The sequence below is a fragment of the Tenrec ecaudatus genome, chromosome 3 (assembly GCF_050624435.1).
Source record: "Tenrec ecaudatus isolate mTenEca1 chromosome 3, mTenEca1.hap1, whole genome shotgun sequence".
Lineage (NCBI taxonomy): Eukaryota > Metazoa > Chordata > Mammalia > Afrosoricida > Tenrecidae > Tenrec > Tenrec ecaudatus.
Genome location: NC_134532.1, coordinates 219,940,955 through 220,001,902, shown reverse-complemented (window position 1 = coordinate 220,001,902; position 60,948 = coordinate 219,940,955). Strand labels below are relative to the sequence as shown.

Genomic DNA, 60,948 nt, shown 5'->3' with positions numbered 1-60,948 from the left:
TTCCTCACCAGGACCCTCCCAGATTCCATGTGTCCACCAGGCAGGTTTCTCACATGCAGCGCGAAGCTCTGTGACTGCAGACCACCTCCAGGCGGACCTCCACCCAGCCCCAGACCCCTCCTCTTTCCCACCATCCCCAAACCCTTAGCCTGGATGAGCAGGTGATCCCGGAGACCAAGCAGCCAGCACCCCTCCCGATACCTCATCCAGATGACCAGGTCCTCAATTATAGCCACTGGAAACATGTAATTACACTGGCGGAGGTTCTGCCAGCCTGGTTGGAGATGGCAAGGGGTGGGGGAGTTGGGGGCGGACCCAGCCTCCAGCCACTCCCAATAACAAATCGGGGACCAACTCCTAGGCAGCCACCCCCATAGCAGGTGGGACAGCCCAGCTGCCAGCCAACCCCAAACAGCAGTTCAAGGGGCCAACCTTGCCCCTTCCCCCAGAGCAGGTCTCCCGCCAGACGCCAGCCCCCACCTCCTAGCATCCGCCTTTCTGGAGGGAGTCCGCTTCCAACCGCCTGTTACTGACTTCCAGAGCTGTCTCTCCCTCCCAGGTCCGGGAGGGGGAGGGCACTGTCCCCAAGGGAGGAGGCCCAGAACGTGCGCCCCCGTCCCTCCCCACCCCCGTAGGCCTAAAGCACCCAGCTAGCTTGTCTAAGCTCACACGTCCTCCTAGCGCTCCACCCCCACCCCCACCCCCCGCAGCTGTCCCTGATCCCTTTCTGCTCCATGGCCCAGGGCCACACTGCAGTCGGTAGCGGGTGGACTGGTAGCCCAGCGGACTGGAGTCTACTGGCTGGAGAGGATTCAAGTCCCCAGTCTGCTGCTGCGCCCAGGCCCAGCGGGCTCCAGCCTCCAGAGAACAGGTTGCGTCCTGGAAAACCAGGTGGCAGTTTCCGCCACCCCCCCACCCCCTGCCAGGGGACAAACAGGCAAGCTCTCAGCCCAGGGCGGCTCCATACTCAGTTTCCCCATGGAAGCAGGCGGCTATTTGGGTGGTGGCGACGTGGGATCCGCCAGCGCCACAGTGGGCTGGGGCGCGGCGGGTGGGAACGCGCACGGGGGTGGCGGCGAATGGCACGCAGCCGGTCTTCGTACCCCCAACCTGCGAGGCCCGAGCCACCGCGTCCAGGGCGGCCTGCCCCCCCACGCCCCGCATCGCGGGAGCCACCTAGGGCGCCCCCAGCTCCAGGCCCCGTGATTGGGGCGCCAGGGTCCGGCGAAACTGCGGCTAAGCCCACCGCCAGCGCTCTCTGTGGGGGTTGTCCCAGCCCCCAGCGCCCCTGGCACCGCAGGCGAGGTGCGGGGTGCGGCGCAGGCCGGGAGTGGAGATCGGCGGGAATGCGGGAGCAGGTCTCCGGGGACGCGCGCAGGTGTGCCCCACGCCCCCCACACACACCCCACTCACCTGCACTCATCGCGCTGGCCTCTGGGTAGCGGCCGTCCCGGCGCCCCCCGCCCCGGCCCGCAGACGCCGAGCCCGCGCTTCCGCTGTCAGTCGGTCCGCGGGTCCGTGCGCCCGCCGCCGGGCTCCGCACAGCGTGCGAGCGTCCTGCATCCTGCCGCAGCCCGGGCACAGGCCCCGCCCCGTCCCGCCCCAGGCCCTGCCCCTCCAGCAGCGGTTACGCCCCTGACAGCCTTCGCAGGGCATCCTGGGAAGTGTAGGCACCACGCCAATGGCGCTCCGCCTGGACGGCCCGCCCGTGGGGCCGCTGGACTACAAATCCCAGCAGGCGCCGCATCCGGCGCATGCGCAGCAGGCCTGTGCTCGCACCCATCGCTCTGTATCTCTGCAGAGCTGTCACTGCTGCTGGGTGGCGGCCGCTCCCGGGTCCAGGGCGCCTCCAGCGGGCGGCAGAGTGAGAAGCGGGCTCTTGCAACTGGCGGGAGGTGCAGGAGCCCTTGAGACCTTTTGTATCACCTCCTTCACTCTGCATTTACGGAAAGAGAGACTGAGGCCCGGCAGGTTTTGCGACCGCACACACCTGCTGGGGCTCCCTTTGGAGCTGCGGCCTAACCTGGGCAAAGGGCCGGGTGGGGATTGGCGGGCGGGGGGGGGGGGAGCAACTCACCCTACCGACTAGTTCCTGAGTGACGTCTGACGTCAGGCGCCCAGCGGTTCAGAGAGCATGCCCCGACTGTGGGTGGCCGTCAGGGTGCAGGCCCCCAGTATTTGCCTGGTGCTCGGGTTGGGTCCGGGAGGGTCAGAATCGGATCCTGGCACAGCTGTGTTGCTCCCTGACTTAGGGCATCCTCTGTCGAAGGATGGGGGGCAGTGAGGAGCTGCCCTTCCCACCTGCGGTGCCCCATGCCTGCTCTCAGGGGCCCTCCGGGGCCCTCTGCTTCAAGACATAAGGCACCCCTACTAGAGGGACTCCTGCCATGCCCAGCAGGGTGACAAGCCCCCACCCTCTGAAGGAGCCACACTGTGTGCCCGCAGACATAGGGTTTCTCTGGTTCATAGGCACTGTGAGGGGTTCCCCTGCTGTCCATCTCCACTGGGACAAACAGCCTTCCCTTTCTTCCCTGGAACGGTGGGTGGATTTGATCTCATGGCCAATGATTAACCTCCCGGGCCTAACCAGCTGCAGCTCACAAGTTCCTGAGCTGTGAAGGAACTCACTCCTGATCTGCAAAGCCCCACCTTACAGCAGTTTCCAGTGTCCTCATGACTGGGTGCCCAGGGCAGGAAGGTGCCAGTGGCCATCTGTGAGTGGTGACTGCTAGGTCTCCCTGAACACAGACTTCTCAGCTGACATCTCTGAGCCAGTGATACCCCAACATGGGAGCTGGGAAGTCAAGGTGGCCACCCCCACTACAGCCTGATTCCTCCTGGGCCCCGAAAGGCTCCTGACTCACCACCCTCATAGCCTCACTCTTGATCAAGCAGGGACTGAGTGCAGGTCCACTCTGGCTGTACTTCCAAGGCAGGTCTGTTTGTCCTTCTGACAGCCGTGGCACTTTCAGTAGTCGTCACCCGCACACAGTTCACAAGTGTCTGTGCTTGGTGGGCCAGCTGTCCCTGCATCTGGGAGGGTTGGAAGTGCCTTGGCCTGGTCAGGGCCCCTTGGGTCTCAGAGTTTCAGCCTGGCTTTCCCACTCAGCTGACCTTCCCAAGCAGTCTGGGTCTCATCCTTGGCTCCGAGCAGACTCAAATCCCTGGAGATCTTTTCTCTGTTGATCCTGATGTGACCTGTCAGCCCAGTGTGAGGATTGGGGTCTTCCTGGCCCTGTGCTGTCATCCATACAGAAAGCTGTCATCCTGATGTTGATTACCAAGGACTTCCAGTCCTCCCCACTGTCAGCAGGCAAGGTGTGTCATCTGCGTACCACAGCAAGCCTTCCTCCCATCCTGATGCCGCACTCATCGAGTCTGGCTCCTCCTCCTTCCAGCTTGCTCCGCATTCAGACTGGCCCAGTATGCTGAGAGTGAGTACACAGCCCAACCGCCTACCTCTCCTGCTCTTAAACCCTGCAGCGTGCTCTTGTTCTGCTCCCACGGCTGCCTCTTGATCCGTGGACACGTTCCACATGAGCACAAGGAGGTGTTCCAGGATCCCCACTTGTCTCCATGGCGCCCCTGTTTGCTGTGGTCCACAGTTGGATGGCTCTGCCAAGTGCGTGAACCACAAGCTTCTTTCTGGTACTCTGCTGGCAGGCCTGCACCGTCGACATCAGTGCCCGCGTGAGTGTCACTGGTTTAGGTCCACATGGTGGCTGGTGGGCCAGTGCAGCTCCCCGAAGGCCTCCCTCCCCCTCATGCACCTTCCATTTTGTCCAGTGGGATGTTCTCCTCCGGCGGTGAATCCCGCCTAATGGTGTGTCTTGCAGCACTTGGAGACTTAAAATCCTCACCACTGGACCCCTCGGGTCACATCATGATCAATGTGGACAAGATTAACAATGGCAGGGATTTCATCTCGCTTGGGTCCACAATCAATGCTCAGGGAAGCCACAGTCAAGGGTTCAAGGACAGATGCATGTGGAGAATTCTCTGCACAGACCTCTCTAAGTGCTGTGAGGTCAGACTGCTCTTCTGAGGACTTGGGGGTGCCTGAGCCGTGGTGTCGTCAGTCACCTCCTCTGTGGCGTCTGAACGTTGCCTGTGGACTCAGGAAGACCGAAGAATCGATGAGTGTTTGAATGGCATTGCTCGTGAAGAATATTGGAAATGCCAAGGGCTACCAGAAGGACAGACAGATCTGTGTTGGAGAAGCACAACCAGAGAGCTCCTTAGAAGAGAGGATGGGGAGACTGTACCTCAGGTCCTTTGGACGTGTCATCAGGAGAGACCAGTCCCTGGAGAAGGACGTCACGCTTGGTGAAGTGGAGGGCAGTGCAGGAGAGGACGGGCCTTGATGAGCTGGATGGACCCTGGACGTGACAGTGACTGTGATTGGGGCCGGCGGGGCGGGATTCCGCCCCATATAAAGCAGGATTTCTTAAAAAGAAAAAAAGGAGAATTGCTGTGAGTTCAAACCGGCTTGACAGCATCTGCCACTTGTGACAGAAGGGCCCTGGTGGCTCTCTGTGTCAGGCACTTGGCAGCTCACCAAGAGGCCAAGTGGTGGCTCAAGGGAGAACCGTGTGGCAGTCTGCGCCAAGGGGGATGGCCAGGTCTCCAGGCTCTGCAGGGCAGTAGGTCTGGTCTGAGTGTATGTGGCTGGACCCCTGGATGGAGTGGATCACGCGGCTTTCCTGCTTCCCTTTCCCGTGGATGAATGAGGGAGGGGCCCCGGGAGCCCAGGCCCTGGGCTGGGTGCGCAGACTAGGACTGCAGTCTCCTGGATGTCCGCCAGAGGGCAGTAGCGGGACAGGACTCCCTTGACTCTCAGGACACAGCCTTGGGAGGACAGGGAGCAATCTGAGGTCCTGTAGAGGTGGGGAAACTGAGTCCCAGGGAGAGGCCTGCTTGTTGGGCAGTCATCCATGCCCCAGCACTCTGCCGGAGGGCAGAGCTTTTTATCCGGCCCTCAATGGGCAGGTCTCCAGGAGGCATAGCTCGGGCCGCTGCCCAGCATGGACGGGGCTCCCAGTGCCAGCCTCAGCCTTCCCCTGCAGGTCCCTGTGCTGCGGTGCAGAAGGCCAGCACTCACGTGGTCCCCCAAGGGTAACCCACTGGGCCTCCAGGGCTTCGTGGGTTCCCCCCACACACACACACACACTGACTGTGCTCCCTCTCCTCCACCTATCAATGTGCCACTGTGGGGCTGGATGTGGCATCACTGGCAGTTCATGTGCCAGCGAGGTCGCCCGCCAAGGCACACTTGTTTCAGCGGAGCTTCCCGACTCAGAACCAACTACTGAGCAGGACTGAGGATTCCCTGTGTCTGACACTGCGCCAGGAGGTGACCCCCTCGGGCAGGGCAGGGGGCCTCCAGAACAGCTGAGAGGTGCCTGCTCCCTGAACCCACCATGGTGACCCATGGGTGGGTTGGGGGAAGCTCCCCAGATCTTGATTTGCCAACGGAGCAGGACTCCGCGTAAGAAGAAACCAGCTGCAAACACCCAGGAGTGATGGGCATGGAGTGAGCCAAGTGAGAGTCGTGGGCGGTCTGGTACCGTCAACATTTCAACGCAACCCACCGAACTGGCTCTCATGGGCATTAGGGAGCTGAGATGGCCCCATGGGGGCATTTTCTTTTCTCTTCTTTTTGAAACCATTTTAGCGGGGGCTCATAGAGCTCTTATCACATGCATCCATCCATCCATTGTGTCAAGTGCATTTGTATTCGTTGCCATCATCATTTTCTTTTTAAAAAAATACTTTTATTGGGGCTCTCACATCTCTCATCACAATCCATACATTCCTCCAGTGTGTCGAGCACATTTGCACATGTGCCGCCATCATCATTTTCAAAGCATTTTATTTTCCACTTGAGCCCCTGATATCAGCTCCCCATTTCTTCCCCCTCCCTCCCCTGCCCGCCCTCCCTCATGAGCCCTTGATAAGTTAAAAATTATTATTTTCATATCTTACATCATCCTTTGTCACCCCTCACCCACTTTCTCGTTCTTCATCCCCTGGGAGGGGGTTCTAGGTTGATCCTTGTGATTGAATCCTCCTTTCTCCCCCCAGCCTCCCCTAATCCTCCTGGTATCTCTACTCTCTTTGTTGGCCCTGAGGGGTTAATCTATCCTGGATTCCCTGTGTTTCGAGCTCTTATCTGTAGCAGTGTGCATTCTCTGGTCTAATCCGATTTGTAAGGTAGAATTGAGGTCATGATAGTGGGGTGAAGGATACACAAAAGAGCTAGAGGAAAGTTGTGTTTCATCGGTGCTATACTGCACCCTGACTAGTTCATGTCTTCCCTGTGACCCCTCTATGAGGGGACATTCAGTTGTCTACAGATGGGCATTGGGTCTCCCCACTCCATGCACTCCCCTTCATTCACATTGGGTATGATTTTATTCTGGGTCTTAGATGCCTGATACCTGATCCCATTGCCACCTCATGATCACACAGGCTGCTGTGCTTCTTCCATGTGGGTTTTGTTGCTTCTGAGCTAGATGGCTACTTGTTTATCTTCAAGGCTTTAAGACCCCAGACTCCATATCTTTTGATAGCTGGGCACTATCAGCTTTCGTCACCACATTTGCTTATGCACCCACTTTGTCTTCAGCAATCATGTCAGGAAGGTGAGCATCACAGAATGCCAGGCTATTAGAACAGTGTTCTTGCATTGAAGGAGCACTTGAGTAGAGACCCAATGTCCATCTGCTACCTTGAGACTTATCATACATGTGGGTAGATCTATTTCCCCATTGTCATATAAATATGTCCAAATATGCACATGCCTGTATTTAAACCTCTGTAAATGCCTGGTGTGGGCATTTTTAAGCAGATAGTCCAAGAGCTGACCATGCCCAGGGGTGACAAACCTGAGAGGAATGTGTGGCACTCACTCTCCAGGAAGGTCATCTCAGGCACATCTCGGGGTCGACACTGTGTGTGACGGGCTAGTATCTTACTGCTTCCAGGGAAGTCCAGTGCATGCAACTCTTTGTGCTCCAAGTGCCGGAGCAGGTTGATGTACGAGCTGAAGAATTCCATCAATTTTCTCCGTCTGAAATGGACCAGCCATGCAGGTAGGGTGCCTTGACCCTCACAGCAATTGGAAGGTGGAAGCTGGACTCAAAGAGGAAGGACCGGTCAATGGAAAAAAAGCGAAGCCGGAGGCTGCCTGATGGAATTTGGCAAGATGTCTTCGTGGCACATGCCCCCTTTCAAGGTTAAAAATGGTGACCACATTGGTAGACATTGTCGGGTGGAACACCGAGGAGCCACGTTGCCTGTGTCCATGGGAGAGAGGCTGGAGAATCTGCATCCACAGCCCACACAGAACCAGCAGCCGACTGGGGACGGACATCTGTCACTGCTCAGATGTCAAGTTCAGGCTGAAGTTGAAGAAAATGGAAACAAGTCTCGAAGAGCCCTGTGGGGTTAATAAGGTTGTGGTTAATTGAAGGGCAAAGAGATAAATGGCTCAGCAAACCTTGCCTTTCTGTCTCTTGCTCTCTGATGATCGGACCAGTATGTGGCTACCTTAGCTACCCTGTTTCCCCTAAAGTAAGACAGTGTCTTATATTAATTTTTGCTCCCAAAGATGCGCTAGGTCTTATTTTCAGAGGATATCTTATTTTTACATGAAGAAGAATATGGTATTGTTTTATTAAAAGAGACCTCGCACTTCCTGTCTGCTCCGGCTGCGCTGCAGCCAACAGTGAGCTGTGTGTCAGCGCCTGCTGCTACGGTCCAGAGTCCAGAGTTACAGTAGCTTTGGGGGGCCTTATTTGGGTGGATGTCTTATTTTGGGGAGTGCCTTATATTTCAGCAAGAGGCAAAACTGTAAGTAGGTTTTATTTGGGGGGGATGTCTTACTTTTGGGGAAACATGGTAGTTCTCTGGCTCAACTTGTGAGCTACACTACCTGTGGGACAGCCAACTCATAGACTGTGTCACTGTAGTTTGAGGTTCCTTCAAGACCTGCTTCACCACACTGCTGGTGTGTGCATTGCTTGAGCTGGGGACTGTTGGACCCTGTCATCTGGCTGACTGTTGGTGACTTGCCCTGCTGTTTCCTGCTTGTGGCCGGAATGCCTGCATTGCTTACAGAAGACTCAGCTGTCTGCTTCCTTGACTTGCACCCAGCAGCCCTCGTGAGTTGAAGAACTGCCAGTATATTAACTGTCTTGTGGAAGTGAGTTGAACTGAGCTCCCTGTACTGCTGTGTGGACTAATTAGCTGTTTATTTCCTTATATATATATGTGTGTGTATATATATATATTCATAAATTTCCTGGTTTTGTTTCTCTAGAGAACCCTGTCTGACACAGTCAAGTACAACATGAATCCATCGCACCTGGATCTCGAGAACTTCTCAGGAACGGACTTGACGCATTGAACGCCTGTGACAGGAGACCTGGTGAGCTGTGGGAGGACATCAAGGCCCTCATTTGAGGTGAAAGCCAAAGGTCATCAAAAAAGGAGGAAAAAGAGAAGAGATCACGGTGATGTCAGAAGAGACTCCAAAGCTGCTCATAATCGTAGTCAATAACACAAAATGGAAGAAAGGATGGAGACAAGGAGCCAAACAGAAAACTTCAGCTTAAGAGGACAAAGTCAAGTATTGCAATGAAATGTGCTAAAAGCTGGGACTAAACCGAAAAGGGAAGGACACACTCAGCATATCCCAAGCTTAAAGAACTGCGCGGGGGGGGGGGGGGGGGGGAAATTTCAAATCTTGCATCACGATGTTGAAAGAGTCTACGGGCACAATATTGAACGATGCAGGAAGCATTGAACGAAGATGGAAAGAGTACCCAGAGTCACCGAACCAGAAAGAACTAGTTGACATCCGTCTCAGGAGGGAGCCTGTGAGCAGGAACCAAGGGGGCTGAAGGAAGACATTCAAGCTGCACTGAGACTAGGACATCGGACGGAGACCAGCTGAAGTGTTTCAGCAGCTGAAAAGCACTGGGAGCACCCACTCGCCGTCTGTCAGGGAATTTGAAAGACGCCTGGCCAACTGACTGGAGGAGATCCATACTTGTACCCTGTGCCAGTCCAGATAGACTAGAGAAACAAATCCATGGACACTCATATGGGTATAAGGAAGAGCTTTCTATACAAGAGCAGTTGGATATTAAGAAAACATCTCAGCCCAATATGTCTGATACCAGTCTATAAAGTCCTCTTCAGACTCATGAAACACATGCAGTGATGCCGAATACAGGATGCTCTCAGGCAAGTGGGTGGTAAGTCTTGTGGATCCAGTGGTGGTGTAAGCATCTCAGCGCTGGCAGGGGTCTCCATGTGGCTTTTCCAGCTCCCAGGGCTCTGATTGCATCAGGGCAGGTCCATGTGGCTTCTCCTCAGGGATGTCTCACAGGAAGTGAGTTGAGAGAGTGTCTCCAACCTCCCAGAAGGAATATCAGAGTTCCCAGAATCCTCAGGAGATCATGCTCACACAGAGGCCTCATTGGCTAGGACCGGATTGACAGGCTAGACTCCCTTTTACACTCTTAATCCTTAAATTGATGCCAGATTATGTAACTACCACACACACACACACACCCAGAGGGAGGGGGGAAATAAAAAGAAAGGGAGCCCCATGAAATGGGGAAATGGTAGACCAATAAAATTGATGTCACATGCAGGTGACATTTTGCTGAAGATCATCCAACAGTGGGGATACAGAAACCTAATGGAAACACAAGCGAGACTCAGAAAAGGACATGGAATGAGGGATTCATTGCCCATGCCTGATGGATCCTGGCTGAAAGCGAAGAATCTTGGAAGACATGTGCTTGTGTTCTATTGTGAGATCACTACGTGGGTCATAACAAACCAAGGACAGCCTTGCAAAGAATGACAATCCCCAGATCACCTCACTGTGCTCATGCAGAGACGGGCGTTCACGTAGTTTCAAAGGTGTGTGTCAGGTTGGTGTCCCTTCCCCATATTCATGTAATCTGCATGCCAAGCAAATCGTCAGAGATTCTGGCTTCTACGAAGAAGAGTGTGGTATCAGGATGGGAGGAAGGCTTATTCACAAGCTGCGGTGTGCAGATGATACAACCTTGCCTGCTGAAGGAGAGGAGGCCTTGAAGCTTGTGCTGATGATCAAGGATCGCAGCACCGTCAAGAGGACCCCGATCCTCCCCACTGCACCCACAGGTCACGTTGCGGTAGATGGAAAGCAGGTTGACGTGGCCGAGGATGTTGCCTTGCTTGGCTCCACAGTCAGTGCTCCTGGGAGCAGCCGTCAGGAGACCCACAGTGCCCTGCACTGGGAAAACCTGTGGCACGAAGTCTCTTTCAAGAGTTGCAAAGCAAGGATGTGGCTTTGAGCACTGAGGTGCCCCTGACCCCAGCCTTGGTGGTTTCCGTTGGAAAGTTGGGACGTTGACTAAGGAAGACCAAAGGAGCATGGATGCGCTGGAACCATGGTGCCGAGGAGAATGCGGAAAGCGCCACGCACTGACAGGAGAACAAACCGCCCTGATCTGGAAGGAGTACAGCCAGGGTGTTTCTTGAAGGGAAGGACAGCGAGGCTCCATCTCACGGTGTCATCAATGTTGTCAGGAGAGAGCAGTCCCCTGGAGAAGGACACCATGCTGGGTAAAGTGGAGGGCAGGGAAAGAGAAAGGCCCTCGGTGAGGTGGACAGACACGGTGTCTGCAAGACTGGGCTCAGGCACGGGAACTGGGCATCGGGTTGCTCGGAGTTGACCCTGCAGGGCAGGCCGCTAACACGACAAGTTCATTCTGCTGCTTTATCGTGATCACTGTGTCAGATTTGTGGTCCACACAGACGTCTGGTGATGAGCTGCCACTTTAATGATGGTGGAGAGCCCCGGGGAACATTTGTGGCTCCCCAAAGTGACGGGTGTGAACACCGCACTCTCCCATTGCACATGGGCTGGGCTGGGGGATGGGGAGCCCTGATGGGCCCTGTGAGTCAGCCGTTTGAAACCACAAGCTGCTCTGCTCCCGGGAAGAGTGGCCGGCTCAGGACCCCACCGGGCAGTCCAGCCTCTCCAATGGGGTCACCCTGTCCGGACTGACTCAGCAGCTGTGGGTTTGGTTTGGGTTTTGTGTCACCTTCTAAAAAAACTTGTTTGTCTAATTCTCTCACGCCACTGCTCCACACACAGGTCCTTCTCAAGAGGGACTGATTCTGCAGCAGATACAAATCCTGCCACTCAGGGATATGCAAAGCTCCCCCAAAGGGGAGCCCCCTCCATGCTTTTCAGGACGAGGGCAAATGGAAGGAAGAGGACCCCAACTTCTCAATTTTCAGCAAGCGTCCTGCAAAGTCTGAACAAGATGGGGCCACACTTAGACAGTGGGCTCCCTTCTTAAGTGATCCTTGGGTCCCGAGCTGCAGGAAAGCCTGCGGAGAGAGGAGAGGACCCCCAGGCCAGGGAGGTTCACACCCAAGGGGATTGGGTCCCAGGAGCTTTGAGCCTCAACTGTCTCTGAGCCTGCAAAGAATTCCCCTTGACCCCCTGCACCCCAACCTCAGAGTCCAGGGACCCCATCAGTGACCTCACCTGGGTGCACCTTTGTGAGGTCACCTCTGGTGGCTGATCCCCTCAGTCTGCAAGGAACATGGCTCCCTCTGTCCACACAAGTGTGCACGCATGTCTCTGTGAGCCCACAAGTGTGGGTACTTGTGTGTGTGTTTTAGGGTACAAATGAGACCTTCCAAACCCCAAATGTAATGTAAGGGGAACATTTATGAACATAGACAGAGACACAGTGAGGAAGGCCACTAGTGGGAGGCAGTGGCACCCCAGGTTTGCAAAGGGCACAAGAAGGTCAAGGGCACCATCACCAGGTGTGGCTGACAGGCCGCAGCAGATCTCCACACAGTTGTCAGAGGTGGGGCCTCAGAGCCAGGAGGGGGGCCGGGACACGCAGGCTGAGGTACACAGGAGAGCTTCCAAGATTGGCTCAGAGCCTGCTGACCAAGATGGCCCTGACCATGGATCCCCAGGATGGTGACCTCCACCAAGGACACCCCCAGGAAAGCCCCCAAGGGAGACAGACCTCTCCTCCCTGGGCTGGTCAGTGGGTGGGGGGCTGCACTCTGCCGAGGACAGGACCCCGCTCACGCTTGACCCGTGGTCAGACGGAGTTCAGGGGAGGCTTAATCCCCATGAGGACCCTGCAGACGGGTGTGGGGCTCGCACTGTCGGCTGTCCGTAGCCTTCTGCAACCCCAGGTGCCTAGAATTCAAACTCTGGTCCACAGTGAGTATGTGTGGGGGTCCCATGTGTGCACATGCCAGGACACACAACTCAGGCCCTCCACACTGATTCACCTGTCTGCTCCCTGATGCCCAGAGGTTGGCCCAACACCTGTGATCCATTTCACAGGTAAGGACAGTGAGGCTCAGAGAGGCTGGGAATCTTGCCCTGAGGCACTCAGCTAGCCTCTCCCAGAGGATGGGGGAGGCATGTGTGTGTGCCTGTGTGTTTGGGTAGGCAGGCCCCAGCAATAGGTGCCCACCTGTCTGTGAGCAGGTATGTACAGGTGCTCAGTACAAGGAGCCTGGATGTCCAGCAGGGCCAGAGCCAGATCAGCCGGTCTGGCCGGGGGCTCTGTGCTCTGAGGACCCTGCATGGCTGCCTTGTTCCTGCGGGTGAGGGGGGGAAGAGTGGGCAAGAGTAGCAGAGGCTGCATGGACATCAGTTGGACTCCCAGGAGAGCCTGGTCTCAGGAAAACCACCTTCACCCCCACCCCTCACCCCACCCCTACTGCCACCTCACCTGCAGGGGTCAATGTCCCCCAGGCCCTCTCCACCAGTGCCCTGTGGGGGCTGGGCTATGGCTCACCTGTACCCTGGGGCCCCCAAGCCCCTGCAGGCCCAGGAGCCAATTGTCCCCACCCTGCCCGGGAATGGAGCTGCTGCTGATGGCTGATAAGGAGCAGGAAGGTCAGAGGAGACTCAGCCCCTTCCCGAGGGCGGGCCACTCACACAGCCAATAACAGGCACAGGCACAGAAGGCAGCTGGGAGGGCTGGGCGTCCAAGAACGCAGGAGCCTTTCTGCCCTGGCGGCTGCCCCAGGAGACCACCAGGACTGCGTTGGCTGTGCAGGTGAGGCCCACGAGATGGCCCCCTCCTGCCCTCCGACCCCAGCAGGGCCGTGTCCATTGATCCCCCACCCCGGCCCTGGTAAACGCTAACCTAGGCAGAGCTGGGTAAGCCAGGTGGGAGCCATTTCCAGTGGGACAGGTGGGTTGGCCCTGACACCCACCCATTGGAAGGCAGAGGGCATCATGGGTGGGAAGCAGGGAGGCCTGGCCCCTGCGACTGAGAAATGAATGGGGGGAGGGGCTTCGAGTGGGTGGGGCAGGGCAGCTGAGGCTGATGTTGGGGCACCATGGGGGGCGCAGGGTTCAGGAGGTAGCCTGTGGGTAAGTGCCCACTGCCTCCTCCATGCCCAGTGAGTCCACTTCTCTGGGCCTCAGTTTCCCCAGCTATAAGATGAAGCACTCAGAACTGTGTCCACACTTGGGTGGTCAGTGGCCAGATTTCATGGGGATGTTCCCAGGTGGAGGGCTCTATCCCACTATCCCTCCGAACCTGGACATCTGCAGAGGGCCCCCAGGGCGTGGGCGTCCAGCTGCCCAGGGGCACCCTCTCCTTCCCTCTGGGTCTTGTCAGGGAGGGGCGGTGGGAGGATTCAACCAGAGGTGGGGCTGGGGCCCTGGCCTTCAGGTGTCTGTCTCAGTTTCCTCACCGGGACCTGGCCCCAAGCAGCTGGGAGAGTGGAGCCTGTGGGCCCTGTCCCTTCCCCACACTGAGCCCCAGGCTCCCCTCCTCATTTTCAGGGACACAGCCTTACCATCAGGCAAAGGGGAGGCCCCTGGCCAAGCCACATCGGAAGTAGACCCAGGAGGTGGATGGGAGAGGGGGAGACTGGGTTGGCACCGGGCACGACCCTGCTGGCCACTTCCCATCCGTGGGCCTGGAGCGTCCTCTTACATCAGAAGCAGCCCTGTGCGTAAAGCACAGCATGGCTGCTCCCAGGTCAGCGGTTCAAACCCACTGCCAGCCGCCCCTCGGGAGAGAAGAGCCCGTCTGTGTCTGTGAAGACGCCCTGGCCACCCCGTGTCTTGCAGGGCCGCTGTGAGGGATGGGCCCCATGGCAGAGTCAGGGGATCTTTTCCTAACTGGCTTCATTGGTCAGGCCCATGGCAGAGCCACAGAGCCCGGGGAAGGCAACCCGGATGGAGCGCCCTCTGCCCTGCCTGGCTGCCCACCCCCCCAGATGTGCCTCCCACCCTCCAATTCCGAGTCGACTGTCCCCAGGCTTTGTGGGGCTGAGCCTTGTTTCCACGTGGTGGCAGGTGGCTGAGGGCGTCACGTTGGGCCCTGTAGAAAGAGCACATGGTGACCAGAGGCAGGACGTGTGGTGGCCCTGAAGCCACTCAAGACTCAGGGTCTCCAGCAAGTGCCAGAATGGGCCCACCCCCAGGGCCTTGGGGATGGCCCCGCAGAAGTAGACTGTCAGTCTTCCTTGTGACCTAGACCCCACCTTCCCCCCTGCACTCTCTCCTCCCTTCATGCTCACTTCCCCACGGCCGCTGAGTCCTGACTGACTGACGGTGACCTCACAGGACAGGGCAGCACTGCCCCTGGGTCACTCTTCATGGGAGCAGAAAGCCCGTCTTTCTCCCAAGGAGAGGCAGTGGGTGACTTGGCACGACTGAGCTTGCAATCCCAGCCTAGTGTGACCACTGCTCCGCTGGGCACCTTGGGGTTCCCTGTCATACTCAGATGGCTCATCACACCCTGACATAAGGCCTGGCTGGCTGTCCTTGTGGGCACAGACTGCCCCATCTCTCCCACGGGTGGCGGGGTTCAGACACCCTGCCTGAGGGCTGTAAGGAAGGAACCAGCACATCGTTCATGATTAGCTGAGCCTGCTTGTCCTCAGTCCACTTCCTGCCCCCCCGGCCCTCCCCAGACCTCAGGCCACACTGGTGGTCCTGCCAGGCCGGTAGCTGCTTGGAGGGCGCTGTGCTGGGTGGCCTGAGGGGCAGCTACTTGTGCTGCCCTGTGGCTTTCCCAGGCAATGTCCCCACTGTTTGCAGGGTCTGACCACACAGAGATGTGACTGGAGACTCGTGCTGGGGCCGACGGGGGTGGGCAAGGCTGTGTCCATGGTAAGGGACTTACCCGAGGGTCCTTCCTTGGCACCGAGACTGCCTGGAGGTGTTGCTTGTTCTGTGCTGGGTGTCACACTTCATTTGGATGTCCTTCAGTTTTTTAAAATCATTTTATCCGTGGCTCTTACAGCTCTATGTCAAGCACATTTGTAGAAAGGCTGCCGTCATCTGTTCCAAAACATTTTCTTTCTACTTGAACCCTTGCTATCAGCTCCTTATATTTTCCCTCCCACCCTTGTGAACCCTTGATAAATGATTACTATTTTCGGATCCCACACCGTCAGCTGTCTCCCTGCACCCATGTCCCTGTTGTTGGTCACCTTGGGTGGGTGGGTGCGATACGTCGATTGCTGCGATGAGTTCCCCCTTCTCCTCCCACCTATCCCCCTGATGGCATTGCTACTCCCATTACTGTTCCTGAGGGGTTCATCGGTCCTGGATTCCATGTGTGCAGGGCTCTTCATGGTGTGGCTGGTTGAGAGCCTTCTGCTTTTGCGCTGCCCCTTGGGCCGTAGGACACACACGGCGTCCTTCCCAGGGACCTGTCTCTCCTGGTGACACGCCCAAAGTACGTGAGACGCGGCCTCTTCACCCTCGCTTCTGGTCGTACTTCCTGCAAGAGGTGTTTCTTCCGAGTTCTGTGCCGGCTCCGTCCTCCAGATGGGTCCATTTCTCTCAGTCCTCCTGAGCCTCTACCCAGCACCCCCGGGCCTCTGAGGGACAGAACCCCACAGCTGGGTCAGCAATGGAACCCTTCACGTGGCCTCTCTGCACGTCAACGCCTCAGAGAGCTCTACGGCACAGCTTTAAGGAGCCCCGTGGTGGTGTACCGGTTAGGCCCAGGGCTGCTCCTCCAGAGGTCAGCAGTTCTGAACCACCGGCCACGGCGCCAGAGGAGGACGAGGGTTTCCGCTTCTGTAAGAAGTTACAGTCGTGGAACCCACGGGGCGGTTCCACCCTGTCCTCCGAGGGGGCTGGGCACTGGCATCGACTCGACGGCCGGGAGTTTGGAGGTGTTTAAAATGCGCTGTTGAGTGAGGCTTGACTGGGGGGCTCCAGGAAGTAAAGTCCTAGACGGCCGGTCTCCTCTCCGTTCATCTCGATGCTGCCCTGGGTGCCGTGGTAAGGATACCTGTGTCCAAGAAGCTGATGGGGAAAGGCCATGACCACCCACCCCTACTTTTCTATGAACTTGAAAAATCTCTCTGTGTGTATGTTTGTGTCTGCCGCACCTTTTGGAACAGTGATTCTCGACCTTCCTGACGCCGAAGTTCCTCATGGTGTGGTGACCCCCTAACTATAAAATTATTTTCATTGCTACTTCATCACTGTCATTTTGCAGCTGTTATGAATCAGGTGACCCCTGTGAAAGGGGCTGTTCTCGGGAAGGTGACAGCCTTGGGAGGGAAGGGATGGGACATGGGTGCCCCTCCGTACTGCAAGGTGGCCATGAGTTGGAATGGACCCCATGGTGGTGGGTTTTGGTTTTTCTCATGTACTTTGGACACAATGTCAGGGGCAACCAGCTCCTCCTTGGGGAAAGGCGTGATGCTTGGTGAAGTGGGGGGAGGGGCGGTGAAGGCCAGGAAGGCCCAGGAGATGGACTGACACCCCGGGGCTGCAACAGTGAGCCCAAGAGTGGGCACCGTCATGAGGGAGCCCAGATCTGTTGTCCATCTGGTCATTGGGGTGAAAGGGCTCGACGGCACCTAGCCATAGCAGGACACCCTCCGTGCCCGTGACAAGGGTACATGTGTGCCTCTACACTGGGTCTCTGTGTCCCTGTGCCCCTCACCAGGGATCCCTCCCACCCTCCACAGGCTGCCACTGAGTGGTGGCTCCAGTCCGGTGTGCATCTGGGAACGCTGGTTTCAGCATTTCTCACCTGCCACCCCACGGGCTGCACTCGATCAGCGGGGCCCAGAGCTCAGCTGCCTGGTTCTGCCATAACAAATACCATGTGTGGGTGCCCGCAGGTCTGAGCGCAGCTGACCTTGCGGTTAATAGCCTAACATGTGGCCTGGAGAAAGATGGCAGCCCGGTGTTGCGTCTGGTACAGGGCTCCCCGTCGCACATGGGGACCCAGGATGCAGAATGGACCGAGGGTCAGGAGGACAGAGGACAGTAGCAGCCATTCTCTGTGCCGCTCTGTGCCCGCCCGGTAGCGCAGTCCTCACCCCACATGCCGGGCACGCCCCAGGCAGTTCTCACCAAGCCCTCTGCCCCTGTCTCACCAAGGTCCCCAGCAGGCCTTATCGCTGTGGATATTGATCTTTGTCGCCCAGCAGGGTGTGGAGCTGGGTGAATTCTTTGACACCTGGGTGCTGGCGGAGGTGCTGCTGTCATCTACAGCTGCCCAGGTCAGCTGCTTGTACACCTGCCAGCCCTGAGGTCCCAGGGAGCCCCAGGAACCAGCAGCCAAAGGGTACAGGTGCTGAAAATCACCTCAGTTAGATGCAGGGGGCCGGGCCCTCAGCATCCCTGGCTTTAAATGTGGCTGGGTTATCTGTCTGGGAGCCTGAGGGTCCCACTCGGCCTAGGCCAAGTTCAGGGGCGAGGGGCCGAGTCTGATCTTGCACGGCCCTTCCTCTTTGGAGTTGCCAGTCTCTTTGAAGGGGGTTGCGTTAGTCTGGGTGGACCAGAGAAACAAATCCAGGGAGACTCATCTGTGTATAAGAAAGAGCTTTATAGACAAGTGCAACTGAATTTTGACAAAACATTCCAACCCAGTCCAGATCATTAGCCCCTATGTCCAATACAAATCTATAAATTCCTCATCAGACTCACACAGCACATGCAATGACACCGAATACTGGAAGCTCACAGGTCAGTGGGTGGGAAGTCTTGTGGATCCAGTGGCAGTGGAAGCATCTCAGTGTTGGCAGGGGTCTCCACGTGGCTCCTCCAGCTCCAGGGCTCTAGCGTAGCTCCATGAATATTGACAGCAGGAAGAGGAAGCAGAGAGTCTGTGTGTCCCTGGTCTCCAGCGAGCTATTTATCTCCATGGCACCTCCACATGAGGTGGTACCCCATCAAGCTGTGACCTGATTGGCAGCCTAGACTCCACTCCTTCACAAGTTGACGGGAGATTATGTCACTGGCTGCTAACTGAGAGGAGGAGCCTGATGCAGGGTTCAGAGGTGGCCATCTGCTTCTGTAAGGACAGCCTCAGGCACCCAGCCAAAGTCCACAGTGCTGGGCAGGAGTACAGCGGGGCTTAGAAGGGACACAGCTGGACAACACCAGCCTGCAGGCACCTATGTGGTCGTGGCGGTCAGCACCCTGGCACTGGCTCGGCCCCTGCCTGCTCTGCATTCACAGACCTGGGGCCTGCAGTCTCCTGTTCCAGGTGCCAGGACAGGAGACTAGGGCTCAGAGGCCAGTGGGGCCTCAGGAGAGGGCCCAGAGAGCCATGGGTGCCGGGTGGCAGTGTTAGGGGAGGACTGGGGGAGTGTGGACAGAGCGTGTGGTTGATGTGTCTCTCGTTGCTGCCCCTCCCTTGGGGTTTTCCGGGCTGTCACCTTTCGGAAGCAGGCAGGCAGGCCTTTCTTCTGAGCTACCCATGACTGGGTTTGAACTGCCAGCCTCTGTGTCAATAGCCACAACCTTGACCGTCCCCACCTCCAAACGAATCCTGGCTAGAATACAGGCATCAGTTAATAATTATGGATTGACGTGGGGTCACGGATCGGGACAAACAGGGGTCGCAGTAGTTACCATGCTTGCTTGGCCACTGGCCATGAGGGTAATGGTTCAAACCAACTGGCACTCTGAGGGAGGGGGAGGCCGTCTGCTTCTGTGAAGATTTCCAGCCCAGGACACCTTGTGGGCACTTCTAGTCCACCCTGCAGGGTCTCTCAGAGTCGGGGGATGCCCGGCAGTGGCTTGGCTGTGGACCACTGGAGTAAAGCAGGCATGTACATGTCAGATGCTGGCGACGGGGGCTGGGGTCAGAAGTGGGGTGGACAGGAACCCAACAAAAAGGAAGACCCTCACTGAGACGGGTGGAATGTAACAGGGTCTGTGAGGCTGGCGCAGGGCCGGGGCTGGTTCCTCTGTGGTACAGGGGTGGGCGGGGGGGTGTCGCTGTGAGTTAAAGCCCACTCGATAGCACCTGAGGGGAACAGTAGGCTAGGGGGTGGGCTGGGGTGACTCCCATGGTGGAACATCCTTCCAGTACAGGGAGGTTGGGGTGGTGGGCGTGACTTGTCCCCTGTGATGCCGCTCTGCTGCTCCGTGTCTGTGTAGAAGGACAGGCTTATTGGGTCCCCATGCATGGAAGCGAGCCACCCTCCCTCCTCCAGGGCCTGGGGTCTCTCTTGGCTTGTGTCCTGTCCCTAGGATGGGTTCAGTTAGGTCTTCTTAGCGGCATAGCCGCCATCCAGGTGACACTGAACACAGTAGGCTGCCGCCGTCGTCCCCCCGCCCCCCGGCACCCACTGCCTCCCCTTCATGGCATCTCCGGGCCCACCTGCAGCCTCGTGCCTGTCCATCCTGTGAGGCCTGCCTTGTGTCTCCATAAAGAGGATGTCCCTCTCCAACCACCATGCTCTCCTGAGGACAGGGAAGCCCTGCCACCTGCTCCGGTTGTGCTTCTCCAGACACAGGGTGGTCTATGGCGTCGTCATCACTGCCAGTGCCACGTGCCCATTCTCTGCTCCTCTTTTCTCCTCCTCACAGACCAGCAGGGGCAGCAGGTGTTGGGTTACACATCAATACTGGTTGGTTTGTTGTGTTGCTGTAATTGTTGATTGACTATGTTTTAGTTTTGATATGATCCTGTCATTGTGGGAATTGATGGTCTCTTTATCTATATCCCTTCATCCACCCACTCACTTTTCTGTTATCTATCCATCTATCATCCATCTATCTATGGTCTATCACCCATCTATCCATTCATCCTTCTTTCATCCATCCATCCATCTATCCTTCTATCATCCATGTATCATCCATCCATCCTTCTATCATCCATCCATCCTTCTATCATCCATCCATCCTTCTATCATCCATCCATATATTCATCTTTCTATCATCCACCCACTCACTTTTCTGTCATCTATCCATCTACCATCCATCTATCTTTCTATGATCTACCATCCATCTTTTTATTCTCCATCCATCCTTCTATCATCCATCCCTCCATCTTTCTATCATCTACCACCCATTAAACTACCTGCCTTCTTACTGAACGCCTGTCTGGAGCACGTCTTCACTTTCCAGATCTCCTAGAAGCACCCGGCTCACCTGTTTCCTGCCTGCGAATCTGTGCTGCATCCCTATCATGTGTGAGGATGGCTCATATGCCCCCTTCTTCAGGGCCTCTCCTTGGTCATATCAGGCAGGGTCTGGGCTGTGGGCACCCTGCCTTCTGCCTCTGGCTGTCTCATCTTCATCCCAGTGCAGTGGGCAGAGGGCAAGATGGAGGCTGGGCATGCCACCTCTTCCTATCGTCGCCCTCCCTGCGAGGGCACCCTGGCATCCCCTGGACCAAGTCCAGAAGCCCTCCGGAGCCCATATCCTTTATGGTGGCCAGTCAGTGGTTCCGGCAGCTGGACTCTGCCCAAAGCCAGGTTCCGTGGGAAATGTGGCCCCTGATCTGCTGGAACCCAGCTGCCCTTCTCTTGCCATCCTCTAATCCACTCTGAGAGGTGACTGCTGGGAGGAGGGCAGCTCAGGGGAACATGAGCATGACCTCACAGGGGCTCAGGAATGCTGGCTCTGTGTGTCCCTCTAGGAAAGGCAAGGGCATGGCCACTAGGGTGACCCCGCCCCCACCCCACGGCCCGTCGCCCCTGGCCACCCTCTGAAGGAAGGAGCTCTCTCACCAAGGCTGAGCTCTGCCAGCCACTGTCACAGCTATGAGCCCACCTGCAAGGTGGGGAAACAGAGACAGGGTGGCAGAGTCCCAGGCTCTGTGGCAGCTGAGCCAGGTCCCTGTCACCCAGGACTGGCCCACATGATGTGCAGCTGCCCAGAGAGGCTCCACCAGAGGGAGGGTGTTTGTCCTCGGCCGTGTGCCTGCGAACCCTCCTGCTGGCACTGGGCGTGGGAGCAGTGCAGGTGGGGGCACGGCAGCTGGGATGGTTGAGGGGGACCCCAGGCCTCCTCTTGGGAGGCTGTTTTATGTAGCCCAATGCTCCTGGTCCCGGGGTCCAGTCCAGCACCCAGTCTGAGGAGTTGGGAAGGAGTGTGTGCTGGCTCCAGGCTGGGCTGCTGGCCACCTGCTCAGCACCCAGAGCTCCCACCTGGCGAGATGCCAGGCAGCGGCCAGGGTGTGGGGAGGAGAGGGCCCTGGAGCAGTCAGGCAAGACAGAGCTGACCCAGTGGAGGGTGAGGAGAGACCTGGACTCGGAGGGGGTTGTGAGCCCAACCCAAGGCAAAGTAGGGACCTTGGGGTCCGCACAGGGGTGGTGGCTGGAGGTGGAACTTGGGGCACTGGGCAGAGAAGCATCTAGAGGGTGGAGCAGGTGCCAGGAGAGGCTGAGGACAAGGCTGAAAACCAGGGCTGCCTAGGCAGGGCTCTCAGGCAGGGGGGTGGGGGGAAAGGAAGTGCTAGGGACTAGCTGGCAGGACAGCAGTCCTGGAAGGAGGTCTCAGAGATGGGGAGGTGGGACCCATGACCTGATTGAGGGGAGGGGTGGCTGAAGCTCAGAGCAGTCAGGGCAGATGGATGGGATCCCTGGGGATCTCCTTGAATCCAGTCTGCCTCTCACCAGGTCTTAGGGAAAGGCCACCACAGGGAACTTGCCCCTCAGCCTGAGACACTGCACAGGCCCCTTGGTGTGCCGCACCCCACCCCTCGGCACCGAACATCCTCAGTGCACCCCATCTGTGCCCACCCTGTATCCAGATCCTTCAGTGCTCTAGTCTAGACCCTCAATGCTCCCCAACTCCCTGTCAGTGCCCCGCCCCCTCCGTGCCCCCCTGGGCCCCCCATATGCCTGCTCCTTTTGTGCACCCACTCCCCCTCATCACAGTACCCCTCCTGTGATCCAGGAAGTGGCCTTGGCCAGTGACAAGTGAGTGGTCGTATCCTCCTAAACCCCTGGGTGAGCACGTGACTGGGACCTGGGAATCCCTCGCCTGCCCCCCCACTCCCAGCACGTGGATGGCATGGGATGAGGAGGGGGGTTGTCAGTGAGTCCCCAGCTCCAGGGTGATGGCCATGCAGCCCGGCGGCTGGCGTCCCTGTGTAGGCCAGCCTTTCCGACACCTAGGGAAACTGCTGACCACTTCCTGCCTTCTTGCCCCGGACGCCCATCCGGCCGCCTGGAGCCTGCTCAGCCCTTGTCCTTGTTTTGCACTGAGCAGTTCCTGCACCCCTAAGGGGAGGGGGGACTCTGCCCCCAGCTGACGGGCCTGGGTCAGAGCTGTAGCGGCCAAGGACAGAGGCACCAGGCCACAGTGTCCACACAGGCACTGCCCTCCCAGCCCCACTGGGCTTCTGCAGGCCCCCAGGTCCTGCCTGGCTGGGCTGGGCCTTCCCTGGTCTGCTGGAGGCTCTGGGGGCGCTGTGCTGTGAGCTCTCCTCTGCACTTCACAGAGGCTTTGTTGGAGGTCAGGGCTCAGAGTGGACACCACGGAGGTCAGGCAGGCAGAGGCAGGGGGACTGGCTGAGTCTGGGCTCTGAAAATGACCACAATGCCTTGGGGCTTCACTCTCTGGCCACGGCCTGAAGAGCAGAGCAGAACTGGGTCCCCTCAGGCAGGCTCTTGGAGGCTGGTTTTTCTGACGCTGTGCACCGGACCTTTCCTCTGACGTGCTTCCAGGTGACGGGACCCTCCTGCCGCCGCCAGCACTACCCAGGGACCGTCTCACAGCAAGAGGGTCATGTGGGAGGCCTGCCTGTGGCCTTGGGTGGCGGCTTTGTCCCCAGCCTAGGTAGGCCTGGGGGGCTTTCTATGAGTCTTGCTCTCACATGACCGGCTATATCGGAGCTAGTCCTTAGTGCCCGTCATGGCGGGCAGGCATTCCTCTGGTGACAGCGTGGTATTCAGAGATGGGGGGTCTGCGGCATGCGGCCTCTGTCTGCGCGGTTTCCCCAACAGTGTGGGCTCGGTTGGTGTCTGGGTGGCCTCATGTCAGTCACTGTCCAGGTGCAGCATTTTCAGCATGCTCTTAATTGCGTTATGGTCTGGTGGCATCACCCCCGTCAGCCGGAGGGGCAGTGGGAACGAGGAAGACCCCCCAGCTGGATTGGCACGGTGGCTGCAGCCAAGGGCTGGGACACAGGAGAGTGTCAGGATGGGGCGGGGCTCCCTTCTGCTGCATGAACCATCACTGTGAGTCAGAACAGACCAGACGTCACTTCACAACAGCCTGGCATCGCCGGAGCCCGGCTCCCGCGGTGACTGTGCATCCGGCTGCTCACAGCCGTTCAAAGCCACCTGCTGCTTCGAGGGCTGGAGCTCTCCAGTTCCGTTGTGCACGGGGCCGCTATGCTTTGGAACTGGCTCGTGACACCTAATAACCACAGCTACTGCCTCAGAATCCCACAGAGACGTTCTCCTCTGCCCCGCGGGGTCACTCTGAGTCGGCGTTGGCTGAGGGCAAGGAGTTGTTCTTTATTAATGTCAGCAGCACAGTTGAGGGGACATCCGGCTGGAGGCCCTGTGGTGTTGGAAGGATGCACAGCCGCAGGGTTGTGGATGTCAAGGGCAGAAAGCAAAGGCATTGTCTGGAAATCAGGGTAGGGGACATATCCGTTCACCACGGTCCCAGGCAGGTGGGCCACAGACTGAAGAAGGGGCCACAGTGGGCATGTGGACAGGATTGCTTCCGGGGCTCCTGAGCGCCCTGGTTGGGGTAAGACTCATGGCCAGGTGGCCCTGGTACCCCAGTTTCTAAGTAGGACATCCCTGGCATATCCCTGAGGGCGAGGCTGCCCCGCCAGGGCTTGGTAACCCACTTCCAGACTTACTCTGCCTGAGGCAACACTGCTGACCTCACGGTGCCAGGATTCCAAAGGACAACATGGAGACCAGTTCACGTCGGGGCTCACGCGGAGTTAGAGACCCCATACGCTACAGACCCGAGCATCCCCACAGCAGTGTGACATTGGCACCCACTGTGACGCTCCCTCTTGTCCAGGGTCTGCCCGGTGTTGTTTGGGGCTGTTTTTGCTGAGCAAGCATGGAGACCTTCTCCGGGACCTGATCTCTGTTGTTGGGTGAGCATTGGACCGTGAAGCCCGAGGCCTGCGGTTCAAGCCCATCACCTGTCCCACAGAGAAGAAAGGAGACTTTCTGCTCCCATGAACACGCCCCACCTTGGAAACATTCTCTCGAGCCCCTGTGGTCAGGACTGGCTCGGTGGCACTGGGTTTGGTTCTGGCTTGGGTCTCTGCTGGTCCCGGGTGCAGCACACAGCATTCTGGCTGCATTGCTCTGAGACGGATCTCTGTTGTTCTTAGTCTGGGTGTGGGACTGTCAATATTCTTGGCCAGTGCCATTCCTCAAAGGCGCCCTTCTCTTCAGTCTGCCTTCCTCATGTCCATGCCCCGCCCCCATTGACTGAGGCCACCCAAAATACCACGACTGAGGGCAGGTCCGTCGTGGTCCTCAAAGTGACACCCTAACTTCTCAACGCTTGAAAGAGAGCTTGCATGGTAGGCTTGCCCAACGCAGAGCGTCATTTAATCTCTGGGCTGCTGTTTCCACGAGCATTGATTGACCGTGGATCCCAAGACATCAGCCCTGTCTCCCTTGATCATGATGTGACCCGTTGATTGGGTGGTGAAGATGGGGGCCTTCCTGACGTTGTGTTGTCATCCACACTGAAGGCTGCAGCCCTTGATCTCCATCAGCAAGTGCTTCAAGGCCTCCCCCTTCGGGCCACGACCCTGACACTGCACACACCATGCCCAGAGGGTCCCCTCTAATACATCTGGACCCACCTGCTCTGATCTCGGGGCTCTGCCACTCACATCACAGTGGGGCTCGACGGGAGGGCTCACGATGGGCCTCTCGGCTCTCTAGGATGCTTGCTGCCCCCCACAGTGTCCCCCACCCAACATTAGGGTGACCTGGTGGCACAAGTTGGGAGGGTCAAGATACAGCCACTGCTGCTGGGTGGAGTCCCTCTCACTAGGGCCTTGTAGGAGCCCTGGCACCACAATGGCTGCTCATTGGGCTGTGATCTGCAAGATCAGCAGTTCAAAACCACCCACTGCCCCTCAGGAGAAAGAGAAGGCTGCCAACCTCCTAAAGAGTTACAGCCTCGGAAGCTCCCAGGGGCAGTTCATGAGTCAGCATGGTCTCTATGGCATGGAGTTCAATTTTTGAGAGAGCAGAGTAGAAGCTGCCCTGTTCACCCCACAGCGACCCAATGGGGCAGAGTGGAGCCGCCCCAGGGGAAGTTGCCCAGGCTGGGGTATTGACGGAAGGGGACAGCTCATCGCTCTCCTCTGCTGTTCACAAGGGTTTCGGGAGAATCCCACAGACACCTGTTTCCTTCTTCTTAGTCTGCCCTGGTTTGGAAGCTGTGCTGAAACCTGCCCACCTGGCTGGCCCTGCTGGTGCCTGAAACCCCGGACACAGCTTCCAGCTTCACAGCCACATGCAGGCCACCTCGGGGTGACAGGCAATAGGTGGGTGCTGGTCAGTAATTTGACCGGGAGGAGAAGTTCAGACGTCTGTGGGGAATGCCATGGTCTCTCCCATCAAGTATCTACAAGCTTAGCAGCCCCTCCCAGCCCACCTGCTGTTTCTCCACTCCACTGAGACTAGAAAATCTCTCACTGCACCCCCTGGGCCCCAGGGGCAGAGACATGGCTGCTGCCCATTCCAGAGTCCAAGGGGGCGGGACGGGGCAGTGTCTAGTCCCCCAGGGCCTCGCATGCATTCCTGAGTGCAGACCTGTTGGGGATTAACCCTACAGGGTGTGGGGGCTGTGTCCCAGCCTTGGCTCTCTTGTTTTCAGTCTGGGGATGGTTGTCTTAGGTTGCAGGTGGAGTTTTCTGGGGAGTAGGTTCAATGTCCCCACCCCTGTGAGCTCATTACCCCATCACTACCCCAGAGACACCCCAAGGTGGCCTGGCACCCTGACAGCTGATCTTTTCTCCTTCCCCAAGTCACTCATTGCCCCAATTCCCCACGTGCTTCTGAGGTCAAGGATGCCTGCCTGAGGTCAAGGGCTGCGGCAGGGAATGGTCTGGGGCCAGGAGTCTGCAGAAAACTGCTTTGGACAGTCTCTCCGCCCTAAGTCCATCCTGGAAGGAGTATAGCCGGTGCTCCTTCTAAGCAAGGGGGTACGACTTCTCATTTCCTTCGGACATGCTGTCAGGAGAGATGGGTCCCTGGAGAGGGACCTCATGTGTGGTAAAGCGGAGGGGCAGCGAGAGGGGAAGGCCCGCCCTCAGTGAGATGGACAGACACAGTGCCTGCAACAATAGGCTCAGACAGACATAAGATCCAGTGTGAGGATGGGGCAGGCCCAGGCAGTGTCTGTCCTTGTCTGAGAGGTGCCTGTCTGATTCCAGCAGCTGTGAGTGGGAGGGGCTGTTAGCAGGCAAGGCTACCATGAGTGGGTGGGGCTGTTCGTGGGCAGAGCTGTCATGAGTGTGGGAGCTGCCATGAGTGGGCAGGGCTTTTACTGGGTAGGGCTGCCGTGAGGGGTGGGCACTTAATCCATAGTAACTGACAGCAACTGGGGGAGGTTGAGTCCAGATAACCTCAGAAGTCACGGGGTCACTCAGTTTCAGGGAACCAAGCCTGGGTACTCTGCCATCAACTGGTCTTGGCACCAGCTTGATGGCCCAGGAGGAGCTTGGGCGGGTGTGGTGTCACCAACGAAGGTCATCTCTGAGGGTCTAACACCATGTAGGGGGCATGGAGCTGAGACCCAGGGCTGGGGTGAGGGTGGGCCTCAGCTCCAAAGTCCAGGACTGGGAGCTCAGCTCAGATCCCGGTCCCCCTGGGCTGCTCTGAGCCCATTTCCTCATGTGAGCCAGGGCAAAACCAGGTTCCACCCAGAGTCCAGACTCCACAGGGCTCCTCACCCCACCTGGAAGGGCCCACGGTGGGTGAGGGACATCACCACTGAGACGGGAGCCCCAGCTGTGTCTCAAGCAGGGGCCACCCAACTCCAGAGACAGCTACAGGGACAGCTAGGGGAGGGGGAGAGGCGCCACCAAGGGCTCATCTTCTTGCTCCAGCTTTGTCACCCCTCTCCTGAGACCCACGGTGCCCCCTTCAAGCCCCTGCAGCCACACCTCCTGAGGCCTCTTGGAGGGGCTGGGTGACCTTCTCTGAGCATGAGAAGGACTGGCCCTGAAGCTGCCCTGTGACAGCAGGACCCCCTGGACAGGTGGGTAGCTGGGCAGTCATTCAGAGATTCCCCAAGTCTCATCATTTGAAAGATGAGAGAAAAGCTGTGGGTGGGGTGAAGAATGTACCCCTCTTCTCTGGGAGGTCCTGGGCTGCACAGCACAGAGCTGAGGGGGTGGAACGGGCCTCTGGAAACCCCCCACCCACGTTGGCCTGGAAAACCCAGCTGCAGGGACAAACAGGATATGGGGTCCTGGCTGCCGCAGGGACAATGGCCAGGAAAGGAGGTCTCTCCAGGACATTTTAGGGACAGGAGTCCAGCAGGGGGAGGGGCTCTGCCAACACATCTCACAGCAGATGAGGTGGGTGCACCCCTCTGTGGGCCTGCGAGCTGGGGTGCACATAGGCCAGGGCAGGGAGCCTGCAGGGGCTGGAGGGGTGGGGCTGGTTTCCAGCCATCCAACTCCTCTCCAGAGTCCCTGCCTCACGGAGAGGGCTAGCTGCCCCAGAGCAGCTGCTGTGGGGTGACTTGGGGGTGCCTTGACACCCTGTGGTTGGAGGGGGTGGCAAGGAGGGGAGGGAGACATGCTACCTGGGTTCGGGGGAGGGCCTGGAGTGGGGATCTGGGTCTCATGGGAAGCAGGCAGGTACTACCAAACACCCTGCGCTGCTCAGAAAGTGCCGGCTCTGGGCAGGGAGCTCTCCATGACAGCCGCTGGTGTGGCTGCTGAGAACACCTGGCCTGAAGCTCCCGCGGCCTCAGGTGGTCACAGTGTGACTGTTCCCTGGTCGAACCTCGGTCTCCCATCTGCGGAATGGGCACACAAGTGGTTCTTCACTGGAAGGTCCCTGGCGAAGCTCTGGCCCAGGTGGCACCTTTGTCTGAGCCTTGGGAGGGTGTTCAAGGTGGGGGCTGAGGTGTAATGAAGGTGGGGCAAGAGCCTGGGCCAATGGGAAGGACAGAGTAGCTGCTCAACCATGCTTTGTGAACAAGAACTCCTTGGTCTCATCCCTGCTGATTGGACCAATGGACATATGTATCTGTTTGTGCACATCCATGTGTTTGGGTGTGCATGCACATGGGTGTGTCTGCTCACACGGGCATGTCTTTCTATGTGCTTACATGTGAAGAGGTGCCTGCATGTACACAAGAAATGTTTGTGTCTACAGAGTATACGTTTCTATCTGTACATGCACATGTGAGCTGATGTGTGCACACATGCATGTGTCTATGTGTTAGTGCACCATGCAGTCTCTGGTAGTCACACACATGTGTCTGTGCATGTTAGTGCCCCGTGCAGTCTCTGGTACTCACATGCATGTGTCTGTGTGTGTTAGTGCATGGTGCACACGGGTTCACAGCACACACATCAGCATGTCTATACATGTAGGCTTATGTCTTAGGCTTATATCTGTGTGTATTCACACATCTCTGTTAGTGCACTGTGCATATACATACCACTTCTGTCTGTGTCTGTGTGCACATGTGTGTTCATGCACATGTGTTCACATATATCCATGACGAACATGTGCCCATGTACACACTTGTATGTTTGTGCATGTGTGTTCTGAGGTGTACATGGTTCCCGTGTGTCTGTGCCTGTGTGTTCACAGTTGTGCTTGTAGGCGTACAAGTGGGTATTTTGTGAGTGTGCCCGTGTGCGTAGTAAGGAAAGAGGAACAGAGAGTAGTTCTGAGCATGGCAGGGACAGAGGGCTGGCAGCTGGTGGACTTCCCCAAACGTGGTGCCCATGCGGGGTCCTGGGGGGCCACAGCACAGGCCTGGGCCTCAGGCACATACAGGGACAGGGCTGGAGCCAGTCCCGGGGGGGGGCTAATGATCAACCTGCCCGAGTGGTGGCTGCAGAGCAGAACTGGCCTGCTTGCCCACCAGCGCGGTGCAGAAGGAAGTGGGGCAGGAAGCAGGGCGGTGACAACAAGCAGTCAGCTGTGTTGTGGGCGGCCGCTTCAGCCCAGTGGCCAGCCAGCCAGAGCCGGACAGCCATCGGGCCTGCCGTCCAGCAGGCCGTGCGAACAGCAGCCGCCAGGAGAGCAGGTGTGGGGGCCCCACCTGGGCACTGGGACTGCGCCCAATCTGATTCATCTCTGCTTTTTACTCTTTGCCCAACTCTGAGACAACTGGGGCTGAGGCAGGGAGTCATAGGGTCCTGAGGCCGGACCACAGGGCGTGCTGGTGACCAGGCTGATGGTCATGAGGGAAACCAAGGTGGTGGAGGGCTGGAAACCAGTCTAGTTTCAGAGCTGGTTACCCCGGTAGTTAAGAGCTGGTTACTGGGCTGGTTACCTAGCAGTAAGTGCTGGTGACCGGGCTGGTGGTGGAGTAACCCACATGCCCCTGATTTCCTGACACACTGTTCTGGGTCTGCTGCTCTTGCCCTCCTCTGGCCCTGGGCCCTGAAGCTGTTTGGGGAAGCAGCAGGGACAACCAAGGGCGGAGGGAGAGTGGACTGGCCTTCTGGGCTCAGTGTGGCTGCCACAGCTACCCAACTTCTGCCATCAGCGGGAGGGACGGCAACCGTGCTGACTCGGCATCTGCCCGGCAAGCACCATGCAGGCACCACCCACCAGCAAACAGACCCGTGACGTGACAGGGGGTCTCTGGCCAAGGGTCCCTGGGGAGGACACGGAGGGCCTGGCCCAGCCACCTGGCTTCTCCTGGCCTCAGAGTACCCGTTCAGTGAGCTGTGACACCCCTATGCCCGTCTGCAGTGGGGGTTCTGGACTCCCTAGGCTGACAGAGCTGGAGGCAGACTCCAGCAAGTCATGTGACCGAGGGCTGGGTGGACAGTTAGCTCTGAGGCCAGGAGCCTTGAGCCAGGGAGTCCGGCTGGGGGATAGTGGCCTGGGGTGGGAGTGGGTGAAACGGAGGTCAGGGCAGGCGGGGCACAGAGCAGATGTGCCCAGGCTGAGGGTCAGCCCTCAAGCATCTGGTTCAGCCCGGTCCGTGTAACCCAGGCAGGGGCTCTTCACCCAGTGTGCTCTGTGCAGTGGGCTCTGCCGTGCCGGCTGGGCGAGTGTCCAGCCAGGGTTTGCTGCCTCAGCTCTGGAGGCCCATGCGCGTGCAGGCAGTGGTGTCCCTGTGGCTTGTATCACCCTGTGACACACAGGGTGTCACCTCCTCCCAGCTGCCACCCCTTCTTCCCGGAGGTGCCAGCCTCCCTGTCGCCACCCTTGGGCATTCTGGTCGAGTCAGGAGGTGCTGCCTGAGCCTCCCCCTCCCCACATTCCTTCTGTGACCTCGTGCAGGCCGGCTCCCTCCCGCCCCGTCCAGCCTCTGTCCCTGTGCCTTTCCTGTCCTGCCGCCTCTCCACGCCCGCTGCCGCCCCCCTGTCGGTCTGCAGCGTGCCTGCTCCCTCACACGCAGCCCACTCAGGTTAGACCAGGGCCGAGCACTCGGGCGACCGCCTGTGAACCTGATGATTAAAATCAACACTGACAGTGAGATGCTGCTTCAGGGTCACTGCTGACTCACCACAGTCCTGCAGGACACCGTGCAGCTGCCCCTGCCGGGACAGGCCGGCTCTTCCCCAGGCAGAAAGTCTCGCACATCTCCTGGGGAGCAGCTCAGTATTGCGAACTGCTGGCTTTACGGTGAGCCACCCAGCGGGGACCCGGCCCACCAGGGCTGCTCTCTTCAAGGGCAGCAGTTCTACTGTTCTGCAGGGTCACTGTGTATTGGCATCCACTCAAGGATAGCAGTGGGCCTTATAAAAACCCCTTTGGATGCTGTCTCCTCTCAGAGGCAGCTCACAGTGGTAGGGGCCAGGACCTCTCCCCTTCCTATGAGGGACGCACTTACCCAAAGTGGGTGGAGAAGTCAGTCTGCCTGGGAGGGACAGGGGTTCCCCCCCCCCAGCAGTGTCAGTGTGGCATGCTGTATTGAGACACCCACTCCACAGAGGATGACGTCAGAGCTTGGGGTGGCAGGGTAGCAAGGCTGTGGTCCTCGCAGAGGGGCTGCTTGGTGAGATGGTGGGGCCAGTTGTAACTCAGTGGATGCCCGCTCCGGCCCCTGGTGCCCGGTTCAGACAGTGGAGACTTGGTCTTTCAGTCTATGGCCCCCTCATGATCAGCATCTCCCAGCTGGGAACAAGGACACCATGGCACCGGAACCCAGGCCTACCAGAAGATGTCCCTCCTGGCACTGGCACTGGGCTGCCCAGCTGCCCTTGGACTCATCTCTGAGGAGCAAGGCTGTGCAGTCCAAGGGCAGGGTGGGGTGGCCAGCCACGGGCCAGTGGAATAGGAGAAGCCCACTTCCTCAGGACTGGGGCTGTCAGTGGGTCCCCACACTGTGGATGATCACCCTTCCCCAGGTCTGTCCTGGGTGTCACATGCCTGAGTGTAGGTCCTCTCTGTAGGGGCATGAGGTCAGCTTAGGACATGAACTCCTGCAGGGGACTTGAGGGGTCAGGTGTCCCCCAAGAGGCAGGGTGAGGGGCATGAGAGCATGAACCTGCATGGCAGCCTGGCCCTTGTGGATGCTGTCACTGAGGTCCATAAGAGGCTACCCCGGAGCGGCAGGTGCTCCCCCCCATCTGAGCGATGTCGTGGACAGAGGTGCAGACGGAGGGCCCACGTGAGGACAGAGCAGAGGTCAAGGGGTGTGGCTGTAAGCACCAACTGCCACCTTTGCCAGGCTGTAGCCTCTGTGCACTGTGGTCCCCTGTGCACACTGCCGTCGGGCCTAGGGGCTGACAGAAAGACTATGGCATCCAGAGAGCTCTCGTGGGAGAATGGGGTAAGGGTCCTGAGGTCCACCCACACAGGAGGGGGAGCAGCCCCGAGTCGCCAGTGGGGGGGCTTAGGGGAAGCTTCACCAGTGGGCTGGTCTCTGGGCCAGACCCATTGCTGCTGGGGGCTCTGAGGTTGGTGAGAGCAGTGGGAACAGCATGCCCAGAAACCCGGTGTGCAACTGAGAGGCCAGGCATGAGTGAGGATGTATCTTTGTGAAGGTGTGAGTGTGTGTGTGAATGTATGAGTATGCACATGCAAGGGGGTGTGTAACGTGAGGCTGTGTTTATCTGTGTGCACATGTGTGTGTAGGAGTATGTGAAAGAGGGTGAAGGTGTGTGTGTGTGTGTGTGAGAGAGGGGGGGGTGTGGGTGAGACCAAGGCTGTGTGTGTGAGGGTGTGTGGGCGGTTGAGAGATTGGGGGTGTGAATGTGAGTGTGTGAGTGAGGGTGTGTGTATGTGAACACGGCTATATTTGTGTGTATGTTTGTGTGTGTGGCAGAGAGGGAGAGGTGCATGTGAGTGTGCGTGTAAGGACACACAGCCCCAGATCCTCAGCAGTGAGGGGCTGAGGGGGGAACCAGGGGAGGGGATAGGCTCCCAAGCCTCACAGAGCTGGACTGAAGGCTCTGCTAGGGCCTAGAGCCCCCACGGCACAGCAGAGACCCCTACTCTCTGCCCTCCTGCCCGGCTCCGCTGACCCCCCTCCCTGTCCTCTTTCCCCAGACCAGCCGTCTCCAGCCTTCCGACCTGTGGCCTCCTGGGGCCATGGAGGACTCTGCTGAGGCTGCCGTCCCGCACCTCCTGGACAGCTGCGGGGTGGAGCCCTCGGAGAGGGACCAGGAGGATGAGGCCAGGACTGTGGCCTGGAGCTGGTGCCCAGTGGCGGACGCTGGTGAGTGCAGCAGGCATCGCTGGGGTCCTCGGAGCTGGTCTAGGAGCACTGCGCTGGCTGAGCGGTGGGGCCCAGGCCACGTATAGCCCGCTGGCCAGACCCCAGGGTACAGGTCTTGTCTAAAAAAATAAGCAGAACAGAGGGAGGCTCTAATCTGCCTGGGCGGGGCGTGGCTGACCGGACTGGGCGGCCTGGCAGGGCGGGGCTGGGCTGATGGGATGGGGCGGGGCTGACCGGACTGGGCGGGCTGACTAGGCAAGGCAGGCTGACGCGGCTGGGCGGGGCTGAAGGGACAGGGCGAGGTGGGGCTCTTTCCCCAAACCTTTGCATTTGTCCCGTCCTGCTCCACTGTGGGATGACGGAGTGGGGCAGCACTGTCCCCCAGAGGCCACACAAAGATCCAGGGGACAAGGGAAGTGGCCTTGTTACCAGGAGACCCACGCCCCAGCAGGGGTCCCCCAGGCGACCTGATGCAGGCCAGTGGTGGGATTCCCCCAATAGTCCAAGTTGAATTGTCACTGTGTCTTGAGAGGGAAACAGGATAGTGTGTGGGGGGGGGGGGGGGGAGGGCGCGCAATGTGATTTCTCTCTAGCTCCCTCCCCCTCCCCACCCCTGCCCCTAGAAGGTACCTGCTCACCTGTGGCAGGTGTGATGTGAGCGGTGCTCGCCCCACAGACCAGACAGCCTGTGGGGCTCTAACCCTGCTGGCTGGACCAAGGTTCACTGGGGCTCAGTTTCCCCACCCTCGAACCTGAGGGGAACCCAGGTGAGCCTCAGGACCCCTTCCTTCTTCTACCTTGGACCCTGGAGGAGGTGTGGGAAAGGGTCAGGAGGCCAGGTCACTGGCAGACCTGGACTCTGGCACGGCTGTCCCACTGCCTGCACTTCCCCTGGCTCGCAGAAAGGGTTGTAGGTTCAAATTGTTTGTCTCTGTGTGTGTGTGTGTGTGTGTGTGGCTGGACAAGGTGTCTATGTGTCTGGCTCCTCTTTCCCATCAGTGTCTGGAAGGTCCTGACCCTCCTGCTTGTTCTCCCAGGAGAACTCACCTCTGCCCACCTGCTGTCTTACAGAGCCAGGGGCTCCGGCCCCCGAGCCTGGCAGCCTGCAGCCTGCATCAGGGTCCTCTCCCAGCCAGAAGGCAATGTACCCGACAGGTGAGTCGGCCTGTGGGGTTCAGTCTGGGGGTGCTGGCACCTCGCCCCATCCCCATTCTTCCACTGCCCCGTGGACTATGGGTAAAGAGTGTCTCACTGAGCGGGTCCCTCTGTTGGATCAAACCCCACCAAGGCATGGATTCTGACTCATGCTCACCCCTGTGGGATGAGGAGGACCCTGCTCCCTGTGTTCTGAGTGGTCATCTTTCTTTTGGGGATGGCTGGTGGGTTTGAACCCCTGCAGGGACTGGGGGTTAGGGCTACCCTGGGGAGGGTCTCCAAGGAAAGTGGGAGGGGCATGGTCAGGCCCAAGGAAGCTCCTGAGGAGGGAGAGGGGTCTCAGGTGCAGGAGCCTGTGAGTGTCCCTAAGGGTCTGCAGGGTCTCTGTGGGGGAAGTGGGTTCCTTGTGGGGTGGGTGGGGTCTCACGGAGCGCCCGGCAGACCACCGGCCCCCTCTGTCCCTGCAGACCTGACCCTGACGCTGCTGGCCGTATGGAGGTCAGATGGGCGGCGGGACCCCGAGCTGCAGCAGGCCCTGCGCATGCGGCTGCGCATGCTGGAGAACGCGGCCCAGGATGTTGCGCGCGTGCTCGGGGTGAGGCAGGTGCAGGGGGTGGGTGCTCAGGGAGAGGGGTGCACGATTGCAGGGATAGAGTGAGGGGCATCTTCCCCAGGACCCTCAGGCCACACTGAGAACACAGGGCCCCCAGCAACCCCCCTTCCTGCCCCGCCTCCCCTTTCCAGTGACCCCCCTATTCCCCACCTGGAACTTAAGTTTCTTTCTGAGGGAACTGGAAATGTGGGGACAGCTTGGAGGTTTCTCTTCCTTGTTCTGAGGAAGCGAGGGACCTGGGAGGAGGGGGCTGAGCTGGCAGTCCATTGGGGGGCCGAGGGGGGAATGGGGGTGTGGCAGAGTCCTGGGAGGTCATGGTATCAAACCTTGGGATCAGACTGCCCCTGCCAACACCCCTGCCCCTTGTGCCACTCAGTCCTGGGAGGAGGGTCATGGGAGTACTGCGCACAGCTGATGGGAGGATCTAGGACCCCCTCCCTCCCCTGGTATCTGGGCATCCAGGTGGTCAGACCCTAGAGAAGAAGCCTGACATGGGTCCTAGGGGTGGGGGGTGCGACGGCACGGCCCCTTATGGACTATGGACCCCACACTGCTGCCAGTGGCCCCGCACGGCCCCACTCCACTCCCCAGCACGTGTAGTGTCAGCAGTAGCCTCACTCCGGGGGCCTTTCAGTGATGGCGGTATTGAGTGCTGCAGCCAAGGGCACTCGGTTTGCAGGGGCTCGGATCTCTGCCAGGTCCAGGAGTCTGTTCCGATGCACTGGTGCCCCACTCGGGGCTTCTGAGACTGCCCATCTCCCAGGGCGAGCGGGGAGCAGTGGGTCGGTTTAGAATCCGACCTTTGGGTGAGCAGCCTAATGCCTCACACACAGCACCACTGGGGGTCCCAGGAGCTGCTGTTCCTTCCAGTGGTCGCACCCCCAGCTGTCCGGGGCAAGGAGAAACTGGAAAGCTGCAGTGGGCAGCAAGGGTGGAGTGGGGGGGGGGGCAGTGCAGGAGACCTGGTGCTCAGAAAGGGACATGGCAGAGTTGGGGTGCAGAGCTGTGGGTCTGTGGATGTGAGCTTTTGTCTTCCAGCACTGGGGGGTCAGGGCCTCCTCCTGATCAGGGCAGAGTGCATGGGAATTTGCTCTGCACAGGTGACCCTCCCAAGGTCTCTGAGTGACTGCCCCCCAGAGGCTCCATGCCCACCCAGTGATGCTCCTAATAAACTACCATTTCTTTGCCCACCCTAAGGAGCTGTCAGCCCGGCTCCTGTCTATCAACAGTGACTGTGACCAGATGGTGGTGACCTTTAAGACTTTCGGGGAGATCTGGAAGTTCTCCACCTACCACGCTCTTGGTAAAGTGCCCTTGCCTTGCTCCAGCTACTCTCTCTGGGACTGGGCTGCCCAGGGAAGCACTTGGGACTTTAGGACACAGGCTGGTGAGCAGGAAGGCACAGGGAAAGGTGCAGTGTGGCAGGCACAGGCTGGGGTTGCTGGATCCCTGCGGAGCATGCATGTCTCATTCACCTGGGAGTTTAGGGCCCTGAAGCTCTGCGCCCTACCTACACCCCACTCCCGGGCTGTTGCTGCTGTCACTGCCACCACTTTGAGCCTCTCCTGTCGAGGTGCTTATAGGTGCCACTTGCCTCTTTGGAAGTCACAGCTATCAGCAGGAGGTGAGCCAGCCCCCAGGGACCGCGGAGCATGCTCTCTAACACACACACTGCCCCACCCCACCTGTGGGGTCCACCCCACTGTGACGGGTTTTTCATTGCATCTCCTGGGAACCTTGCTCTGTCCCTTGGTTTGAGCACGAGGGACCGTGGGGAACAAGAACCAGTGCTTGTTGAGCTCCCGCCAGAACCTGTGCTCACCCCTACCTGAGGCCGCCTCAGCACAAAGGAGGGCCTGGGGCTCCTGGTGGCAGGCACCCATGCAAGCTCCCTTTCTCGCAGTGCTGGGAGGATGCCCAAAGCCTCCTGAGGCTGCTCCCTGTGGCTCACCTATGGGGTCATCATGGGTCAGAATAGACTCGGTGACACTGGGCAGAGGAAGCTATGTGACAATCCGTCCTCCCCACCTTTCAGAGGAGAAGCAGCCCAGCCCATCTCCAAGTGCCACCATGGCCACGACGGGGTGGCCTTCAAGAACAGGCCATGGTTTCTCCCTGTTTGGGAAGCCTGCAATCTGCACTCAGAACTCAGGCTCTGGGGGGAGGGGCCTCCACTAGTGCCCGACATCCTGGTCTCGGCTTCTCTGGGGTGCCTGGACAGTGTCCTTTGAGAACTGGAGGACACCCACATCCCCTCTGTGCCCAAAGGGTTGTTTATCTCTCCCAGGGGGCATGTGGCCTCATTAACATGACAAAGGATCCTGCCTACTGACAAGATGTTGGTATCAGGTCCAGGAGTGGTGTTGGGATCAGGTCCGGACATGGTAGTATTGGGATCAGGTCCCTTTAGTTAGTGGCCCCCATGCAGCAGGAGAATCACCACCCAGGCCTGAGCCAGCCTCACCACGGTTATGTCCGAGCCCATTCTGCAGCCCCTCCTCCCACCTGACCAAGCCCGAGTGCCCTCTCCAGGGGCTACTCCCACCTGGTAAAGTCTCTCTGGCTCCCCAGCCTTGCTTCTACGGAGCCTCCTGGCTGCAGGTGTAGGGCAGGACTTAGGGCGCATATTTAGGGATATACTCAATCTGTAGGCACAGAATTTAGGGGTCTTGTCAGGTTCTGGTCTGACCACTCAGCTAAGCTTCAAAGCTGGACAGTTAGAGGGCACTGTTGGGGGGTTGTGGTCATGGACAGGGTGTTGTCAGGGTTCCCTGGGGCCTGGTCCCTACAGGGCCAGTCTCTCACTGGCCTGCGAGGGCTACCTGGCCCCTGGTCACTGTCCAGAGCCCCCTGGTGACTGGGTGATGTTCTCAGGTTTCGTCCCCCACTGCCTTGAGACTCTGCTGATGGACCAGGCCTTCTGGCTGCGGGCGCCTGAGGATGGGGACCAGGCAGTCTTGGAGGTCCGCCTTGAGGAGGGGGCCCTGAGGCAGATGCATGAGAACCTGCTCCAGCAAGAAGGTGAGCTGGAGGCGTGGCTAGGGCGGTGCTAGGCTGTGAGAAGCCTTGGGGTGGGATGGATCTGGGCGGGGCTGGGTAGGGTAGGGCTAGGGACCATATCAGGATGGGACTGAGGCTGCAGGCAGGCTAGGGACCACAGGGCTGGGCATGGCTAGGGTGTGGTCTGTATGGATGTGGCTAGGGCAGCACCAGGCTGGGGAGGGACTGGGCGTGGTTGGGGCCTGGTTGGGGGGCGGGGCTTGGTCCTGCCCAGTATGACTGCAGTGGAGGCTTGTTGGAGTCCTGTGAATTGCAGTGGGGGAGGGGGTGGCAGAAACAGGGTCTGGGGTGATGCTGACAGCTTTTTGCCCAGGTGCAGCCACTGCATCATTAAGATCCCCTACCAGAAGGTGGTCTCCCACGGGGACGCTGAGTCCACAGGCTCACAAAGGGGCTGCCCTACCCTCACCACAGGGGAAAAGGCTCTTCATAACACAGACCGGGAAACAGGCGCAGAGAGAGACTGAGGCTGAGCCACGACCTCGGGCCTGCTTCTGGGGTCCCCGCAGCAGGAAACATGGGTTCTGGGGTATAGAGGGGCCTTCAGTGACAACCCCATACTTTTAAAGGGTCCTACTTTGTCCTGGGTCCTGACCGCCGCATGAGGACAGTGACTGGTTCCGGGGGTGCGAGGAAGGGCTCCCAGGGAGGGGCAGCCTCAGAAGTGGACTGCCGGGCTCCCAGCGAGTGCTCAGAGGAGGTGGCTGCAGCCCTGGAACCCTTGGCTCCATTTCATCAGTGAGTACCCACCAGCATTTGCACTCAGACCCGCCCAGCTAGGGCCAGGACAACAGCTAGCCAATATGTCAGCCTGGCCATCCGGGAGCAGTCTGGGGCAGAAGTGCCTGCCCAACTCCGTGCCTTCCTTGTCCATTCTGCCTTTCCCAAAAGCTCCTGAGGAAGAAGCAGCCACTACTCTGCCTGGCCAGCAGGCCTCTGCTCACTTGTTAAATGTGGGCGGAGCACTGGCTTTGGAGCTTCCTGGCAGCCAAAGTGAAAAGGGAAACTCCCTCTTCTGGGGATTGCACAGTGTCTGAGAGATAGTGAGCAGAGACCAGAGGGCCCTTTGTCCCCTGAGTGCAGCCATGAGCCCTGTGTGCTGTGGTCAGCAGGCCCCACGTGGACATCAGTCCATTCCCAAGCATGTGCTTCCTGGAGTGCTAGGTTGAGAGGGGCAGTGGTCTTCTGCCCCCTTCCTCTCAGGGTTTCCCACTGAGGAGCTGTTTTCTGAGGCCACACGGCCAAGGAGGCAGCAGAGCCAGGATTTGAACCTGGGTCAGCAGAGCCTGGCCTGTACTGAACTGCTGGTGGTAGATGGCTCCTGGGTGCTGTGGGGTGCGGGGGTCTCTTAGGCTAGAGGCCACACCATACCAGCAGGCCCCTGAGCTGCACCTGTGGGCAGGTGTAGGAGGGGGAGCATTAGGGAGGCCAAGAGTCTTTGGCCACTAGGGGGTGGGTGTGCAGGATTTCTGGTCTCCACGGAGTCTCTGCTGGCCTGAACCTGCAGTCCCAGCAGCTCAGAGCACTGTTCCCTTTCCAGGTGGGCTCTACAAGTCTCCTGGGACCCCACAGATGACTTGGAGGATGAGCCTATGGCTCACGGGCTCCCGATGGCAGGTAATTGGCAGGGGGCTTGGGGGGCTGAGGTGTGGGTGCCGACTTGGCTTAACTGACTACCACCCCCAGACATACACACACACACACACACACACACACACAAAGCTTCAGTGTGCCCTCGGAGGCCTGGCCAGCCTGACCACCTCACGCTCATCAAGAATGACTCCCATGCAGGTTGGGGATCCCATGTGTTTGGGGGGTGGGGCCACAGGGGGAGCAGCTGACCCCTGCCAACATTCCAGAGGGCTCAAGGGTGAGGCAGGGGCTTGCCCTGCAAGGTCTACTGTTTGGGACTGGGTCCACCAGAAGCCCTTAGGCTGGGATGGGGCTGGGGTCCCGACTGGTCTCCACACACCTGCAACCTGGACAGAAGGGCCCGGCTGGGGATGGGCGGTCCCCTGGTCCCATGGGGTTGATTCTAGGCCGTGTCCCTCCTGGGGTCACTGTCCACCTTCTAGCCCATGTGTCCTTGGGCAGATTATCAGCTGCCCTCTCTGCAAACCCTGTACTCAAATACAGTCACCTCCTGGAGTTGCTGGTGGGCATGGATTCGGGGCTCCCTCCCTCTCTCACCCCACAGAGGGAAGGTGTATCTGTGAGTGAGCCCCTCCCTGGCCTAGCCCCAGCACTGACCACCTCTCCTGCCTGCAGTGGGTGGCCTGGTCACGGCGCTGGCTGACTGTCAGGGCTCCGGCCCCGAGGAGCTGACCTTCCGAGAGGGGGAGCTCATCCAGATCCTGGGAGCCTGGGTGCCAGGCATGGCCTGGTGTCTCGGCCAGCACTCAGACTCCGGCCAGGTTGGCTTTGTGCAGACGAAACTCATCAGCCGGCAGGGCCAGCCTCAGTGAGTAGACTCACCCCCAACCTGGGTGGTCTCTGAGACCCCAAAGAATGCTCTTTGGGAACACAGCTCCAGGAGGAATCCCACCTCTGAGAACAAGGTGGCAGTCTATGTGACTCAAATATCCCTGAAGTGGCCAAAACTGGAGCTAGAAGAGCCAGTGGTAGAGAGCCCTCCCTTAACCTGGAAGGGTGATGGGCTGGGTTCCACTGACTCAGTTTTAGCCAAAGAGGCTGGGCTGCAGCTCTGGGACTGTCCTGGGAGCACAGGATTTTCTGGAACCTTCCCTGAGGGCTCACCCTGAATTCCAAAGTGCATTTCATGGTTTCAAGTTTGCTCTTGGCTAACTGAGTCCTGGCAGCAAAGTTCACTTCCTCCCACCCCAGTTACTTCCTGTCCCTACCTCCCCTCCCCTCCCCTTCCCCTGCTTCTTTCTTCAGGCAGCTGACCGCTGAATGCCTAGGTCCTCGTCCCTTGGGCTGTGGAAGGCTCCAGCAGAGCTGGTGTGAGGGACTGTGAGGGGGCATTTGAGGTGGGGCTTTGAAGGCTGTGTAGGAGTTCATCAACCCAGGAAGCCATACCCCTAACCTCTCCTGTTCATGCCCTGTGGGCACTCCTTGAAGGCAGGCTCTGTTTGGTCTTTATTTCTGTGTCCTCCTGTGTCTAGGGGATTGAGGGGCAAGGAAGGGGGCCTGAAGGCAGTTCTCTCATGCAATCTCTCGGGAACATCTTACTGAATGCAACATGGTGTCCTTCCCAGGTTGGAAAACTCGATCTTTCTTAGCAAGGAGGAGAGCTCCTTCTTCAGCCCTGAGAGCTGCTTCTCAGAGCAGGATGCCCGGCAGCTGCTAGGGAGGACTTCCTGGCCAGACATCTGTACCCAGTACAGCCTGGGTATGTGGGGAGACACCTGCACTCAGTACAGCCTGAGTATGTGGGGCGGACACCTGTATCCAGTACAGTCTGGGTATGTGTGTGTGGTGGGAGGGATGCCTGCACTCAGTACAGTCTGGGTATGTGTGTATGTGTATGTGTGGGAGAGGGATGCCTACACCCAGTACAGTCTGGTTAGGTGTGAGGTGGGGGGGAGGAATGCCTGCATCAAGTACAGCTTGGGTATGGGGGGGCGTGTCTCCTGCACCAAGTACAGCTTAAGCAGGTGGGGTGGTTGGGGAGATTCTTGCACCCAATACAGCTTGAGCAGGTGTGTGTGTGTGTGTTTTGGGGGATCTCCTGCACCCAGAACAGCTTGGGAAGGTGTGTGTGTGTGTGTGTGTGTGTGTGTGTGTGTATGTGTGTTTGGGGGGGGGAGGGTCTCCTGCCCCAGTAGAGCTTGGGTGTGTGTGTATATGTGGGCGCGGAGGGGGGGCACTCCTGCACCCAGTACAGCTTGGGCAGGTGTGTGTGTGTGTGTGTATTTGGGGGGGAGGATTTCCTGCACCCAGTAGAGCTTGGGAGTGTGTGTGTGTGCATGTGTGGGCAGAGGGGGGGCGCTCCCGCACCCAGTACAGCTTGAGCAGGTGGCAGGCAGACACAGAGGGAGCTACAGCTCATGTCAGCACCCTCCTCCTATAGGGTCTGTCTGTCACTGCGCTGATGGCTGATGGGAAGGGGAAGAGGCTGGGCTGTTTGGGATGGGATTTGACCCACCGAGGCAAGAGGGCAGCCATGGGAGGGGTCTGCTAGGAGCAGGCTCAGAGGAGCCCATTGCCTGTGGCCTGCTGTGTAGAGCGAGGGTGGGGGTGGAGTAGCCAGTGAGCACCTTGGGAGGGTGAGCACCTGCTCCCCCTGCCCTACAGGGCCTCTGGAAGATAGTCCCACAAAGCAGGGCCGACCTGAGTCTGGAGATCAGGGTTGTGGGCTCGGCCCAGTGACGACAGTGCTTCTTCTCTTTGCAGACCGACTGGAGGAAGCTCAGCTTGATTGGCCAGGGGAACACGGTAAGCTCTGCCTGTGTGGCCAGGGGGTCAGGCTGGGCCTGCAGCTGGGCAGGGCACAGGAGGGCTGGACAGAGGTGGGACCCCAGGGTATGAGGCCCCTTACCACTGTAGCTGTCTAGCACACATGTCAGGCCAGCCCCTCTGAGGTGGCAGGGGCAAAGCCTCCCCCCACCCTGCCCAGGTTTGGCATCTGCCAGAGAGCAGTGAGTCACCCCAGTCCTGGTGTCCCCATGTGTCAAGGGCTGACATTTGGGGTTGCCGGGCCTTTCTTCTGAGGTGCTCTCAAGGGACTTGACTCCTCCCCCACTCAGTCACAGCCACTCCTGCTAGCATGCGCTCAGGCAGCTGGGACCAACAATGAGAGGAGGCCACAGCTCTCTGTAGGAGCAGAAGAATCCAGAGCTTCACAGGGACCCATCCCCCAGCACAGAAAGACCCCCACCCACCCACTCCCTCCCCTTCTACCTCAGCCCCACCCAGTATAGAAATGTAGGCAGGTCAAACCTGCCTAGAGGGGGCTCGGGAGGAAGGGCTGCAGATCTGCTTCTAAAAGCTTAGCCCCAGGGACCCTGTGGAGCACAGTTCCCCCCCCCCCCACACACACACAGGCGGGGTCACAGGCAGCAGGGTCACGCGCTGGCAACAGGTTGATGTAGGTTTCAGTTTGGGGGCCCGCAGTAGTTATTGGCTTGATCTCTGTCTCATGTGTAACTGTACCATATAGATACATTGTTTTTCACATAGCTGCCATATGGATACATTGTTTCAGTGTGATGTGTCATGGACACATTTTTTCACATGTAACTGTTATATGGATACATCGTTTCATGTATAACTGTGTCTGTATAGACACAGCTCCATGTATAATGGAGCCATACGGATACATTGCTTCACACATAATGGTGTCCATGAAGACACATTGTTCCATGCATAGCTGAGTCATATAGACACATCATTTCAAGCTCAACTGTCATATAGATACATTGTTTCCCATGCAATTGCCCCTGTGTAGATACCTATTTCACATGTAGCTGTGCTGTGTACTGTTTCACGGGTAACCTATGCCATATCAATACATTGTTTTGTGTGTGACTCTGTCCTATGGCAACATGGTTTCCTGTGAGACAGTCTTGTGTAGATACATTGTTGAAACGCCTTCCTGAGGCATGGTGGAGGTTGGCAGAGCCCATCAGCTTTCCATTCAGCAGTACTGATGCGTTCTGCTTCCTCCCATGGAGACTGTCCCTCATCCTCACTATCGCCCACCCCGCGTCTTCTCTGAGCTCCCTGACCCCCTTCTCCTCCTTCCTTGGCCTGGACCTTTATCTTGGAGTGTGTGCTGCCCTTTGAATGGTCTGGGTGTTTGTAAAGGGCAGTGAATTTGGGAGCAATCACTGATAACCCCCAAACCTGCTTTCAGACCAGGGGGATCATGGGTGAGATGAGGAGGACCCCTGGGAGAGCAGATTGGCCCACAGGCAGCTAACATCCCCACAGCTCACTGCAGCCCTGGGGGGGACACAATGGGGACACTGAGGCCCCATCACAGGGCCCGGGTCCTGGGTGATGTATGTGCTGTGTCCCTGCCCTGTCACAGGGCTTAGACCTAGACTCCCTCCCACCTGCTGTGTCTGTGACCTGCAGAGCCCCCCCTGCCTGAGCTCAGCCTGCAGCCCAGTGAGACCCCGCAGAAGGTGAGGAATGTTCTGGAACAGTGCAAGACCTGCCAGGCCCACCCCGGGGAGCCAGCATCCTGGGGGCTGTCCCCAGAGCCCGGAGGGCAGAGCCCAGCCAACGCCGAGGAACCTAGCCTCTGCCTGGATGCAGAAACCAACTGGATGGACTTGCAAGCACTGGGCACGACGCTGCAGTGGCTGGACTTCCCTGGGTACCAGGCCTCCTTCGGGCACCTGTATGCACCATCCCCGCTGGGGCCCGGCAGCCTGCCCTGCAGCCTGGCCGATGAGGAGGAGTTGGCTGGCCATCTGGCGCGGGCCCGGGAGGTGGCCAAGAGGGCGGACCTTCCCATGGCCCTGGCCAGGCTGTGCTTTCTGCTGGGCCGGCTCTGCGTCGGGAAGCTGAAGCTCTCGCAGGCCCGGGTGTACCTGGAGGAGGCCCTGGGCTCCCTGGGTGGCTGCTTTGGGGACCTCCCCCTCACCATGGCCCTGTACAGCCTCCTGGCCACCATCCACCTCAGGCAGAAGAACCGGGACAAGTGTGTGCTAATGGTGGACAAGGCGGTGGCCCTGCTTCTGGGCATGCCGGGCCCCGTCTGTGGCTCAGAGGCCCAGTTGCTGCAGCTGGCCCTGCAAAGGGCAGTGCGGGCACAGAGTGCAGCGGCTGAGGCCCGGGCCTGCTTCCTGCTGGCCCGGCACCACTGGAGCCTCAAGCAGCCTGAGGGCGCCCTGCCCTTCCTAGAGAGACTGCTGGTCCTGCAGGGCCACCTGGAGGCCCTGGACACCACCTGGATTGTCGGCTGCTACCAGCGGCTGGCTGACATCTACAGCCGTCAGTGCCTGCCCCATCTGGCCCTGAGCTGCGCCCGTGTGGCCTCGCTGCGTGCATGTGGTTCCCTGGCCAGTGCCCTGTGGAGTGTGGACCTGGTCTTGCGTCATGCCCCACGGCTTCATGGCCCGTGGCAGGTGGTCCCCTGCCTCCCGGCCCCCATCACCCCCTACCTGTGGCAGGCGCTTGCCTCCCCTGGGGCAAGGACAGAACGGACGCTGCGGGCCTCGCTCTATGTCAGCCTGGCCCAAGTGCACAGTGACCACGGGCAGCACGGGCGGGCCGTGGCCCTCTTGATGCAGGCCATGGATGCCGAGGCTCCATCCGGAGCCTGCCCCGTTGTGGATCACCTGGTGGCCCTGGCCTGGGTGCACTTGCTCCAGGGCCAGAGCGCGGTGGCCCTGGACGTCCTGGAATCCATCGAGGACTCAGCCACAGCGAGCGAGGAGCAGGAAGGTGTGGTTGTCAACATGAAGGCTGTGGCACTGAGGAGGCTGGGCAGGACCCGGCGGGCGGCCGAGGGCTACTACTGCGCTCTGCGTGTGGCCAGGCGACAGGGCCGGTGGCGGGACCAGGCCGTGGTGCTGGCCAACCTCGGGGTGCTGTGTTTGCAGGCGGGTGCTGGGCAGCTGGCCGAGCACTACCTGGTGGGGGCCGTGAAGCGCTTCTCCAAGCTGCCTGGCACGCAGTGGGGCCGCGACTTCACACAGGTCCTGCTGCTGCTGGCCCACCTGTACGCCTGCAGGGGCCTGGCCCGGCAGAGCTGCCACTGCTATGAATGGGCCTTCCTGGTGGCCATGGAGACCGGCCACTTTGAGAGTAAGTCCCACAGCTCCTGCCTCTACCCCCAAGTCCACCTCTCAGGGTCCTGCTGGGCACCCAGAAGCATGCTCTCTCCCCAGTTTGGTGCCCAGTACTTCCGCAACCATCTGGGTTGGAGGCCTGTGTCCCCCCTCTCTCCAGCTGCCGGTGGGCGGGCTGTTTGGTTGTAAATATGCCTTATGGTTGAGAGACGTCTGGAGGCTCTGCAAAGTCAGGCAGGAGCAGGAGTGTAGGAACCTTGGTGCCTCCCCCCCACACCCGCACCATGCTGACAGCCCACATCAGGGCCACCGATTCCAACCGGGGCCATGCAGGAGGGGTGTGCGGTGCCTGCTTTGTCAGAGGTAGGTGGCCAGGTCTCTGTCTGGAGGCTGCTCTGAGGAGACTTGACCTTCTGTCTTTCTGCTGACCAGTGAGTCCCGGAGCGTCTGCGCCCAGTTGCTCACCAGCCTGCTGTGGCTCCCAGCCTTGGGAACAGCAAGTGCATGGCTGTGATACATTGTTACCACCAGCGACTGGAACAGATACACTGTTGCTAATGAGGTGCCACAGTCTTCAGAGCTGCCAGTCTCGGTGGTGGTGGTGGTGGTGTCTGACAAGGGCATGTTGCCCATGGCGTGGCACTCTCCCAGAGCCTGCTCCTCTTCTTCTCCCCTCCTCCCCCTGGAAGCCCCCCTCTTCTCGCTTGCTGTCTCTGTGGTTTTGTTTTTGCCTGTAGTTGGAGTCGGACAGTGACAGCAGGTCTACACTCAGCCCACCTCTGCCCCAGGGCAACCCACCCCTAGGACAGTGTGGAAGGTCCTCACAGGTGTCCCCGCTGTCCAGCTCCATGGAAGCAGACTGCCTCTTGTCTCTCCTTACGAGTAGCTGGGGAATTCGAACTGACAACCTTCTGATTCTTGCAACGACTAGGGACCCTCTGTGTCTTTTTGGGACCTGGGGGCTCACTCCCTCCACTTCTGAGTGGTTGCCCGCTGACCCCCTGTTCATCAGCACCTGTGTCGTCCAGGGGCTTTTGAGGCTCAACCACACACAGAAGGTGTCCACCCTGATGTTGTGTTCCAAGTCCAGCGTCATGGCATGCCAGCATTTGTGGGCTGCCCCGAGATAAACCCCACAGGCAGGCCCACCCTCCTGAACAACAGGCTCATGGCTGCGTGGACTGGAAGGTGTGGGTGTAGAGCAGGTGCAAACAGCCTCTGGGGGCCTTGAGGTGACCACCGCCCCCTGTCCTGCCTGCCCAGGCCAGCTGTGTGCCGTCCAGCGCCTGTGCCACTTCTACAGCTCGGTGCAGCCCAGCAAGGCCCACTCTGTGGTCTACCACGAGCTGCAGCTCTCGTTGGTCCGCAGGACAGCCGACAGGGCACGGGAGGGCCGCCTCCTGGAGACCATCAGCCAGCTGTACCTGTCCCTGGGCACAGAGCGGTAAGCACTGTCCCCCGAGGGGCAGGGGGTGTCCCTAGATAGTCAGTGCACCTTTGCACTGTCCTCGGCCTACCAGAGCAGTCACTGCTGCCCTGCTTTGTCCCTGCCCTCTGTGCCCCTGACTCTGGAAGCGGCTGAGACAGGGGGTGGGGTGGAGCCGCAGAGGGTCCCAGCCACTCCTCCGCCTGCTCCCTGGGAGGGGGGGATCTCAGTCCCCTGATGGACTTTGGGCCCCTCCTGCACCTCCTGACTGGCAGGTGGCGGGGGTGGGAAGGGGACAGTGGCATGCTGCAGAGACACCTCCCCTCCTCCTGACCTGGCCTGGGCAGCAGAGAGGGTGGGGCCAGGCTTCTAGCTTTGCTGCCCCCACCCCACCCCTGGCCTGTTTCAGTGCTGGAACAAGGAGCCCCCCCATGCAGGAAGAACAGAACCTGGGGTGGGTCCCCAGGACGGGCCTCTGATGGGCAGTGTCTGGCAGGGCCTACAGGTCAGCACTGGACTACACCAAGCGGAGCCTGGCCATCTTCATTGACCTGCAGGAGAAGCGGAAGGAGGCCCACGCGTGGCTACGGGCCGGCCAGATCTACTACCAACTGCAGCAGCATGAGCTGGTGGACCTATACATCCAGGTGCGGGGGGCACGGGACTGGAGGCCTGCCTGCAGGTGAGAGTGGGGTTGGGGCTGGGGGCCGTGCTTCTGGGGAGTGGGGGGAAGCAGGGCAGAAGAGCAGGGCCGAGTGATGCTGGTGTGTGTGTGCTTATTCACTGACTCAGTGAATCATTCACTCCTTCGCCCTCCTGGGTCCCTCAGGTTCCCCACTTCCCACCTCTCCCTGGTCCCCATTTTCCTGTGGGAGAGGGGATGACATCATGACAAACCGTGGAGAATCAGGGCTCAGCTCTGGGACACATACCTGGGGGACATATTTGACTTGTGACCATATGCACGTGTGTCAGGAGCCTAGGGTTGGCGGTTCAGATTCACTGGATGCTCCTCAGAAGGAAGATGAGGCTGTGGATGCCTGTCCTGGGTGGCGGGAGTCTCTGTGGCCTCCCTGACAGTGGTTCAGTATGTATATTTGGAGGGAGTTATCTTAGGATCCCACAAGGGTCACTGAGTTGTCATCCACTTGCTGGCAGTTAGTTTAACACATCAGGTCACAAGGTCGTGGGCTAGCGAGCCATCAGGTGGCATCCTGGGCCCCCTCTGGTGAGGGGTAGGGGGATCTGTGATAGTTTTGAGGTCAAATCCTTCTCTCCTGTGAGACTAGGTTTTGCTTTTATAACCTCTGCTGATTCAACCAGGCCCACCAACACTGCAAAGAGTAACTGCTTTAAAGGCCATGCAGCTACTCCCGCAGCCACCATGTGGGTACTTGCTCACCATGGCCTGTGAGGCCGAGTAAGGCAGGTCCAGGAAATTGCTGAGGATAAAAATCTCTATGGGTGCACACAGCCTCATACTTTCTCCCTTGTAGCAGCTGGTGCATTTGAACTGCCAGCCTGGTGGTCAACAGCCCAACACCTGACCCACTGCACTACCAGCCCTCCTCCTCACAGCCCAGCCCTGCTGGAGGGACCTCGGTATTCCTGGGATCGAGGTTACGGAGAGGATGGCTGGTCACTCCAGGGAGGGTGTGAGAGGAGAGAGGCAACCGTGGACACAGACACACCAGGCTCAGCCTACAGGATGGGACAGTGCTGGGCCCTGGAGGCTGGGCACCGAGTCCGGGCCGCTATCTCTGTTCCCTCTGGAAGCCCACACCCTACCCAGGGACGATCAGCCCATCCCAGCTCTAGTGGCTCTAAGCTCCTTGGCTTGTGGCTGCAGCCCTGCAGCCTCAGCCCCTGATCGCCCCTTTGCCCCCCTCTTCGTCTCTCCTCTGTGATAAGGACGCTGCTTACAGGGAACTAGGGCCTGCCCTGTCCGTGTGACCCCAGGGTGACTTAGCTGGTAGGGGCTGCCAAGGCTCCTCTTTAAACAAAGACATAGTACCAGGCCCCAGAGTAGAAGGGTCACCTCACCAGAGAGCCCAGCAGAGGGCCAGAGTCTCACGCATTGTCCCTGCAGGTGGCCCAGAATGCGGCCTTGTACACCGGGGACCCCCGGCTGGGCTTGGAGCTGTTTGAGGCAGCGGGGGACATCTTCTTCAATGGCAGCTGGGAGCAGGAAAAGGCTGTCACCTTCTACAGGGTGAGAGCTAGGGGACTGCAGCCAGCGGGGCACCCACCCACACAGCTAGCCAAGGCACACTGTGCTGAGCCACAGTGGCCTTCCCCCTGGACAAATGGGGAAACCGAGGCTTAGAGAGGCAGTGGGGAAGCTGGGGGAGGGTCTGGACTTAGGTGCCACATGGCTCTCGGGTGCAAACAGTGGGGGTGGAGACTGAGCAGGGTCTGGGGCATCCTGGGCCCTGGGGTCCAGGTGGGGTGGGGGCTGAGGTTTGGTGGGTAGCCGGGCAGTCAGCCCCGCTCTGCAGGCTCCCTGCACAGGGCTTTGCTAGCTGGGTCTTAGTTTTTCCTTCTGTAGCTTGGGCCCGGCCTCTCTGCTGGGGGATAGTTGTGGACTGCTTGGGGTTTCCACAAGGGTGTCTGACCACATCTCTGCCACAGGACCAGGCACTGCCTCTGGCACTGGCCACGGGGAGCCAGGAGGCGGAGCTTCGACTGTGTAACAAGCTGACGGTGCTCCTCAGCATGCTGGGGTCCCCCCAGGAAGGGCTGGAGTTTGCGCACACGGCCCTGGCGCTCAGCGTCACCCTGGGTGAGACCCCAGCCCTCCTGCCTTCAAGTTCCCCGAGTCCTCCCAAACCTAGGACCTGAGGGGCAGGTGCAACAGGCTCCACCCCACTCCCCAGGCCCCCTGCCAGCCCCTCACCCGCTCACTCTATCCCAGGGGAGCCCCCTCCCAGTGCTAGGCCCAATCTTTGGCAGAACCCACACCCACACTCAGGACCCTTGCCTGTCTCTCATGGTCAGGCAGAGCCCCCGCTCTGTGCTCACTGCCCCCACCCACCTCACCCTGGATGAAATTCCCACCCAGAGGTGGGTCCCTGAGTGCCTGGGGGCCCCTCTATCCCTGCACCCCAAGACTAGAGCCTGGGTGCTGCCAATGGGGGCCTGGCATGGGAGTGGTGGGGTCATCAAGGATGAACCCAGGAAGATACAGAGCCAGGTGCCCACCCGATGCCCCAGGTGCCCCTAGTGGCCCTGGCAACCCACCGGCCAGCTGCAGGTCCAGCTTTGCCGTGTCTAGGTGGGTGGGTGCTCGGCCAACTCTCGCTGACCGTACCATGCCATCTGCCTGCAGGACACCAGCTGAACGAGCGTGTGGCCTGCCATCGGCTGGCCACCCTGCACCACCGACTGGGCCAGGGTGAGCTGGCCGAGCACTTCTATCTCAAGGCGCTGGCACTGTGCAGCTCACCGCTGGAGTTCCCCGAGGAGACACTGTACTACGTGAAGGTCTACCTGCTGCTGGGCGACATCATCTTCTATGACCTCAAGGTGGGGCTGTCGGGGCCCTGACAAGGGAGGGACTGCCCTGCACCCAGGTCCCCTGTGTAGAGGGTCCCAGACCCAGGGGGTGGGCCATGGAGCAAGAAGAGTGTGATGTGCATACACATGCTCACTGTGCACATGTGTGCATGTGTCCATGTGCTCATACACAGTGCACATGCATGCTCATATGCAGATGTGTGTCCTTGTACCCACGTGCCCATACCTAGACACAGTGCACACACATCCTCACATGCACATGTATGCTCACATGCACAGAGGGGGGGCCCCCCCATGGCACACAGCGGGGGTTTCTCACTATTATTCCCTGAGGCCTCTAAGGGAACAACGGTGGGGATCTGTCCAAAAGCCCTCAGCGCTGCAGAGGTGAGAGGTCTGTCAGGACCCCCAGGGACACACAGAGGTGTACGTGCTCTTCCCTGCGGCACTCACAGGGTTAGCCTGGGCCCTCCTGGGTATTAGCCTAGGTGGGGTGGGGGCTGCCCCGAGACACACAGGGGACACGTGCTCAGTTTCTGTTCAGGAACAGCCCAGCTGCCATGGACACTCTGGCTTGGTTCAGGAAGTGGAGAACTAGGTCTTGCAGGCCAGGTTTTAGGGGACTCTGGGGCTGAAGGACTCAGATGGTGGTCCCCTCAGATCTCCGCCCTGCAGTGGGCACAGACCAGGTCACCTACACACAGGTGTGCCATTGTCCCCCTTCATAGCACACCCCCCTACACACACACACACACACACACGCCCACCTCTGAGCTCTGTGCTGGCCAGAAGCTAAGCACCTTTGCTGGCTGGCCCAGGTGGCCCAGCTGTGCTCGGGTGACACCTTGTGGCCAGAAGCCAACACTCCACCACCTCTCCAGGTAAAGCTGGCAGAGGAGGGCACACTAACCACGGCATAATGTTTCTGGGTCTGCTGACCTCAAGACCAGCAGTTCGAAACCACTGGCCACCTCAAGGGAGAGGGAGGAGGCTGTTTTCTCCTGTAGAGAGTTACAGTTCTGCGATCCCACAGGAGCAGTCCTACCCTGCCCATTCCATGCAGTGAATTTGGTTTTGGGTTTGTGACTGAGGCTCTAGAACCTTCCAGGCCAGGGTGGGCACCCATGGTGGCTCTGCAGTCCCCCTGCGGGATGGCGGCCCTGTGACCCCATTACCATGAAGACCACCTGCTGAAACCCTTCTTGTTATCATGGGCAGCTGGGCAAGGGGAGCACACTGCACCACTGGGCTGTTAGGGCAGTGTCTACCTGCAGGGCGAGGAGCTGAGGCAGATGAGGGCATGGGCATCCTGTCTGAATCCGAGGGTCCTGGTGGGCCTGCGTGGGGCCATCTCCCTGTGATCTTGGGGACAGGGGCCTTATCACTCCACAGGCCTGTGGCTCAGTTACAGCTGCAGGGCCGGGAAGGCAGAGCACACCATCTCCACCTGCCCAGGATTGCCAGCACCTTGGGGCCCCGGGGAAGGAGACCGGAGGGCCAGTAAGGAGGGGCAGACCGTGAACTTGAGAATGCTGAATCAGACCAGGGGTCTCCAGGGTTACCTGTTGGAGGTGGGTCACCTGAGCCCTGTGTGGAGGCTCCCAGCCCCAGGAGGCGGGGGCAGGAAGCAGGAAGAGATGGTGTGCATCCTGACCTGCCAGTCACTCGCTGTGACTGGCTGTGCTCACTGTATACATGTGTGTCGGTGTGTCCATGTGCTCATATACACAGTGCACAAGCTTGTATATACACATGCACACATACTGAGACACGTTGAAGAGAGCACAGGCCTGTGTGAAAGCTCACGTGAACACACACACATGTACATGCACACTACCACCCAGTCTTGCCAGTTTTTTAGTAAAGATGCCCCTCTGCCATGGGGGTAGGGGCAGGGCGGGGCAGGGGCTCCCTCTGCCACAGCCCTGGCCCCCAACACAACAGGGTATGTGGTGGTCGGACGGGCCTCCAGTCCCACTGCCCTACCGTGGGGTGGCTGTTGAGATACAAGCAGCCCCTCTCCCTGCCAGGACCCGTTTGATGCGGCCGGGTACTACCAGCTGGCGCTGGCGGCAGCCGTGGACCTGGGCAACAAGCGCGCCCAGCTGAAGATCTACACGCGTCTGGCCACCATCTACCACAGCTTCCTGCTGGACCGCGAGCAGTCCCTTGTCTTCTACCGAAAAGCCAGGACCTTCGCCTCGGAGCTCCAGGGCCGCCGCTCCCCCCTGGCCCCGCCTCCTGTCGGCCCCGCCTACGCCCTGCCTGGCCCCGCCCCCAGCCCTTGCCCAGAGCGCCCCAGAGCCTGCTGGCTCCGCCCCCGACCGGTGCTGCCAGCGCCTGGCCTGGCCCCGCCCCCGGCCACGTCCTGAACACCCCAGGGCTGGCGTCAGGTCCCAGAGTGGACACTGAAGGGTAGGGACATCTCCCAGTGCCCCCGTTTTTGGGAAACTGAGGCACCGAGGGGGTGCTGGTAGCAATAAAGGCTTTTCAGCACTACTGGTTGGGTCCACAGGGTACATCAGGGATTCAGGCCCCTTCCTCAGGGACCCCAACTACTGCCCCACCCCCGGGTGCCAAAAGGAAAGACATGAGTCCATGAGACCCAGGCGTCCCTCCCTCATTCCCGCTGGTGACTCGGAGGGCAGCCTGGGCCAGCAATCTTGGCCAGTCGGAGGGCAGTGGTCGGGAATCATCCTCGGTGGGGCTTGGAACAGGTCTGACTACCAGGCCCTCTCAAGGTGAAGGGGGCACAGAGAGGGTAGGGGCTTGCCTGAGTCACACAGCAGTTAGGGGCAGGGCTGCAGCGCCCACCAGGGAGGGAGGGAGAAAGGCTGGGAGGCGGATGGGTGGGGGGCATAGTTTTCAGAACAGCAACATAAGCCCCTCCCTTGAGTGCCCCTGTGTGGTCCTCTGGCCAGCCCTACATCTGCTCTGTGGGGGTCTGTTAGTCAGGCTAGCGCAGGGTTAAAAAATGTCCATTAACACATGCCCAGAGAGCCAAGCATGGAACAAAGGAGTGGTGCATTGAACATGCTCAGAGGTTCCGGTTTCCCGCTGGTAGACATGGGTGGGCGCTAAACCTGAATTGGCCTACCTAGGCCAGGTGAATTCAATTCAGCCAATGGGGTCCATCAGGGATCATCTACCGCCTCCAGTGGAATCCTTGAAAAGGCAGGAGCCCAGAGTTAAGACACTTTTCTGCCTGAAGCTGAGCAGCTTCTGTCAGGCTGCATGTTCCGGAGGAGTCCTATGGGTGCCGTGTAAACCTGAAACTTCTCTCATAAAACTCACTTGGATCAGGAACCAGGCTTCGTTCTTTCTGGCACGGGGTCAAGGACCGAGGTATAACTCTAGCTCCAGAGAGATCTAACAGGTCCACCAGAGTGTGGAGACAGATGGCAACCTCTCCCTCCCCCTGGCCCCCTCTAGGCTCCTGCAGGGGAAGTCCGAGGCTGAGAGAGCTGTGTACCCCAGGGGAGTCACACCCACTGTCACATCCGTCTCTGTTAAGTGAGGCTTTTTTGGTTTGGGGTTTTGATGAAAATGGACACTAACCCAAGGCCACCCAGTGGTGTTCAGTCCAAGCTCACGGGAGGGGCGGCCTCATCTTCCGCCAGGAGAGCAGCTGCAGACTTGAGCAGCTGCAGACTTGAGCAGCTGCAGACTTGAACCGCTGACCTTCCCGTTAGTAGCCCAGCGCTCAACCAGGCGCCTGAGGAGTTGGAGCTCACATCAAATTAACTGTGAACTCCTGGGTGGCACCCACTCTTCCTCGTCCCAGAGAAGTCCCCCACCCCACCCCACCCCTCCCCTCCCTTGCCTATTAAACAGTCACCCCTCACTGAACAGATCCGGAAACTGAGGCAGGTGCTGGCGGTTCCTGGAGTCCCGGCTTCTACCTGAGGAGACGTGGCGGAGCTAGGTCAGCTGAGGAAGCTAGGTCAGCTGAGGAGAGGGCTCTACGGTTGCCATCCTTCCTCCTTCTGCTCTGGTACTGAGCCTCCCGCCGCTCTTCCCACCTCCGCCCGCCAGGTGCAGCAGAGAGCCTGCGCCAAGCCCAGCGGCCCTCGGACCGCCCTCTCTTCGGGTGGAGGTGGGGCTCTGGGACGAGGCCGGCCTGTGATTGGTGAAGAGTAAGGACCGCCCCCTGGCCCTCCCCACCCCCGTCGTGGTGGCTCAGATGCCGCAGATACACACAGGAGGGCCACCCTGGCCAGGCCACCTGCCCAGAGGGACTCCCTTGGGGATCTGTTCCCCCTACCCCTCCTGCCCTGCCCTGCCTTGCCCTGCACTCTCACCCCACCGCCCACCACGGGCTCCTGCGGACTAGCCTCTGGATGGCTGGGCCCAAGGCTAGGACACAGTAGCCACGGCCCTCTCAAGTTCAAACCCCCTCCCCACCACACAACAAGGATCTCAGGTGGACAAGAGCACCCATTTTTCTGAGCCCGTTTTGTCTCAATCAGGCTGACTGGTCCCACTGTGCCCCTCAGTAAAGCAGAGGGTCAGACACAGGGCCAGGGCCACTCATCCATGGGCCCTCCACAGCGCCTCAGCCCAGGGCTCAGGCATGGGGACCGTTAATGAGGACGGTGCAGGACTGGGCAGTGTTTCCTCCTCTTGTGCACAGGGCGGCTATAGATCAGAACCCACTCCAAGACGCTAACACCTTCTGCGACTCCCTGCCATGTCCCGCAGAAACTCGCCAACCCTGAGGGAAGGCCTTGTGGTGGTGGCTGCTGTTCAGACCCAAACCTGAGGGCACAGGGGAGCCAAAGGCCGGTGCAGAGCAGCACACCCGTCCAAGCCCACAGAGGGTCTTCCTGTCTCCCAGAAGCACACTCAAGAAAATGGCAGGGGTGGGGTGGCGGGGGGTGGGGGTGGGGAAGGCCATCCCACATCCAAGAAAGCAGAGGGCCTGGCCCTCGGCCGGTTCTCAGGGGTGGGAGGGTGCTGAAGCTCTCACCCAGGAGCAGAGATGGCGTGAACAATTCACATCCTCCACTAAGCGACAGGTCAGAACTGTCGCTGAGGGCTTCTGAGACTAACTTTCTACAGGAGTAGAAAGCCCTGCTCTGGGAGCGGCTGGTGGTGTCAAACTGGTGACCTTGCAGTTGGCAGCCCATTGGTAGCCTGCGATACCACCAGGGCAAAACTGAACCTATTGCTCTGAGCAGCAACAGTGAGTTAGGGATGCAATTATGCAGAGTACATTTCAGACGCGCTCTTTAAGCCTGAGTCTAACAGAGTCTGTGTTCACGGTCCCCACATTCACCCTGAGCCTCACAGATGATGAGCCCACCAAAAACAAAATGAGGAAGACTCCTCCCACAGTTCCAGAGGAGCTTCCAGGTTTAGAGGAGCTAGGAAGAAAGGCCTAGTGGTCCACTTCTGAAAGCCTTGTGGAGCCCCCAGTCCAGGCCACTGCTGACGACCGGGCTGGCCCAGAACCTGGCACGCTTGGTTTCCTTGTGGGCGAGGTCAGTTGTGGGAGGCAAAATGGTTTTGCCCCAGGTTGAATCCCCCAATGCATGCCAAACCTAAGACGCTGCTTGCTACACTAGGTAAATAATGTACATTTGGAGGTCCATGCAAGCCACTTAGAGGTTATTCTCCCAGAGGGTTATCAGCTATTGAAAGCAATCAGACTGTATAGTCCGTCCCAGCCTGAGTAGGGCCCACTCCCTTCTGCTAAGGGTAGTGGGTGGTTTCCTCGAAGGAGAGCCTCGAGCACCGGTTTTCAACCTGTGGTTTCAACCCTTTCGGAGGGGTCGCATGACCCTTTCACAGGGACTGCCTAAGACCATCAGAAAACACATATTTCCGATAGTCTTAGGAACCGAGACACTGCTCCTCTGTCCGTCTCCAGGCAGGTCTGCCCCCATGCAGATACGCCCACCGACAAGTACCCGGCCTGAAGACTGTTACCCATGTTACACCATGCTTCAAGACAAGATTTCACTTACTTGTCATCAGAAATAAATATTTCACAATACATAAGGACATATCATTTTGTGATTAATCACTATGCTTTCATTATGTTCAATCGTAATCCCTTCCCTTTCTATTGCATGTACACCCCTAGATTGTCCCTCTCCCATTGTTTGCTTGTATTGCCTTTGGTACAATCCCTTCCTGTTGTGTACATGGTCACCTGTCATTAGGGGGCTTGCACGCTCCCTAAAGACATATAAACCTTGGTTAGAAATGAACCCTCACCCCCTCTCTTCTGCACCTCCATGTGGACCACCAGCGGGGCTGAGGTGAGCGCACTGCCATGAAATGTGTCTGACTCCTTCATTTCTCTCTGACCTCTCCTATGCGCTATGACTTTAATCTATATCGTAGAACTGTACAGTGCGTCTGCGGCACCTCATGACGGTTAGAGGCTGGCTACTGTGTCCAGACAGCCGCTAACAATTACAGCACAGAGCACTCTCTTTCATGGCATCCACATGACAGCTACACGTGGAATTCTCTGTCACTGTGTCCACAGAGCAGCTACAGGTCTGGACGGACTGGGTCTGGGGGAGAGGGAGGCCCTGGGTATGGCGGGGGCTGCAGGCGTGGGCAGGCCTCCGGAGAGCAGTATGTTCTCTGCCGTCTTAAGCCCCACTGGGGCCACACAGAGCAGCTATCACTGGAGGGCTGGCCGAGGCCACCACTGGCCTCCTGTCCCCCGGATAGTTGCCAGGCATGTTTTGGCACTCTCTGGATGAGACAGTGCCCATGGGTTGTCCGGTCATCCAGCTGGGGCTCCACAGGTGGACACTGCCAGCCCCAGGGGTCCTGTGGGTGGAGGTACTACCTCCACAGGGGTCTGGACATGGCAGAGCGCTGGGCCTGCTGCACCCACCCTGAGCTGCTCCTGGCAACATCCTCCTCCACCTGCCCCCTTGTCCTGGCCCTGCCCACTGCCCATCCCCCCTCTCCCTCCTCCTCTTCTCCAACTCCCCCTCCCCATGTTCCCCCTGCTGTCTCTCTCTCCTCCTCTCTGCCTGCACCCTCTTGCCCCTCTCCTTGCCTCCCTTCCCTCCCTCGTCTTCTCTGCCCTCCCCCATTCTACTTCCAGATGAGGGTTTTGAGTCAGGCTCTCCAGAAGCCCCCTCCCCTTCCACCCGCCCAGAACACCCCTGTGCTCCTTGAGTGACCCCCTACGGCCCTGAGGGAGGGCAGTTGATCAGGGTTGGGCACTGCCGTCCACCCTCAGGGGAAGCCCAGTCACCGTGGTCCTCGGAGGACAGTGGCAACCCTGCTTTGTGCTCCCTGGGGTGGCCTCTTCAGGAAGAGCTCTTTTGACCTGGCTTTGCAGAGGCCCCTCCTCCAGCTCTGCCCTGGGGAAGGGAGGGTGTCATGGGGCCAGGGTCCCCGAGGGCTACAGAAAGCTCAGGACCACTGGCATCACTTGGGGTCACTCATCAGCCCCAGGACCTGGCCCAAGACCCTGGGCACAGGATGGCCCTGCCCTGAGCATAACAGGAGGGTCTTCCTGTCCTCTTAACCTCATCCCCACCATCTGCACCCCTGTTCTGGCTGCCTCTCAGTAGAAGGGTTCTGGATATGGGGGTGGAAGCTCCTGATCTGGGATAGCAGTGATGAGAGGCCGCAGCTGGAGGCTTCCAGGTGGACACTATCCACCTCAGGGCAACATCCATGTCCAACTTCATGGGGCATCTCTGGACAAAGGCCCTGCTCCTTAGAAGAAAGGAGGGCCAGAGAGACAGGCCCCAGGGCCAGGAGCTTCCTGCCAAGGATGGGCAGGGGGTCAGAACCCTGGGCCAGGAGCACTGGGCCTGGGATGGGCAGGGGGTTAGGCCCCTAGACTGAGGGGTCTGTCCTGGGCCAGAACTCTGAGTCTATAGACTGGCCTGGATTCCAAGCAGCTCCACCCCAACATGGACATGGGGGCTTCTTGGAACCAAAGAAGCAAGTGATGTGTGTGTGCATGTGTATGTGTCTATGTGTGCATATATGTGTGTCTGTGTGTGTGTGCGTGTACATGTGTGTGTCTGTATATATGTGTCTGTATGTGTGTGTATATATGTGTATGTGTATAGGTGTCTCTGTGTGTATGTGTCTGTGTCTGTATGTGTGTCTCTGTGTATGTGTCTATGTATGTGTGTCTGTATGTGTGCCTGTGCCTGTATGTGTGTCTCTGTGTGTATATATGTGTCTGTGTTTGTGTATATGTATGTATGTGTCTGTATGTATGCCTCTGTGTGTATGTATGTGTCTGTCTGTATGTGTATTATGTGTGTCTGAATGTGTGTCTGTGAGTATGTGTGTCTGTATGTGCATTGTGTCTGTGTGTCTGTATGTGTGTATGTGTGTGTCTGTATGTGCTTGTATGTTTATGGGTATGTTATAATGTGTGTATGTGTCTCTGTGTGTGTGCGTGTGTGATAAGAGAGACAGGGACAAGAGATAGCCTCCATCTCCCACTACTATAGTCTGCATTTCCTGGTCCTTAGAGGCCAGGTTTGGTGAGACTTCCTCTTAGATACATTGGACATGTGGTCAGGAGAAGCCAGTCCCTGGAGAAAGACATCCATCAAGCAGACAAGAGGAAGTCCCTCGGCGAGATGGATGGATGTAGGGCTATGGGAGCAGTTGTGGGATGGCTGGGGACCGGCGGGATTGGGACTGGTGCAGGACTGCTATGCACCAGGACCAGGCCAGGTAGAACCGACACCCACCAGCACCCCTGGGATCCAGGGCCTGGGTGGCTCATGTGTGGTGAAGCCCGGCAGCTGGCCAAAAGGATGGAATGTGGAGTTCACCGTGAGCACCGCGAGAAGAAAGACATGATGGTCTACTTCCCAAACGCACCCCACACCCAGCCTTTCCCAGACAGGACATGAAGGCAGAGGGGCGGGGGTGGTGGTGGCAGAGGGGCCCAGGGACAGGGGAAAAGGGTCTGGTGCTGGGGGAACTATAGCCCGAGACCCCGAACAAGATGTGAAAAAAGTGTTGCAGAAACTAAGACCGGGACAAAGACAAGGCTGCCTGTTCTAGTAAACACTGACAGCCTCGGAAACCCACAGCGACAGCTAACCGTCCCTGTAGGTGGCCATGAGTTTGGTTTGGGTGATTCCCCAAATACAGAGTCCATATGTTATAGGGTTGGACTTCCAGCCATAGTCATCAGTTTGAAACTCACAGCCACTCCGTGGGAGAAAGACAGGCTTTGTACTGCAGCATCCCGTCTAGGAAACCCTCAGAGCCATTCCACTCTGTCCTCCGGAGTCTCTGAGTTGAGTGGATGTCAGCGAGTCTGAGCTAGATTCCCACAGAGGACCGTGAAAACACAGACTGCTGACCCTGACTCCCTGCCCCACAACAGGAGGATCCGTGGAAGAGACCCACAGAGAAGCCCCGGGCCTGTGATCTCCAGGGGCACAGGTGCCACGTCCTCCCTTCTCGGGCAGCTGGTGGGTTCAAACCCCTGACCTTTGGGTTTGCAGACGAGCACTTGACCTAAGAATGCACTGCCATCAGGCTGATGCTGACATCATCAAGACTTCCTGGGAACCGGGTCGGGGACAGGGACGCATATTTATGCTGACGGAATCAATCCATGAGCCCCCTCCCCCTTCTTGGCCACTCCGACTCAGGAATCAGCCAGGAAAACCTGGAAGCCTCGTTGATGGCTCCTGTGGACAGTCTCAGGAGAGTGTGCCATGCCAATGGAGATTTGGTTTCAGGGTGTGAAGGCTGTGTCCCGAAGAGACCATGCTTAGCAATGACACCCATGGCCCCCCAGCTACCACCCCTCCCCCATAGGGTATGAGGACCTGGTGGCACATGCACTTAAGCACTCCGCCACTATCTGGAAGGCAGTGGGCCGACCCATCCACCTGCGGCCATCTGCTCCCCTAGAGACAGCAGGCTGGAAATCCTATGGGGCTTCTTTAGGAAATATGAGGTGGACACTGTTGGTGAGGCCATGGGACACTGTAAGCCCTCGTCCACTGCTGGCAGCCTTGCTGGACTCCTTGAAAGGTCAGCAAAGTCAACACAGCACCCAGCGATCCCACCCCGCACCACAGCCCCAGAAGGCCCCTCCCAGTGTCCATGTCAGCATTGCTCATGGAAGCTGAGAGCAGGGGACAGCCCAGGCGGGCAGCCAGAGGACAGGTCACTCAGACACCCAGGGACCAACCTGGAAATCGTGTCAGGTGAGCCATGCCAGACAAAGGGGGCGGACTCTGTACTACGGCTACCCTCTCAGGCAGGATGCACTGAGTATAGGCAAGGGCCAGACACTGGGGAAAGAGCTGCAGACACTGGGGAAAGAGCAAGACAGCGAGCCTTGGCTAAAGGGGCCCAAGTGCATGCCCAGGGCAGTAAAAACGGCTGG

The 60,948-nt window shown here is 58.9% G+C and overlaps 1 protein-coding gene across 1 annotated transcript; it reads left to right on the top strand.

Annotated features, from left to right (window-relative positions):
* Positions 1-1,681: 1,681 nt before the first annotated feature.
* Positions 1,682-52,957, top strand: SH3TC1 (SH3 domain and tetratricopeptide repeats 1). Its single transcript, XM_075543615.1, has 20 exons — positions 1,682-1,864; positions 3,606-3,690; positions 17,432-17,553; positions 32,941-33,109; positions 34,181-34,264; positions 34,732-34,859; positions 36,075-36,180; positions 37,752-37,898; positions 38,507-38,675; positions 39,478-39,554; positions 40,206-40,398; positions 41,156-41,289; positions 42,294-42,335; positions 43,980-45,659; positions 46,907-47,087; positions 47,566-47,716; positions 49,159-49,281; positions 49,701-49,851; positions 50,398-50,594; positions 52,616-52,957. Exons 1-20 carry the CDS (start codon positions 1,682-1,684, stop codon positions 52,955-52,957), a joined length of 4,464 nt encoding a protein of 1,487 aa, XP_075399730.1.
* Positions 52,958-60,948: the final 7,991 nt, after the last annotated feature.

What these genes read in the sequence shown, in the direction of transcription:
- SH3TC1 (XM_075543615.1), top strand. Translation starts at nt 1,682, where the DNA reads ATGGCGCTCCGCCTGGACGGCCCGCCCGTGGGGCCGCTGGACTACAAA. An exon ending in GAACCTGCTCCAGCAAGAAG is followed by an intron (nt 37,899 to 38,506) that starts GTGAGCTGGAGG and finishes ATACTTTTAAAG; the next exon opens with GGTCCTACTTTGTCCTGGGT. An exon ending in GGAGACCGGCCACTTTGAGA is followed by an intron (nt 45,660 to 46,906) that starts GTAAGTCCCACA and finishes CTGCCTGCCCAG; the next exon opens with GCCAGCTGTGTGCCGTCCAG.